Genomic DNA, 53160 nt, shown 5'->3' with positions numbered 1-53160 from the left:
TCAGTAGATGCGTCACTCAATTCAGAACTTGTTTTTTGTAGGTGTTGCAAATACAGGTGACCCCCCCACTTATGCAAGCCCTGGAAAGTTATAAATTTAAACCCAGTTTATTACTTAGCTCAGCTCATTATTTAAAGGAAGCTTTTCTATTGTATGTCCCTTTAGAAGTGAAGGATTACCTCCAACTCATCTGCTTCCTAAATCTGAATTTTGTTCAAAGCAAGGTACATATTAACTAAAGATGTCTCCTTGCAGGATTTGATTTAGTTATTGCTGGGAATCTGGGATTTTGGTGTTTGGACACCTGATGGCCAAGACCTTGATTTTGTAACACTTAATCTTAACAGTGTAAATAAAGCTAAATTAAAATTTACCAAATCTGGAATCCATTAAAGAAAAGCAGATATGGTCGATATATGTAAAAATAAAAAGATTTCTTCAGGATAAAAACTTCCATAAGCAAAGTCCACTTATAAACCACAAAATCAGAAAAAAAAAATCATTTCTAATTCCTATTATAGACCAAGGGCTATCTTTTTTTTTTTAATTAATTAATTTATTTTGTGAGAGGGAGAGATGGTGTGCATGCAAGCAGGGGAGGGGCAGAGAGAGAGGGAAAGAGAGAGTCCCAAGCATACTCCACACTCAGTGTGGAGCCCGATGTCGGGCTCAATCTTATGACTGTGAGATCATGACGTAAATTGATATCAAGACTCAGACACTTAACTGACTGAGCCACCCAGGCACCCCCAAGGGCTATCTTTATACAAAACTCTCATTAAACAACATGAACAAGGTGTGTAATCAATAGCAAAATGGGCAAAGAATATGCACAGGAAATAAAACATAAATGGTTCAAAGATATATGAAAAAATGCTCTCCCTTACTCATAATTAACAAAATGTAAATTAAAACCATCCTGAGGGACTAATTTTTCACCTACTAGATTTGCAAAGAGAAAAAAACATGGTAACACATTACTAGGGGGAGGGAGACTGCACTCTCCTACTTTGTTTTCGGGGAAATAAATCAGTACAACTTCAAGGGAGGGAAATTTGCAAAATCCATACAAATTACTACTGAAACACACTTTGGAAGTATAGCTATTCCTACATATGTGCAAGGTCATCTGTTGTAGCTTGGTTTAAGAGCAAAAGATGGAAATGACCTTAATGTTCATCAACAGAGGCCCGGATAGTACTTTATGTTAATTCAGAAAATGGGGCTCCTGCTGCATCTAGATGTGTGCTAATACGTTTGCTACCAGCCCCTTGTGACTGCAGAACATTTGAAATGTGGCTGGTTCTACATGAGATTTGCTTTAAGTGGAAAATATACATTGAATTTTGAAAATATACATTGAAAATATACTTGGTACAAAAAAAAATGTAAAATATCTCAGTAAATTTTTTTCTTCTTTTTTAATGTTTATTTTTGAGAGACAGTGTGTGCGTGCGTGAGGGGGGGAGGAGCAGAGAGAGAGAGAGAAACAAAGGATCCCAAGTGGGCTCTGTGCTGACAGCAGTGAACTCATGAACCATGAGATCGTGACCTGAGCTGACGTTGGATGCTTAACCAACTGAGCCACCCAGGCGCTCCTCTCATCAATAATTTTTATATTGATTTCTTGTCAAAATGATAATATTGCAGATATATTGGTTTAAATAAACTATATTAATTGGGGTCCCTGGGTGGCTCAGTTGGTAGAGCATCCTACTCTTTATTTTATTTAATTAATTAATTTATTTGATTGAGAGAGAGAGAGAGAGCGCACTTGCATGGAGGAGAGGGAGAGGGAGAGAGAATCCAGTGTGGAGTCCGACACGGTGCTCAATCTTAGAACCATGAGATCACGACCTGAGCCAAAACCAAGAGTTGGACATTTAACCCATTGAGGCACCCAGCTGACTTTTGATCTCAGGGTCGTGAGTTCAAGCCCCACATTGGGCGTGGAACCTACTTACAAAATATTAATTTCACCTGTCCAATTCAATCACCCCTCTGTCCATTCAATTAAAGTCTTTTTTTTTTTTTGTCTTCTAAATATTTTTATTGTGGCTACTAGAAAATGGAAAGGTACGTGTGGCTCTCATTACATTTCGTTGGACGACGGTGACTGGATAAAAAAATAAAGTGAGAAAAGCAAGGTGCATAGGAGTGTTTAGCGTACTACCATTTGTGCTTCAAAGAAAGAAAAAAAGCACTCTCTCGGAGATTTGCTTGTTTTCTGGAATGAAACCCTAGAAACAACATTGGCTGCTTCTGGAGAGAGAAACTGTAGAAGGGGCTGAAATTTGAATCCTGAATCCTTTCGAAAATTTCTGAACCAAAATTTACATGCGTTTTGAATAATACATTATTTTTTATGCATATAATATAATCAAAAGTACTTTAAAAAATGTTGTTAGAACAAAAATATGCAGAGAAAGACCAGAAATTTATACGTGTTGTAAATGCACAGAAATAGAACTGGCAGATAAGCATAGTGAAGAGAATGTGTTAGGGACTGAAAGAGAAGACTTGCTCAATTTACTCTATTTTTTACTCTGTACCATTTGGATCTTTTGGAAAGAGAATGCTTAATTTGTGTAAGTCTAAGAGGAAAAAAAAAAATCCAGATTAGAAAGAAATATACCAAGATGTTCACAATCGCTGTCTTTAAATAATGAAATTATAGGTAACTTTTTCTTCTTTCTACTTTAAAAAAGTTTCCAATTATTCTAAATTTTCCCAATTAGTCTACAAAAAAGACTCTTACTTTGGTGGTGGAAGCATCAACAAACCTTTGGTTTCTTTTTAAAAAATACTTTTTAAAGGTTCCATTAGCCTTTTAAATAATTTAAAATGATCTTCATCGCTTTTTAAAATGATAGCAAGTAACGTAGACTCCTTATAAAATGTCAACACAGAAGGATAATTTGGAAAGGAAAAGTATTCAACTCTTTCTTCTACAAGATAACCACTATTCTCTGAAACTTTTAAAATTCAAATTAACTGGAGAGGCTGAGGACTGGAACAGGCTTGATCAGTGCCAAGCACGGTTCTGAAGGCTTTTAAATCGATCATCTTGTAGAGTCTATGCCGCAACTCTGCGGGAAAGCTTGTGCCCCGGTAACCTTGAAGTCAGGGCTCCAAGGGTTGAACAATTCGCCTAAGGCCACACTCTAGTGAGGGGCAGGGCTGGCATTCAAATCCAAGTCCAGGACCCGTCTAAGCAGCTTGCCTCGGGCGGCTGCCATCATGGTGGGTGGGGCTGATGTGATTATGATCCAGGGACTGGACTTGAGCTCACATCTGGTGGTCCCCTTCTCCCGTGCTCCTGGGCACGAGCGTTCGATAAAGGATTTTTGATCTAGGTGGTAAGTGTAGGGCTCATGATTGGCAGAAGAGCAAATGATCATTGTGGAGCTGGGGCATAACCGACCCTGGGGAGGCATTTTACACCGGTAGCCAGGGGTCAGGCGATAGAGAGGAGGTGGGTGGAATGAAGTCCGGGCGGAGAGCGGCTAGCCCCGGCACTCCAAAGGGTTAAAGCCGGGCAGGAAAGCCCCTGGGGGGAGCTACCACCAAAGGCTGCAATCCGGCGGCCTTCACCTCCCCCACCAGCGGGGACTAGACGGGCGGATTGGACTGGTTCCTCTGGGATTATCTGAGGCCCCTGGGCCGAGATGAGCCGCCGGGAGGGACGGAAGCCCAGGTACCGCACGCCCCCGCCTTCCTGTGGGGCTCGGGAAACTAGGTGTCGTGGGGATCAGCGCTCTGGCCCCTGACAGAAGCGATTCTGGCCCAGGCACGCTTTGGGAGTGAGAGGTGTTGAGCCCCACGCCTGGGGGATGCTCGGAGAAAGGTGGGAACGGAGCCCGTGCAGAAAGTGGGGCCTGCACCGAGGTGGGGGCAGTGAGCTCTCCAACCTCCCCATCCAGCACCGCCAGGGATGGGGGGACTGCCTCAGGTAGAGAAACATCTTGCAGGTTCAGAAAGCCCCAAAGTCTACGCACTCATCCAAGGCCAGTTTCTGGGCTCCAGCTATGCTCCCCTACCCCTATCCTCAAGCCTGGCCATAGACTTTCTTCCTTAGGTCTTTCTATCTAAACCTCCCCAGCCCCTCCCCCGCCCCAAACTCTTTGGAAATCTTTCAACTTTCTTTCAAGTTTTCCCTGGGCAGATTGGGGTCTGTTTCAGAACTAGGTCTGGGCGCTTTAACGCGCCCAGCTGGGTAGAGCGGAGGAGACAATAGCTGCTATCACTTTACCATTGGAAGTGACCCCCGAATTTGCACTTCTTTCATCTTGGGACCAGAGCACTTGAGGGTGGGCGATTTCCTGGGGGGAGTGGCTTAAGCCTCTTCTCCACCGGCCAGTTGGCTGTAGACGGTCCATGCTCAATGGTCCACGACAGATACGAAGCCAGTTCTGGAGTGAGAGTAGCGCTCGGCTGGCGACGCTGCCGCAGGGTGACTTAAATGTCCCAAGCTGGAAGCTGGAGAAAGAAGTGGACGCCCCCAGGGCTCTGGGCCACCCTCGAGGTCAGTAAACTAGGAAGTTTCCTCAAAATGAGGAAGAGTGGGTGCCCTGCGCGGCTTGGAGGCCCCAGGGGAGTGAGGGCTGGCCTTGGGCCAAAAAAAGGACCCAAGGGTCAAAGAGTGACTCTGGGAAGATGCTGCAAGCTTGTGTGAGTGTTTGTGTGCGTGTGTGTTTGTGTGTGTGTGTGTGTGTGTGTGTGTGTGTGTGTGTGGAGGGGGGAAGTGAGGCATTGTTTCAAGTTCTTTCTCCCCACCCCCACCTCCAGCCCCATCCCCACCCCCACCCGCCGGCCTATCTCCCCTCCCCACCCTACACTATCGTCCGTCCTCGGCCCCTCCCCAGGCGCTCAGAGCTTCCCGGGTCGGATCCCTTGTTTCAGAAGCCCGGGGCCAGCCAGCTTGCTCCCCAGCCACCCATTGCCTCCTGGCATCCTGAGGGGTGACTATTGGCCTGCACTGCTTCCCCTGGTGGGCCACACTCCCCCTCTACCTCTCCAGACACGTGGTCCACTGGAGCTACTAAATTTGGGAACTCCCGAACTCCCCAGACTCGGTTGGCTTGGTGGCTTCAGGCCCACCCCGGTGCCCGAAGGCACTCCCGTTACCCTTGGTTGTGGGAGGTTCCTTGGGAAGTCACAGCTGATGGACTTGCTTGACCCCAGCCAGCCCCCGTGGCCGCCCGTGCCCTGCTGGGCCTTCTGACCACCAGGGAAGGAGCCAAGATGGCTGGCGCTCCCTCCAGCCAGGGACATATCCTGGCCAGCTGGGAGGGCAGGCCAGAGAGGCGCGGAGCCAGGCCAGGTGAGATGCCAGCTGGTTTACCATGGTCTTATCCGGTCTTGCTGAGTGTTGAGGCCTGCGTGGCAGTGTCTGCTCCTTGTTGGGCCTGGTTGACTGTAGAGACTGCAGAGCCAACTTTATGAGGAATGGGGAGAAAAGAGGGGATGGGGAGAACACGGGGTCCTTGGTGAGCAAACACAGCCTAGGATGAGGCTGGCAGGGAAGGAGATTGCTCTAGAGGCCAGAGGAGACTTAAGCCAGTATTGTGTTCGCAGATTCCTGGCCCTTCGTTCCCTTACCCTGCCTAGAACCCTGGCCGACTCCTCCTAAAATGGGAGGGACAGAGGCCAGACCTGGGCTCTGAGACCCCGTATGCTTGAAATAAGGAGATGGAGGGAGGAGGAAAGCTGCCTTTGGTGAAGGTGAGGCTTTAGGTCTCTTGCAGAGTTGACAGTGTCTCTTCATTTATTCCTTGGCTCCAGAGCCCTTCGTAAGCACTAAGATGCCGGCGGGATGCTTTCTGGATACCCTGTTTTATCTCCTTCCAACTTCAAGCCAGGGGAGCCCCTGTAAGCCTCCTCGGTTTCATACCTTCTCTGATCCCTTCCCAGAGTTGTGGGGTCAGGGAGGCCAGTTGAGCCAGGCCCATAGATTAGCTCTCACTCTCTGCGCACCTCATTCCACGAACGCACCTGGCGTTCGCCAGCTCTGCCTTGCGTTGCACTCCCAGAGAGCCATGGTGGAAGAGACTGTTGCACCTGAACCCCATCAACCAATTGTCTACTTAAGGATGATTGGCTTTCCCGTAGGGCCTCTGGCCTTTCCGCACTGTCCGCTCCTGGTAGTCCAGACCTTCCTGGATGGATGTGGGGTGCAGAGCCTCTCCAGGGAGCTGCTTTTTCTCAGTAAGCTTTTGAGGAAAACAGAAGTGGGGTAGTCCCTACTCACATCTCCTCTTACCTCTTTGAGGTTGAGATTGGGCGAATGAGGTGGGGCGGAGTGGAGCTGGGTGGGACTGAGACTGAGGTGGGGAAGAGTGGGTAGGAGGAGGGGTGGGGTTTGTGCAGAAGGAAGTGTGGTATATCTGGACATTTTGTTGGGAGAGATCCGGATACTGCTGCTTGAATGCAGGCCAGTTGTCTTCACCTTTCTGGACCTCAGTTCCCTTATCTGTAAAATGGCCAGATTTGTCTCAGAGCTCCAAGAATCCATGGGTTCCTGGATCCTTCGGCTCATAAGCATTTTGGGTGATATATTCCCCTGGGTGGTGAAATTACAGTGGTTAGGAGGGGCGCTCTGGAGTCAGATTGCTTAAGTTTTATAGCTTTAATAGCTGTGTGGTCTTGGGAAAGTTATTTAACCCCCAAGCCTCCATTTCCCCAGGTTGAACTGAGAATAGTCATCCTAGCAATGGTACAGGTGTGGTGGAATCGTAGTTCACGTGGGGGGAAGGTGAGACCCACACAGAAACAAAATGACTTCTAAAAACGCTCACCCCTCGTGAAGCCCACAGAAGCTTGTAATCACCAGACGGAACGTGGTGTTGCTCAGGAAAAGAGACTTGAGAGGAAGGGCAGGAAGAATCACCCACGCAGTTTAAATTAATTGTCCCCTTATTTTTTCTGAGATTTTGGTTGCAATACCTAATTAGATGCACATAGTAAGTGTAAGTAAGCGGTGGCTGTTTGCATGATTTTGTTGGCGAAGCATCTAGCAGAGTGCTCATGTCTAGGCAGCTGTACAGCGCGTTCTTCCCGTGACCTGTAAGAAAAAAAAACTCAAGCATCTTAGTTGTCTGCCAGAATGAAAAAGCTCTTCTGTGTAGACAGTTTATTTTTCAGGGCTCAGCTTTTTCTCGCATATGTTACCAAGGATTGATAATGACATTATTTCCTGAGTTGAATGAAAACTAATGGTTTTTTTATTTTTTAAGGATTTATTTATTTTGAGAGAGAGAGAGAGAGAGAGAGCAAGCGGGCAGGGCAGGGGGTGGGGGGGAGGGTTGGGGGGGGTGGGGTTGGTGGACAGCAAGAATGTCCCAAGCAGGCTCTGCGCTGTCAGCCGAGCCTGACTGGGGTCTTCATCTCAAGATACGCGAGATCATGACTTGAGCCAAAATCGAGAGTCGGACACTTAACCGACTGAGCCACCCAGGCGCCCCTGAAAGGTAAACATAAAGTACACACAAGACGAACGGATTAAAAGCACAACTCCGGGGTCAAATGGTATGGTAAAAATTGAAATTTGGTGAGAGGTTAGACCAGGTCTGTCACAGCATACACGTTTAAAAAAAAAAAAAAAATCAACAGCCAAGAAATTTTACCCAAAGGGGATTCTAATTTTTAACTTTTTAAAAACTTATTTATTTTTTGAAAGGACTCTCTGCCCAACATGGGGCTCAAACTCACAACCCCGAGATCAAGAGTCACATTCTCTCCCAACAGAGCCAGCCAGGCGTGCCTGATTACTAATTTTTGAAAAGCTTGCTTTTTTTATGATTGTCCGGTAAAATTCTGGTGGCACTCCTTTGGTGCTTTACAGACTTCTTTTCAAAACTTCACTGAACCATCATTTACACTCAAGCACACCCCCTTTGAGTGTGCAGTTTGATGAGCTGACAGATGTATAGACCCAAACGCAGTGTTTAGACCTAAGGCTAACCTAAAGCAATTTATCAGTCTCTGAGAGCAAAGATCTGAGAGCGGACAATGGTCTCCTTTTTAATTTAAAAGCAGTGTGGGAAAAGGAATATTACTTTGCTTTGCAAGGCAACGCTGAAAATGTACCAGTAATTAGGATGATGTTTGTGTGGAAAAGGTGGGTGGTAGTTTAAAATGGAGATGAATCACAGACCCTAAGGCATCTGGGGCTCCAGCCCTGGTAGTGGCCACACCATTTGTATGACCTACGGCACATGAGCCTGAGTTGGATTTTCTCAGGTGTCTCTCCTCTGAGTTGGGGGTGAGGGTAGTGCCTACTCTAAAACATGGCTGTCAGGCTGAGGACAGTGCCTGGAAAATACTAAATGCTTGATAGATCCTAATTATTAGACCTGTGTTAGCACAGTGAGTAGGCTTCCATCCCTTTGAGGAAGCTCTTTTCTCTAGGGTAGTAGTTTGCAAGTTTTTCGGTCTCAGGACCCATGTGTGCTCTTTAAAACTTGAGGACCCTGAAGACCTTTTATGTATATTGGTTATATCTACCACGTGTATTGTATTCCAAATTAAAACTGGAGAATTTAGAAAATATTTCTGAAACAACCCCGTGACCCAGCAACGGATAACACATTTTTGTGAAAAATGACTTTTCCAGAATAGAAAAGATGTAGTGAGAAGAGTGCATATTCTTTGACATGTTTTTAAATCTCTGTATTACCTAGTTTATTTTTTTTAATTAAAATTTTTTAAATGTTTATTTATTTTTGAAAGAGAGTGCGAGCAGGGGGAGGGCCAGAGGGAGAGAGGGAGACACAAAATCCGAAGCCGGCTCCAGGGTCTGGGCCGTCAGCACAGCGCCCGACGCGGGGCTTGAACCCATGAATGGCGAGATCGTGACCTGAGCTGAAGTCGGATGCTTAACTGACTGAGCCACCCAGGCACCCACATACTATCCAGTTTCAAAGATATTCTCCTATCCATCTCTGTTTGATCTCTTGTGATAAATTGTTTTGGTAGTTTTTGAAGAAAATCCAACTTTGGCCAGATATGTGGATGGAAAAGGGAAGAGTATTTCGATAGCTTGTTCAGTGGATATTCTTTGATAACTACACCAACACTTGACAAGTAGCAGTTCCTTAAAGCTTAGTTATGATGTAGAAACTGAAACAATATCCGTGAAGTTTTTGTACGTTAAAGTCCATTGTTTTCTTTTATGCTTTGACTGGATCTTTTACTTGTATGTGACTTTGTAACATCACCCATTGTTTTTTGGGGAAATACAGTTCATTGATTGATGTAGATCTTCAAATGTTGACAATTCCATTATATAGGATGAAAAGTTACATTTGTTAGTGTCACTACTGATTTCATCAGTAAAGTCTTTAGGTATTGGGAAGCTGTCAAGCTCACTGTAGTGGAAACAGGTTTTCCCAAAATTCTAGTTTCCAAATGAAAGCCCCAAATTTCACTGGCAGCAAATTGTCAACAGTTTTCTTTGAAGTGACAGGCTCACCTTATTCATTTTTGAGAAGATGTCTGCCCAATATACCCAAATCTAAATGAGTAATGTCTCAATTTTTCTTTCAAGTAAAAGTGATATTCCATGATAAAAGCGGCTGGTTGATCCTATAAACCAAACAATTGTCATGTGAGACATTCAGTGTGCAGCAGAAATGAGTATTCCCCACTTTGCCACTCCCCAAATTGAAAAGTCATGTATTTAAGGGTTGTGATTAAATACAAATAAAAGTCTTTACTGCTTCATCGAGGACATTTTTTTTTTAATGTTTATTTTTGAGAGAGAGAGACACAGAGAATGAGAACGAGCGGGGGGAGGGGCAGAGAGCGAGGGAGACACAGATTCTGAAGCAGGCTCCAGGCTCTGAGCTGTCAGCACATACCCTGAAGCAGGGCTCGAACCACGGGCCATCAGATCATGCCCTCAACCATCAGATAATACCCTGAGCCAAAGTCAATCAACTGAGCCACCCAGGCGCCCCCATCAAGGACATTCTTGAGTGACACCAGCCTTTTGGTTTTTTTCTCCCTGAGTACATGGTGGTGAAGAACATGACTGCTAGCATAGCATGATTCATGCTGTTACCACAGTTTTACTCCAACATTAACACAATGAAAAAGGCAAATAATATCTTCGTGTTAAGTTATCTTAATATATCTTAGTGTTCTAAAAATAATTTAGCTTGCAGACCCGATGGGGCACCTGGATGGCTCAGTCGGTTAAGTGTCCCACTCTTGATTTTGGCTCAGGTTATGATCTCCATTCGTGAGTTCAAGCCCCACGTCGGGCTCTGCGCTCATGGCATGGAAACTGCTTGGGATTCTCCCTCTTCCTACTCCTTCCACGATGGTGCACTCTCTCTCTCTCTCTCTCAAAATAAATAAACTTAGGAAAAAAAAAAACCTTGCAGACGGCCTGAAAAAGTCTCCGGGAACCCCAAGGGTCCATGGACCATACTTTGAGAAGCACTGATCTAGGGAAAGGCAGACCAATTGTGGCTCTTTGAGACTGTAAGTCTTTGAACAGGTACAGAGGTACAACCTTTATGGCTGTACTGTAAAATATGTACTGTGTAATGTTAACTAATGCTTCTGTAGTGCTTCCCTGTGTGCCGGGCACTGTCTAAAGATGAGTGTGTGTGTGTGTGTGTGTGTACCTACATATCTCCTTACTTTCATTGTCTCTTTTATGCCCACACTAACTGTATAAGGTGGATACTCTTATCATCCCGTTTTACCAGAAAAGGAACCAGAATAATGGAGAGCTTAAGTGACTTGCTCAAGCTACTATCAAAAGCCAGGCTGCAGAGACGAGTTGCTTTTCCTGGCCGCTCTCCCACCTCACCCTTCCCAGGGAGCAGGGTCTCCTCCGGAACAGACGCTGGCTGGGGAGTGACTAACGCCCGGGAGGCCCTTAGCTGTTACACCCAGCCTCTGGGGGAATGGGAGTGGGTGGGCACTCTCCTTAGGGAGAAGGTGCAGGACACCATCCATCGCTGGGTCTCTGGGCACCTTGTCCTGACCCTGCCCTCTGCCCTCTGTCCTGGCAGGATGACGTCTCGGGAGCAGCTGGTACAGCAGGTGTTGCAGGAGCTGCAGGAGGCCGTGGAGTCCGAGGGCCTCGAGGGTCTCGTGGGTGCTGCTCTGGAGGCCAAGCAAGTCCTGTCGTCCTTCACCCTCCCCACCTGCCGAGAGGGGGGTTCCGGCCCCCAGGTGCTGGAGGTGGACTCCGTGGCGCTGAGCCTGTACCCGGAGGACGCTCCCCGGAACATGCTGCCGCTGGTGTGCAGAGGCGAGGGCAGCCTGCTGTTCGAGGCCGCCAGCGTGCTGCTGTGGGGCGATGCCGGCTTCAGCCTGGAGCTGCGGGCCCGCACGGTGGTGGAGATGCTGCTGCACCGTCATTACTACCTCCAGGGCATGATCGACTCCAAGGTGATGCTGCAAGCCGTGCGCTACTCCCTGCGCTCTGAGGAATCCCCCGAGATGACCAGCCTGCCATCCGCCACGCTGGAGGCCATCTTCGACGCGGATGTCAAGGCCACCTGCTTCCCCAACAGCTTCTCCAACGTGTGGCACTTGTACGCCCTCGCCTCCGTCCTGCGGCGCAACATCTACTCCATCTACCCCATGCGAAACCTCAAGATCCGGCCCTACTTTAACCGCGTCATCCGGCCCCGCCGCTGCGACCACGTGCCCGCCACGCTGCACATCATGTGGGCCGGCCAGCCCCTCACCAGCCACCTCTTCCGCCACCAGTACTTTGCCCCCGTGGTGGGGCTGGAGGAGGTGGAGGCCGAAAGTGACCCCGGCCTGCCCCCCGCGCCTCCAGCCCTGGCCCCGCTGCCGCCACCCGCCAAGACCCTGGCGCTGCTCAACCAGGAGCCCGGCCTCAGCTACTCCCACCTCTGTGAGCGCTATAGCGTCACCAAGAGCACCTTCTACCGCTGGCGGCGGCAGTCCCAGGAGCACCGGCAGAAGGTGGCCACGCGCTTCTCCGCCAAGCACTTCCTGCAGGACAGCTTCCACCGCGGGGGCGTCGTGCCGCTGCAGCAGTTCCTCCAGAGGTTCCCCGAGATCTCCCGCTCCACCTATTACGCCTGGAAGCAAGAGCTCCTGGGCTCTGGCACTTGCCAGGCCCTGGCCCCCAAGGAGGTGCAGGTGCTGGAGGAGCTGGAGAAGCTGCCGGACGAGCAGATCGCCAAGGGGCTGGGATGCTCGTCGCTGGCCGTGTCGAGCCCTGGCATGATCTTAATGCAGCGGGCCAAGTTGTACCTGGAGCACTGCATCTCCCTGAACACACTGGTACCCTATCGCTGCTTCAAACGCAGGTTCCCCGGCATCTCGCGGTCCACCTACTACAACTGGCGCCGGAAGGCCCTCCGAAGGAACCCCGGCTTCAAGCCGGCGCCGGCCCTCTGCACGGCCGGGGCTCCCCAGCCAGCGTCTGTTCCGGAGGAGGCCCTGCTCCCTTGGAAGGGTGAGGTGGGAGAGGGGCCGGGCCAAGCGACTGTGGGGGGACCGCCCGCCCCCCGTGAGCTCCTGCCCCCAAAGGTGCCCCTGTCCCGTTGGCAGAGGCGTCTGCGCAGGGCTGCCCGCAAGCAGGTGCTGAGCGGGCACCTCCCTTTCTGTCGCTTCCGCCTCCGCTACCCCAGCCTGTCGCCCTCTACCTTCTGGGTCTGGAAGAGTCTTGCCCGGAGTTGGCCCAGAAGCCTGTCCAAATTCCAGATGCAGGCCCCCAGCTTGGGCAAAGAAGGGATGGAAGCTGAGGAGAAGCAGGAGAAAGAAGCCTGCAGGGATGTGACCGCTGTGACGGCCCCTCCTGTGGGAGACCCCCCGCGGGTGGGGTCTTCTCCAGGAGAGGATCCGGGGAAAGCCCAGGGAGGGCCTTCCAGAGAGGGGGCCACGGCCCAGGGCCGGCCCCACAGCAGCCTCCCTGTGACCGAGGCGGCAGTGGGTGGCAGGGACGGCCAAGTGCTGGTGATGGACATGCTCGCCACCACAAAGTTCAAGGCCCAGGCCAAGCTGTTCTTGCAGAAACGCTTCCAGTCTAAGAGTTTCCCCTCCTTCAAGGAGTTCAGCGCCCTCTTTCCCCTCACTGCCCGCTCTACCTACTATATGTGGAAGCGGGCACTCTATGATGGCCTCACGCTGGTTGATGGCTGACAAGGAGGTGTGAAGGGGGCTGGGAGGAGAGGGGACCCGTTTGCAGAGGGTCAGGGACCTAAGTTGACGCCTGGCTTGGCCAGGATGCCCTTTGCCCTGGCTCCCACAGTGTCTGCCTTGACTCCAAGGGCAGCTTTGCGTTGTTTCTTGGCTCTCCGGCAGACAGAGCCCGAAATCAGCCCTCTGGTCTCCCGTGGAGAGCTACAAGACCAGAAACGTTCTCCATTTCAGTTGTTTGCCATTCTTGCTTTTTATTGTTGTCTTGGTTTTAGTTTTTTTTTTTGTTTTGTTTTGATTTAAATGGATTGGCTGGGCCCCCTGGCTGGTGTTGGAAACTGTATGTTTGGGGTGGGGGTTTGGTTAGCTAAAGTTGCTTTCAGCTCTTCCTGGGGACGGAAGAAGTATTGTAACATGGCGATCTGTCCCATTAAGCAGAATGTAGGTCTTCAGTTTCTTTTGGGGGTTGGCACCCTCCTTACTCAAAGCCGTTTCCCAAAGGAACATTAGAAATCAAACGTGGAGCAGGTCAGTGGCTTCTCTCTGGTGCCCCCAAAGGAGAGGGTGCCGGGCTCAGCATGAGACGTGAGGGCATACAGGAAGAACCTCTAGGGGAAGGCCCTGGACTGGATCACGGAGGTGCTGGCCTGTCCCTTGCAAGGAGTGTGGTAAGGGGCTGGGGGAGGTGGCTTCGAGTCTCTGCTGGTGCTTGGCCTGTCTGCTGTGGACGCTTCAGTCCTCTGCCAGCCTGGTTGGCTCTTGGGGACCCTTGTCTTTCTGTCGAGTCCCTCCTCAGAGCCTGTGCCCCATCAGTGAGAGACCATACGGTGGCCAGGCAGGCGAGTAACTGAATTTGCATTGTCCAAGAGTCGAGTTGGAAAACCAAAGAAATAAAGTGATGTGGTGCCCATAGCCCTTGGTCTCTGGTATTTGTTTTGCCAGGATGTGACTGCTTATTCCCACATTCCCTTTGGTTGGTGGATGGAGGGGATTTACTCTGGGGATTCTGTTTAGAATCGGATCTAGAGGTGACCTTGGGTGCTCTTCAGCTGGGGGTGGGGCCTGGAAAAGATACTCGTACCCATGGGGGAAAAACTGGCCCACTAAGTGCCCCGGCAGCCAGCACAAGGGTCAAGTCAGGTCTGTGTCAGGCATTCTCTTTAGTGCTTGTCATGTACCCAGGCTCGGGTCAGGACACCTCGAGCCTCAGAGTGGCTAACTTTGCTAACCCCCTGCGGCGGGCTGAGTTTGAAGACCAGACCTCAGCTTGTTAGGATGTGGCATCAGTGGCTGCTTTCCTCATGGTCTTGGGGAGTCATTCTTGGTTCTGTTTTTTTCACCCCCACATCCAGTCTATCAGCTGGTCTTGTTGACTGACTCCCACTGTGCCCAGAACCCTCCCCCTCATGCTGCTGCCACATCCCCCCCCCCCCCCCCCCGTCTCCCTTCTGCTCTTGCCCCATACAATCCATGCTCCATAGAGCAGCCAGAGAGCGCTTCAAGTGAAATTGTATTCTTTCACTTTCCTAAGATGTATCCACGGCTTCCCTTCACTCTTAGAATTCCTTGCACAGCCTGACAAAAAGCCTTCATAATCCAGCCCCTGGCCAACTCTCCCTGCCTCTTGTCCCACTCTTGCCCTCACGCCCTCACCCGCCACCCTCCAGCCACACTGGCTGCCTCAGGTCTTGAACATGCTACACTTGGTTTAAGGGCCTTCCCATTTGTTCCATTGGAACATCTTTACATGGCAGGCTCCTTACTATTCAGGTTTGAGTCACTGTTGCATTATTCTTTTAAATTCTCTGGTGCTTATGATGATATTTCTTGTTTATTTGGTTATTTGAGTACCCTACCCCCCATGCCATTAGAGTATAAGCTCCATGTAAAGCAGGGCTTTTTCCTGACTTGCTTACACACTGTATTCCCAGCAGGAAGATTAGTTCTTGGCACATAGTAGGTGCTACAATCTGTTTAAAGACGCAATGAGGGGCGCCTGGGTGGTTCAGTCGGTTAAGCATCAGACCCTTGGTTTTGGCTCAGGTACTAATCTCACGGTTCGTGAGATTGAGCTCTGCGTTGGGCTCCGCACTGACAGTGTGGAGCCTGCTTGGGATTCTCTCTATCTCTCTTAAACTTAAAGAAACATGGTGGGGGGGATGAATGAAATGGGGACACTATGCTTTTCCTGCTGTTGTCTTTTGGGATTGGTACTCAAATGTAATCAATCCTAAGTATCTCTCATTGGCCATTGTTCTCCATCCTACAGCAACCCCATAATCTAGGTCAGTGGGTGCTGTCATCTCTGATGCTGACTACCTCCATTCAAACTATCCCATTCCATCCTGACCAATGCGGGAATGATCTTGCTAAATCTGGCCTGCGATGGCCACCTATAGCCAGCAGGTGGCGATCTGGTGCAGCAAGAGGCAAGTCTCTGGGTTCCTAGTAGGTACAACCCTGTCTGGCTGTTTCCAACCTCAGCCTAACTCCTCTTACTGCCTTAGCTGTCAGAGGGTGGTACCAACCTCCCTCCTGAGAAGTGACCTGGTTGGGGCTCTAGATTCTGTTTGTCCTTTCCATGAGCTCTCAGAACCAGAGCAGATCTGATGTCCCCAGCAGTATCTCAAAGGGGTCTAAAAACCACCTGGATCTCAGTACCTGGGGGAGCTTATTAGGAATGTGGATTCCAGGGCCCCACCCAGATCCAATGATGGTCTTAGACATTGAAGAGGCAGCATATGCACATGGGTGAGTTAAACCTTGTACTTCACTTTCTCCATCTGTGAAATGGGGTTTACATAGTAAGCACTAGATGAGCATTTGCTGTTGGTAACAATGATACCCAGTTTGAGAGCCCCTGGGAAGCTAATGTCCAGGGAGATTCTTGCTCAGGATTGCCCTGTAAATTAAAGATCCTCCATCCCCCAAACCGAAAGGTCCTTTTGTTCAAGGCCAGCTCTTCTGAGTCCCAAACCCACAGGGAGATACTTTAGCTTCTGTTGGGAACAAAAATAAGATTAAAAAAAAAATGATATGTCAGTATTTATTGATTTGGAAAATATTTTATTAGTATGGTTAAATTATTCTGGTGTAGAAAAACCATTTCCTTTGTAATTGCTTAGAAAGGCAGATTATACCTAAACAGTGACTGTGTTTGCTAAGAATACTTTATGCTGATTGCAAAGTTGACGTTTGTTGAAATTATTTGTATGTTTCTGCACCGCTTCGTCAAATGCAGATGTAGAAAGAAATTCCAGTGAAATGAACAATGTGAATAAAGGAAGAAAACAGAATACGTGAGGCTGGCTCTATAGCTTACAACATTCTGTGCCATTGTAGACTAATGGTTCTGCAAAATTTGAACATAAAAGCTTCACCCTGAAAATCAATCAGCTGTGAGTAAGTAAAAATAAATTTATGTATCTATCCCCTGGGGGCAGGCGTCCTATATTTTGGTGGAGATTATCTTGTCTACCTTGATGCATGAGGTTGCTCCTCAAGTATTTTTCTGGAGGCCAGCACCCAGACCTTTGGGAGGCTCTCGGGCCCCGAGCAACCAACTCATACCTCACTTGCCCCTCCTGAATGTTCCACCAGCACCTTGGTCTCGCCAACTGCCAGTCTGGGCTCATTCCCCACCAACCTGCTCTTCTCTGAGTAGTTTTTAGATGCTGGTTGCTGCCAGCATCGGGTTAGCAGTTGAACTGGCCAGAAAGCTGGGCATAATCCTATAGTTTTCTCTCCCGCATCCATCTTGGCAGGGCCCTCGGAACACTGCAGGCTTCACGTGGTTCCGCACTGCTAGATTATCGCAGGGAAGAGAATTGGACTGGTCCAGGCTGCCCTCCTCCGTTCCTAGTAGGAATGAGCAGAGCTCTCGTGCCAGGTCACGTCTGAGGCCACTCACCACCCAAGTCTGGTCCAGTTGTCTGGCTGAGGTGCTAGAATAGACTTGCTCACACAGGGTCTGGCAGATATGATAGGCTCCTGTCCAGCAACCCATGACAGGCTGAGCCCTGTGCTGTGAGCTGAGGGTACAGAGCCATTTGGCCTCAACTCTTGTCCTCACAAAGGCCTCCGTTGACTGGCAGCAATATGATAGAAGCTTCCATATGGAACGCACAACAAAGTGCGGTGGGTTCACAAGGAGGCACATGCCTGGCTTTGGCATCTCGTAGCTTCTCCTGATCCCCCCCCCTCCCCCGCCAACTTGTAGCTTCCCAGAGCCAGCTTTTCTCAGAAATACTAGCTGCCTGGGGGGGGGGGGTCTCTGGGAAATGCCTGGATTGCTCCTCAGATGGCCTTAGTCTTTGGTTGTAAAGCACTTGTCCCAGTGTGACGGCTGTCATGGGAGGATGAGGGACAGGTGTCCTGACAAGGAAGTTAATAGGATGGAGATGGCAGGCTGAGAGGCCAAGCTCAGGAGTGCGTGCACCAGGGACCTGCTCCAGCCTTCGGTGCTGTCTGCCCTTCTCACTGGCCTGACTTCCAACAGGGAGGTTTCAGTGTGATTTCACCTTCCCAACCTTGGCTAGTGATACACGAGGACACCTGTGGAGTATCACTAGCAGGTTCCGAAACGTTCCCATTATTGGTTTATCTCATGGAAGAGGAGGAGGAAGCTTTCAGGGAGATGAGAAGAGCAGCAGAAAGTAGGTTTAATAGTATGGAAAAATTTCCATGGAAAATGACTTTGAAAATAGCATGAAATCCGCTTAACTCTAGCGGCTCTTCTCTGCCAGGCAGAAAGAGCTGGAAGGGGGCAGGCGGACCTGACAGGAGGGCAGCCAGGAGGAGACTGGGCAGGCAGCCGCTCACATAGCGCCTGCCTGAGGAGACCAGGGGACAGTGGAGGGCAGATGGGCTGCGGCGGATCCTCCTCGGGACCTCACCTATTCCAGACCGCGGCCCCCACGGTGCAGGCTGGTGGGAGGCCAGAGTCTGGGAGGAGAGAAGTACAGGCTGTTGGGAGGTATTTGGAGGGAGAGCACCTGAGAAGCTTTGCTCAGAAGGGGTGCCAGTGCAGTTTGGTGACTTTTGCATGTTGCCAGCCACGCTCAGCTTCTAGGCTCCCTGACTTTAGGCCGTTATCTATTGTCACCTCAGTGTGGTCACCTCAGTGTGGCTAAACATTACAATCACCTGGATGCTTTTTTTTTTTTAAGTTTTTATTTAATTTGAAAGAGACAGAGCAGGCGAGGGGCAGAGAGAGAGGGAGAGAATCCCAAGCAGGAAGCACTCACTGCCAGTGCAGAGCCCGATGTGGGATTCGAACCCACAAACTGTGAGATCATGACCTGAGCTGAAACCAAGAGTCCGTTGCTTAACTGAGCCACCCAGGTGCCCCAGCATCTGAGTGCTTTTAAAACTAGGTTGTCCCAAGCCCAATTGCAGACCAATTAAATCAGAAACGCTGCGTGATCTCATTAACCTGCCCTATGATTTTACCTTCTAAATCTCTCAAATCTGTCCACTTCTCACTTCCATCATCACATACTGGGCTGCAATATACAGTGAACCAATCTTCCCCACATTCATGCTGCAACCAACAGGGGCATTTTTTTGAAACACAAATTCAAATGAGCCACTTGCTTAAAATCCTTCAATGCCATCCCTTCTTAGGAAAAAGATCAAAATAGTAACTTTTTACAGTGGAGAAACCTGACAGACACCAATGAAATCAAGAGATAGAGCTTAACAATACCAGTAACAAGGCATATAACTTCTGTGGAATTCTTGCCAGCAATTTATAACCTCAATCCAATCCCGAGAAAACATCTGACAAGCTAAAATCGAGAGGCATGCTATGTACATTCTGTGTAATAAATGAGCAGTGCTCTTCAAAAGTCTGAAGGTCACGAAGAATAAAACTAAGGGACTGTTAGAAGCTGGAGGAGACTAAGGAGACACAGTAAACATGCAGTGTGGACCCTGGGCTGGAGCCTGGAACAGAAAAAGGATTTTAGGGGAAAGGATTTTAGTGGAATTCAAATACGCACTATAGTAAGTAGCATGGTACCCAGGTTATTTTCCTGGCTGGGATAATTGTACATACTCGTGTGAGTTGTTAATCTTTGGGAAAGTTGGGTGAAATAAAAGTCACCCAAATTAGAAAGGAAGAAATAAAACTATATTTGCAGATGACATTTTATATATAGAAAATGGTAAAGAATCCAACAGACTCCAGCTCATGACAAACTCAGCGAAGTTGCAGGGCACAAAAATCAGTCGTGTTTCTATGTACCAGCAACAAACAATCTGAAAAGGAAATTAAGAAAACAATTCCATTTACAGTAGCATCTTAAAGAATAAAATACCACGGAGTGAAAGGCTAGCACACTGGAAACTACAAAATATTGCTGGAAGAAATTAAAGAAGACCAAAATAAATGGAAAGATATCCTGTATTCATGGATTAAAAAACTTAGGACTGTTAAGATGGCAATACTCCCCAAAGTGATCTACAAATTCAGTGCCTATCAAACCCCCAAAAGCCTTTTTTTTCCCATGCAGAAGTGGAAAAGCTGATTCTTACACTCATATGGAATTTCAAGGGAAGCTGAACAGCCAAAAAAATAATTGAGAAAGAAAAAGTTGGAAGACTTATATTTTTGGATTTATATGGTACTGGGATAAGGATAGACCTATAGACCAATGGAATAGAATTAATATTCCAGAAATAAATCTGAAATATCCATAGCCAGTTGACTTTCAACAGGGCTGCTAAGACCATTCATTGGGGAAAGATGATGTCTTCAACAAATGATGTCTTTATTCCATGTAAGAAATTAACTTATAATTGATCAATAACCTAAGTATATGACCTAGAACCATAAAGCTATTAGAGGAAAACATATGGGCAAATCTTTATGACTTCAGATTTGGCAGTGGATTCTTAAATTTAACATTGGAAACAAGCAACAAAAGAAACATTGGACTTTGTAAAAATTAAAAACTTGTGCATCAAAGGACATTATCATGAAAGTGAAAAGAAAAGTACAGAATGGGAATACACACACACACACACACACACACACACGTGTGTGTGTGTGTGTGTGTGTGTGTGTGTGTATAATTTATTATTTTATTATTTTTTTAAGTAGGCTTCATGCTCAGTGGGGACCCCAATTCAGGGCTTGAACTCAGGACCCTGAGATCAAGAGTTGGATGTTTAACTGACTGAGCCACCCAGGTACCCCTGAGAAACATATTTTCAAATCATATATCTCATAAGAGTTTAATGTCCAAGATATATGTTAAAAAACTTTCAACAACAAAGACACAACTTAATTAAAAAAAATTTTTTTAATGTTTATTTATTTTTGAGAGAGAGACACACACACACACAGAATCCGAAGCAGGCTCCAGGCTCTGAGCTGTCAGCACAGAGCTCACTGCAGGGCTCGAACTCATAAACCAGGAGATCATGATCTGAGTTGAAGTCAGTCACTTAACCAACTGAGCCACCCAGGTGCCCTGAGGACTTAATTTTTAAAAATGAGCACTTGATGGGCACCTGGGTGGCTCAATCGGTTAAGCATCCGATTCTTCTTTTTTTTTTTTTTTTCTGGGGTTTAAACAAATAACAGTTTATTTTTCTTTTCTGTTCTTTCTTTCTTTCTTTCTTTCTTTCTCTCTCTCTCTCTCTCTTTCTTTCTCTTTCTTTCTTTCTTTCTTTTTCTTTCTTTCTTTCTTTCTTTCTATAGTAAACATAATTTATTGTCAAATTGGTTTCCATATAACACCCAGTGCTTGTCAATGCCCATCCTCAATGCCCATCACCCACTTTCCCCTCTCCCTCACCCCCTCCATAAGCATCCGATTCTTGATCTCGGCTCAGGTTATGATCTCACAATTGGTGGGTTTGAGCTCTGTGTCATGGGGGCTCTTGGCTGACAGCATGGAGCCTGCTTGTGATTCTGTCTCTCCCTCTCTCCTGGCCCCTCCTCTGCTCGCATGTGCTCACGTGCATGCACACGTGCTCTCTCTCTCTCTCTAAATAAATAAAAATGAGCATTTGAATAGACACTTCTCCGAAGAAGAGCTAAAAATGGCCAATAAGCACATGAAGACATGCTCACCCTCATTGGTCATTAAGGAAATGCAGATCAGAGTCACAATGAGATATCATTTACATTCACTAGGATGCCTATCATAAAAAGAAAACGCACAGAAAATAATGTGTTTTTGAGGATGCGAAGAAATCGGAACCCTTGTACATTGCTGGTAGGAATGTAAAGTGGTGCAGCCACTGTGGAAAACAGTTTGGTGCTTCCTCAAAAAGTGAACATAGAATCGCCATATCTTAGTTTAAGCTGCTGTCACAATTTATAGATTGTCTGGCTTAACAAACACTTATGTCTCATAGTTCTGGGGGCTGGGAATTCTGAGATCAGGGTGCCAAAATGGTCGGGTTCTGGTGAGAACTGTTTTTTCCGGTTTGTAGACGGCTGCCTTTGTGCTGTTTGCTGATGTGGCAGAGAGAGGAGAGGGCACCCTTGTGTTCTTATGGGGCCACTAATCCCATCATGAGGGCTCTGCTCCCAAGCCCTAGTATTCCCAAATGTCCCACGTCCAAACGCCATCACAGTGGGGGTAAGGACTTCAACATAAGAATTTTGGGAGACACAATTCAGTCCATAGCACAATAAGACTCAGAAAATCCACTCCTAGGTATATTTTTCCAAACAATTGGAAAACACACTCAAACAGATACTTGTATTCAAGTGTTCAGAGCAGTATTATTCCCAGTAGCCAAAAGGTGGAAAAGACCCAAATGTGTACCAACAACAGATGAATGGAGAAACAAAATGTATATTCCACACAGTGGAATATTTCTCACCCATAAAAAAGAATGAAGTTCTGATACTTGCTACAGCATGGATAAACCTTGAAAACATATGGCCCTAGATCTAACTACAGCCTCTAAAAACCCTTCCCTTGATCCTCAGGGGCTCAGAGGGGCTCTTCCTTAATTCAGTGATATTTGAGTTCATTAATTTATCAGGTACCTGCTATGGATCAGATTGGGTCCTGGCCCTCAGGTTGCACAAAACCCACATGGGTGAGGAGATGGGAACAGATCTGATACACAAACTATAATGATATGCAACACTTGCCCGGGATGTCTGTGCAAAGTGAAAGATATAATTAAGTGTGCCTGGGGAGAGAGGCAGCCTCTGAATGGTGAGGAGGAGGAGGAAGACTTCCTGAGAAGGAGAGGGTATCCTGGGGTCAGGAACTCCCGGAGCAAAGGGCTGCTGCCTGTGGCTCTGGGAAATGGGGGTGAGGTGGGCAGAGGTTAAGGCCAGAGCAGTTGGTGGAGACAGATTGTGCATGGCAGGTGAGGAATCTGGGCCACACCTTGGAGGCCACAGTGGGTTATGTTGCAGCGGGTTTTGTGATAGCTTTCAGGGGCCCTGGGCGTGTCTTGAAGCTGTGTATAAAATTGTGTGTGATGGCTCTCTGCTCCTCCCCGTTCGACAGACAGCCGCATCTTCTGGTGCAGTGCCAGCCGCGTCCCCGAGACACGATGGTGAAGGTCGGAGTCAACGGATTTGTCCGTATTGGGCGCCTGGTGACCAGGGTTGCTTTTAACTCTGGCAAAGTGGACATTGTCGCCATCAGTGACCCCTTCATTGACCTCAACTACATGGTCTACATGTTCCAGTACGATTCCACCCAGGGCAAATTCCACGGCACAGTCAAGGCTGAGAATGGGAAACTTGTCATCAATGGAAAGCCCATCACCATCTTCCAGGAGCAAGATCCCGCCAACATCAAATGGGATGATGCTGGTGCTGAGTATGTTGTGGAGTCTACTGGGGTCTTCACCACCATGGAGAAGGCTGGGGCTCACTTGAAGGGTGGGGCCAAGAGGGTCATCATCTCTGCCCCTTCTGCTGATGCCCCCATGTTTGTGATGGCCGTGAACCACGAGAAGTATGACAACTCTCTCAAGATTGTCAGCAATGCCTCCTGCACCACCAACTGCCTGGCCCCTCTGGCCAAGGTCATCCATGACCACTTCGGCATCGTGGAGGGACTCATGACCACAGTCCATGCCATCACCGCCACCCAGAAGACCGTGGACGGCCCCTCTGGGAAGCTGTGGCGTGATGGCCGAGGGGCTGCCCAGAACATCATCCCTGCTTCTACTGGCGCTGCCAAGGCTGTGGGCAAGGTCATCCCTGAGCTGAATGGGAAGCTCACTGGCATGGCCTTCCGTGTCCCCACCCCCAATGTGTCCGTCATGGATCTGACCTGCTGCCTGGAGAAAACTGCCAAATACGATGACATCAAGAAGGTGGTGAAGCAGGCATCAGAGGGCCCCCTCAAGGGCATCCTGGGCTACACTGAGGACCAGGTTGTCTCCTGCAACTTTAACAGTGACACCCACTCTTCCACCTTCGACGCTGGGGCTGGCATTGCGCTCAATGACCACTTTGTCAAGCTCATTTCCTGGTATGACAATGAATTTGGCTACAGCAACCGGGTGGTGGACCTTATGGTCCACATGGCCTCCAAGGAGTAAGAGCCCCCTGGACCACCAGCCCCAGCAAGAGGAAGAAGAGAGAGGCCCTCAGCTGCTGGGGAGTCCTTGCCCCCATTCATCACCCAACACACTTGAGAATCTCCTGACCTCCAGTTTCCATCCCAGACCCCCTGAAGAAGGGGAGGGGCTTGGGGAGCCCTACCTTATCATGTACCATCAATGAAGTATACTGTATCCAACCAAAAAAAAAAAAAAATTGTGTGTGCACATGTGCGTTTTTCTGGGCAGGGTCCTCAGCCGTCATCACATTCTCAAAGGGGACTGTCCCCAAAGAGGCTAAGAAGTTGATTGTTAGCCAGGCTGATTAGGCTCTTCCCTAGCACCCTTGGTTCCAGCCAGGCTGGGCTCCTCTCCACTCCCCAGCACGGTGCTGGTGCCAGGCCCAGGTTTACTGCCTGAACCACCTGTCTCTGCTAGCCTCCTGTCACGCCCTCCCCACTCACAGAACAGTCCCCAGCAGCCCTTACCCCCTGAGCCACCTCTGAGTCACCACCGTTTGGCTCCCCTGTTCGAGTCTGTCTGTCTTCTCTGCCTAGAGGGCCACACCTACTTGCCTCCCCCCCAAACCTGCTACAGTCTGGTTCCAGCCCTGTCCTCTCCTGACACAGCTCTCAAATGTCACGGATGAGTGATGAGCCATGTCCCAGCTGCCAAATCTGAAGTCACCTCAGGGTACTGCCTCTTCTTCCACCTCCTCCTCCTCCTCTTCTGAAAAGCTCCCCTCTTTTGACCTCCTCGACATTGCACCTGCATGTTTGGAATCTCTTCCTGCCCCCGAGATCGTTGCTTTTCTGTTTTTCTTTCCGACTTTTCTGTTTTTCTTTACCTTTAAAATTGTGCGTTAAAAAAAGAAAGAAAGGTAATGCATGCATATGGGAAAAAAGTCAAACGGAACAAAAGAACATATAGTGAAAGTTACTTCTTCCTTCCGTGATCTTAAATTCCTCAAAATCTCTTCCTGGGGGCAACTGTTATTACAACCCTTTGAGGTCCCATATGATAGCCACTAGCTATTTGTGATTATTGAGCACTTAAGATGTGGCTAATTTGAATTGAAATATATTTTAAATGTAAGACACAGACCAGATTTCAGGATTTAGTATAAAAAGAAAGGAAAATATAATACCTCATTAATGATTTTAAAATACACAATTGTAACTCAATAAAGCTGGGGAAAATAATTTAAAAATATTGACTGGATGTTAAAATGATACCATTTTGGATACCTACTGGGTTGACTAAAATAGGTTAAAATGAATTTCACCTGTTTCTTTGTATCTTTGAACAGGATGTTGAGAACATTTAAATTACTTACGTTGCTTACATTTGTGGCTGACGTAATTTATCAGACTGTAATGTTCTAGAGCTAGGCTTTGCACTTGTAAGCATGTATGCATTTCTTTAAAGACACAATACATAAATAGCAGAGCACATAGACTGCTGTAAATTTCTTTTTGCACTCAACCACTTTTCTCAGAGACTATATATTAGTTTGTCTCAGCCTGCAATATTTTTATAATGTCTGCATAGCATTCCATTAGATGACTGTACCAGTGTTTATGTCGTCAGCTCTCTGGTAATGGGCATTCAGGCTGTTATCTTTGAGTGCTACCATAGCATAGTGAGTCTGTGAGTATCTGTGAACTTACATCTTTGGGCATGTGGGCAAGGATACCCGTAGCATGAATTGTTAAAAATCGATTCGCCAGAAGTGGGTATTCTTGGAGTACTGTGGATGGCTTAATCTCTGTGAGTCCTGTAGGCCCCCGACCAGTCCACTGTGGATTATTTGTTGAACAGAAATCTCAGATGTGGAGTTCTGAGCTGGAAGAGGCCTCAGAGTTCGCTATTTATTCGTTAATTTTACCAACACTTTCTGAGTTCCTTTGGGGGCAATGGTGAGCCCACAGACGAGGAGATGGGGTCTCTACCTTGAGGAGCTCATAGTAGAATAAGGAGACGGATGCATGCAGACACGTGATTAAAGTCAGGTGCTTTAATGAGGGTGCGTGTGAAATGCAGTGGGAGTATTTGATAGATGGTGAAACTGAAGCCCATATACCAAAGTGAATTTGCCAGGGTCACTGGAATGGATGTCTTCTTTTCCCCTTTAGAGTATAAGCTTTGGGGAATCAAGATCTGAGGTGTTTTGCATCTGTTGTGAGCATGAGCTCTCCTTCCTCTGAGTCAATATATATTAGTCATTATGAATCTAATCGGCACCAAGATGTGCATTTTCATACCTGATCTCATCTAAATATCCCAACAGCCCGTGAGGTAGGCTGTTGCTACCTGACATCAGCGTCCCCTCCACCTCTCCACACACACACTGAGGCGTCCTGCCTCCCCTCAGAGCCCATGTCCGCTCCACTCGTCTATGGGAGAGAGGCTGGAGGTACCTCTTGGTGAGGTGCGGCTGAGAAGCCAGTCTGAGTGCCCCAGGCAGCCAGCATGCCAGGTGGTTAAGGTTCATCCTTTGGATCCAGAATCCAGGCTCAGATGCCAACTCCACCGCTCTTGCCTGCATGCCCTTGAGCAGCATATTTTGTGTCCGTTGCCTCTCCCGAATGCATCATGATAGTCTGCTTCAGAAAGCTTGAGGGTGGGGAGTGAAAAGTTAAAGTGCACACCTTGCCTAGACTAGGGGCTGGCCTGCTGTAAGCGCCCAGAGATGGCGGCTGTGTCTGTGGGGCTGGCAACAAAATCGCAGAACCAGGCCCTGGAAACTGCATTTTTGTTATATTGTCCATGTTTTATAAGCTTTCGTCTACCAAACATATTTCAGTCAGTTGGCATGGTCTTACCACAGATTTGGAAAAGTTTTTTGTTTTTTTTTTAAGTGTATTTATTTATTTTGAGAAAGAGGGAGAGAGGGAGAGAGGGAGGGAGAGAATGAGTGGGGCAGGGGGAGAGAGACAGAGACAGAGAGAGACAGAGAGAGAGAATCCCAAACAGGCTCCACACTCAGCGCAGAGCCTGACGCAGGGCTCGAACTCACAAGCCATGAGATCGTGACATGAGCCAACATCAAGAATCAGAGGCTTAACCAACCGAACCACCCAGGTGCCCTGCAAATTGTTGACTTTAAAACAGTTAATTTCATGTTATGAGAATTTCATCTCAATGAAAAGAAAGAAAAGAAAGAAAAGAAAAGAAAAGAAAAGAAAGAAAAGAAAAGAAAGAAAAAAGAAAAGAAAAGAAAAGAAAAGAGAAAAAAAAAAGCTTATGGGCCTATGGGCCGTCCTTCCCCATTCTCTCTTTGATGACCCTTAGGGATTCCAGTTAAGACTCGATTGGAAACCACAGATCCTTTAACATTATTAAGGGGAGCCTTGGGAAATGGAGGGGAGAGGCTCTCTTGGGGACAGAGAGCGGTCCCAGCGAGAATACTGAGAACCAGTCCCTGTGCTAAGCACTGAGGATTCAGCCAGCCATGAGTAAGACCCATGAATCCTTTCTCATGGAGTTTGCATGCCGGTAGAAGAAGGCTGACAAACACAGGGAATCAGATGTCACGCAGGGATAGAGCTGTGAAGAACAACAAAGCAGGTAAATGGTTAGGGATGAGGTGGCTGGGGAGGGCCTCCAAGAGGAGGTGACATTTGAGCAAGCAATGCAGAGCAGATATCAGGAGAAGGGTGTTTCTGGTGGAAGGACCAGGACCAGCAAATGCAAAGGTAAAGCGAGGCAGGAGCACACTTGGTGTGTTAAAGGACCGGTAGGAAGGCCGTCTCAATCTGTACCATTTCTGAAGAAAAGGGACTCATTCTGTCCCGGAGAACATAGTAGGCTGCTCCGCGCTTAATATATGCTGAGTCAATATTTAACCGATGCTCACTGACGGAAGGAGGTTGGGAGGCTGAACAGCGTCTGGGGTGGGGGTTGGAGCTACCCGGGCTTCCTGGCACAGCTCCCAGCTCCCCAGCCTGCTTCCTGGCCCCTGAGTGGGGAGCTTCTGGCAAGCAGCCCCCTGAGGCTTCCTGGGCAGACTGCTAGGGTGGGGGGTGCTTTAAGCAGTACTGAGTCCAGCAGCGCCACCCCGATGCTTGTCTTTAATTGGCTTCTCTGAGTATGGAATCCTCCATATGCCACCCCAGGGAGACGGTGCAGCTGGAAAAAGCCGCTCATCACTTCTCCACCTGTATGCTGGGGGTGGGGGGGGGGAGGGCGGTGGGGAAAGAGGAGGTCTGGAGCTGGTAGGGGGTGCTGGGCAGAGGCGGTGAGCTCTGAGATGTTTCTCTGCTCAAATAACCAGATGCAGCTCCTGCCCCGATTTGGGTAAAGAAGAAAATGGAGAATTGTTTCAGGCAAGGGTGGAAGCTGATTTCTGCTCCTGAATATTTATTTCACTTTCCTACTCACCCTTGCTGGGTTGATGGGATTTTAGGCACAGAGGGTTAAAGACGGAAGACTCAGCGATTCATTGTAAGGCTCCCCAACTTCCCGGCTGGTTGGGTGATTTGCCTTATCTCTCCGAGACTTACTTTTCCTGTCTATAAAATATGGATTAATACAAAAGGGAATGAGCCCAGTAGTTGGCATATGGTGGCACTCAATAATCCAAATCTAAAACCCGAGGTTGCCTTTCCTTTCTTGTCCATGGTTGAGAAGATTCCCTACTTCCTCCTTCCTGAGCAGACAGCTCTTCACGGGGACCTCTGAGTCAAGCACCATTTCTCCCAGCTTTCCTTGGTAGCACACAGGACTGCTGCATGGGCAGGGTAGCAGCTGACCTGTCCGTCCCCTGGGCATGGGACAGCATTTTGGGAAATGGAATGGAAACAAGGATCTGCCACCACCACCCCTGTCCATGACCCCCACCCCACCCCCACATCCTGGTGGTTTTGTTGCCCAAGATTCCTGATCCCTTTCTAGAAATCTCTTCCGGACTACCTAAATGGGCTGCAGGCTCCTATGGCTCTGTCTTCCATGCCTCTCATTGACCATTCAGAAAGGGCCAGAGGCTGTTCTTGGTTTTCACCATCCACCAGGCGGCTTGACAGGTGCTGGGTAGGCTTATTGGCCTTCTGGAGTTACAGAGAGGAAATATTCCTTAAAATGCATTGTGGGTAAAACACGTGGTTCTCTCTCTGCTATCCTAAGCCCTGCTTAGCGTCATTTAGGGAGAGGAAAAAGGAAAGAAGCAATGGGAGAATGGAGGGGGGCAGAAAAGTGCTTAAGATAAGACTTGGCACAGAGTAAGTACTTAATATCTTTTTTTTTTTTTTTTTTTAGGTAGGCTTCATGCCCAGTGTGGAGCCCGCATGGAGCTTGAACTCAAGACCCTGAGATCAAGACCTGAGCCGAGATCAAGAGTCAGACAGACGCTTAACGGACGGAGCCACTCAGGCACCCCCTTAATATCTTTTTATTATTACGTTTTAATTTTTGTAGTTAATTGTATATATCTTTGACCAGGAATTTGTTTTTGTTTGCTTAAATTGTTATCGATCTGGGCACTGGAATTACAATGAGGGGAGACAGACATTAATCCCATACTCAGGGAATTAAATGGAAAGTTGCAACTGGGATCTGGGCTTTGAAAAAGGGGCACGCGGGGCTCAGAGAATGCTCAATGGTGACAATGGACCCAGCCAGGCTGGTGATGGAGGGCTTCCCAGAGGAAGTAACTTTAGGACAAAGATATGAAGGGTGACAAGGAATTAATTAGTCCAAGAAAGGAAGGAAAAGTATTTCAGGCAGAGGGAATAGCATATGCAAAGACCTTACAAGTGTGAAGGGCAGGCCCACATGATGGGGTGCATAGAGTGTGAGGGAGTGTGTTGTGAGATGTAGCCGGAGGCAGGCAGGGCATGTAAGCAAGTGTAGGAGTTTGGTTGTTATCTAAGAGATAGATCCTTTGAAGGCTTTAATTGGGGAAGTTTATTTGACTAGATTTGCTCTTAGAAAAGTTCACTTTAATTGAGGGGAGGCCAGGGAGGAGGCAGAACGGCCATTTTGGGGGCCTACATTTTTTTTGTTTTGGTCATTAATCTTTGGGCATTAAAGAGGGCACTTGTTGGGATGAACACTGGATGTTGTATGTACGTGATGAATCACTAAATTCTACTCCTGAAACCAATATTACACTATACGTTAACTAACCTGAATCTAAATGTAAAAAAAAAAAAAGAATATTTTTTTTCCAGTTTTGGTAGGAATTTACCTATTTCTATGAAGACTTCAAATTTGTTGGCATAAAGTATGCCCTTTTTTAATTTTAGTAATAATCTTATTTGTGAATATAGCTACATGAAAAGACAAAATCTTCAGATATTTGGCTGTCTTTATCTTTTAAATTTTTTTTTAGTGTTTATTTTTGAGAGACAAAGACAGAGCATGAGTGGGGAAGGGGCAGAGAGAGAGAGGGAGGCACTGAATCTAAACCGGACCCAGGCTCTGAGCTGTCAGCAGAGAGCCCGACGCGGGGCTGGAACTCAGAAACGGCAAGATCATGACCTGAGCTGAAGTCGGTGATTTAACCGACTGAGCCACCCAGGTGCCCCGGCTATCTTTATCTTTTAAACCTCTGTTCTAACTATAGTCACATTATCCTTTTCATTTATGATGTTACATATTGTTTCTTTTCCTTGGCCAGTCTTTTCTAAGATGCATCTAATTTGTCTATTCAGAGAATCAACTCTTGGCTGTGTTGGTCTCCATTGCATTTTTTTTTTTTTATTTTGTTGATTCCATTTTGTTTCTTTTTTTAAATTTTTTTTTTCAACGTTTATTTATTTTTGGGACAGAGAGAGACAGAGCATGAACGGGGGAGGGGCAGAGAGAGAGGGAGACACAGAATCAGAAACAGGCTCCAGGCTCTGAGCCATCAGCCCAGAGCCTGGGCTCGAACTCCCGGACCACGAGATCGTGACCTGGCTGAAGTCGGACGCTTCACCGACTGTGCCACCCAGGCGCCCCAACCATTTTGTTTCTTATCATCTCCTTCCTTGGATTGTTTTGGGGTTTATTGTATTTTTAAAAAATATTTGTTTTGGGAGAAAGAGAGAGTGTGTGCACGTACACGTGAATAGGGGAGGGGTAGAGAGAGGGAGAGAAGAATCCCAAGCAGGTTCCATGCTGTCAGCACAGAGCCCCATGCAAGGCTCGATCTCGCAACTGTGAGATCATGACCTGAGCCGAAATCAAGATGCTCAACCGACTGAGCCAGCCAGGCGCCCCAGGGTTTACTGTACTTTCAAAAAATTTCTTAGATTGGATGCTTAGGTCATCAATCTGTTCTTGAGGGTATTTGCCTCGTAGCTGAACTCAGCTGAACCACAACTGGTTTTCAGGGAACTGTGGGGTGGGGACCCTCCACATGAAGCGGGACTCTAAAGGCCTAACCTTGGTGCAACTTTGCTTTCTCCCCAAACTATAGTAGAATGATTAGAAAAGAAAAAATAAAAAAAACCATAAGGAGAAGAACTATATAGAGGAATCATTAGCCACAGCGCTTTGGAAGTTGGAAAGTAGATGGATTTAACAGGCCAGAGAAAAACCAAATCGCAAACTTGAAAAAGAAGCTGACTTACACCACAAAACCATTAAGAGGCCCTGGAACCAGGCATGCCAGTTATATTGGAGCTGGGAACTTGGGCTAGTGGGGGTGGGGGGGACAAAGGAAAGCTCCTATAAGTTTGCAGAGAAAAAGTAGATTTTATGCAAAGGATTATGGCTCAAAATGTCATTGGATTTTTCAAATAGCCTCAGCGGAGACCACAACACGATGGCGTAGTGATATGTTCGACATTTTGAAAGAAAGAGTTTGTGGTTAAATTGGTGATATATATTAGCAAACTAAATCAATGAGAAGAACACGTTAATTATTAACTCCAGGGAAAACAAAATGTTATACAGAAAAAAAAAGAATAAAAAAGATAGTATCCTATACAGCTCGTTTGACAATAGATTCGTAGTCATAATGAGGCAAATAATGAATATTGATCGAATCAGAATTGTAAATAACTGTATTGGGAGGCTGATGATGGAGGAAGGGAGAGGTATGTACACGTTTTGTGGGATGTGTGTGTAAAGGCAGGGGGTTGGAGAGCGACCAAATCGTCCCTTTCCATGATGAGAAATCTTTACGTAATGCCAACACCTGAAAACTCAAGAAGTAGCAAATAAACTTGTTCTTTAAAAAATATATAGTAAATACCAAAAGGACTGAAAACAGCATCTCTGGGACTGAGAAAGGGAGGGGGGCAGGTCGGCAGGGGGGCAGGTAGGGTCGGGGAGGGGCTTCAGGGAATTGCTAATTTTCATAATAAGCCCTGTAGAATTTTTCAACTTAAATAATAATCTTCCGGGGCGCCTGGGTGGCTCAGTCGGTTAAGGGTCCTACTTCGGTTCGCCATTCCTGAGTTCGAGCCCCACATCAGGCTCTGCGCTGACAGCTCAGAGCCTGGAGTCTGCTTCAGATTCTGTGTCTCCCTCTCTCTCTCTGCCCTTCCCCTGTGCATGCTCTGGCTCTCTCTCTCTCTCAAAAATAAATAAACATGAAAAAATTTAAAAAAGCAATAATAATCTTTGAAAAGAGACAGAACAGGTTTATAATAGTATTCAAGTATTCCTTTACAATAGTAATTATTACTTGCCCCAGTCTTTTAAAAACCTATGGTACAAAACACGTAATTTAAATCTATCATTTTGTCCATTTTTAAGCATACAGTTCATTAGCGTAAAGTCTGTTCACAACGTTGTGCAACTGATCTCCAGAACTTTTTCATCTTGCGCAACCGAAACTCCCTACCCATTCGAGGACAACTCCCCATTTCCCTCTCCCTGCAGCCCTTGGCAAACAAATTCTACTTTCTGTCTCTGTGAATTTGACTACACTAGGTGCCTCGTACAAGTGGTATCCTACAGTGTTTGTCTTTTTTGTGATTGGCTGATTGCACTTAGCACAAGGCCCTCAGGTTTCATTCCTGTTGTAGCACGTGTCACAACATCCAGGAGGCTTTTGTAGGAGCCTGAGTGGGAGCCGATGGGGGCTTGGACTGGGGCTTGGCAACACAGATGGGGAGAAGTAGACAAATCAGGGAGGTATGGGGGAGGTGGTGAGACGGGGTGAAGCAGTGCTCCTGTTTTCAACCGTGACCTTCAGAGGGGGCAGTGGACAGGTCAGTGGCACTCTGACTTGTGGGCTCCTTTGGAGGATGTGGGTGGAGGCGAGCCAGGGGCTGAGTTAGGAGCAAAGGAAGTTGAGAAAGAACCTCTTCTTTTGAGGAGACCAGAAGGCACAAAGGGCAAGCAGCCGCTCTGACATCCTTACCCCTTTGGTTATGTCTTCCTACAGAGTACGGACCTCACTTCCGTACTTCCGGGCATCCCAGGCCAAAGGCAGGGGGAGGTGTGTGAGAGTCCTGTCCTCTGTCCCTATTCACATACCACCAGACTGGACACTCCAGGGGTCTCCTCTGTTGCCTCGGGTCTGTTTTATCTCCCCACCCCCCCCCCCACCCCCACTCCTATCTCCTCCAAGAAGTTGTGGGTTCTCCCCTCTGAGAGAGAAATTGCAGAGGAGAGAGTCCTGACCCGGACCCCCTCCAGCTGTGTGGCATCTGCTGGGAGCAGACCCCGCAGCACACCTAGGGATGCTGGGATCAGACGCGAGCCCACCCTTGGAGGAGCAAACAGCACATCGATGTGGCGATTTGAATGGATGCAATGGTGGCTCATGAAAGGGGCCGTTAGCTCTATTTGGTTTGTGGGTGGGGGTGTGTCTGTGGGAGGGAGTTGTCAAAAAAAAAGGGCTACAGAGAAGGTGGGATTTTCTGGACCTGCGTCTGGGAGGATTTTTATCAGTTGGGAGGAAAAGGTCAGGGAGTCGAGGCCGATAAGGGAATTACAGGCAGAGGGAACACAAGAAACAGGTCCCGGTCTTCAGCTTGCTATCAGCTGGGATCTGCTGAGAGGTCCACAAGGTCGAGGTATACCAGGACTTTGGCATTAATCTCTCTGGCTGGGTAGGGGTGGGGGCGGGGTGGGTGGGTGAGGAACTTACCGCACGGAAGCCGTTTAGGGTGGTGATAACTAAACGCATTTCCCGCTTTTGGACACTTACTAGGACACTTACTTGGACACTTAGTAGGTGTCCAAGGCCGTTGTGGGAGCCATACGAGTATTCCTGTGTGTAAGAGTCCCAGCAGCCTTAGGCACTATTCGCCTTGAGGGTTCCCAGTTTTCCAAATGGGAGGACACCCAAGGTTGCACAGAAAAGCAAGGTAGGATTTGAACTGGGCAGTCTGGCTCCGGATCGACCACCGTCACCTGCTGTTTCCCAGGGCTGGAGGGGATTAGGAAGGAAACCCGTCCAGGAGTCGGCCTCAGGAGTTGGGATGTGGAAGAAGGGGAGGGGCTGGGAGTTGACGAGGGTGAGGGTGGAGACACAAGTCTCCCAGAGGTCCTGGTACCATTCACTGAGCTGTGGAACCAGGACAAAAGAGGGCTTTCCTGGCCTCAGTTCCTCTGTATGTAAAATGGGGACAGAAACACTATGGCCGCGAGCACTGAGGGTGCTCTGTCAACGTAGCCTGCCCGTTGCCGCTTCATCTGGGCCCTGCCCGCCGTTACACACATGTCTGCTGTCCCCTCTGTCCCCTTCCTGGCCGCCTCTCTGGCACCTTGTGCGCTGGGAATTTCTTTCTTGTTTCCTCATGGAGCTAGAAGTGGCTTTGAAGCCTGGCTCTTTAGAGGGAGAGAGGTTCAAGGGATGTAGGTTGGAAATGCAGATGGGTGGCAGGAGCTCCTTTTATTTTGGTTCAGAACATCTGAGTGTCTCCGTGGGGCACTCCCCACCCCTGAGAGTGCGGCCTCCCCTTGTTGCAGAGCGGGTGTGAAAGCACGGGGTGGGGGGGTGGGGTGTCTGCTGTGAGCCTGGGGCAGGCAGGGCTGGACAAGACTGTCATCTTCCCGCCCTACCCCTGCCATTCCACCAAAATAGAAGGACCGAGGTGTCAGCCCTAGGGAGGGAAGCCTTTGAAGCAGGAAACAGCCTGGGAGGGAAGGCTGAAGGAAGCAAGTGTGTTAATATTCACAGGGCAGCAGCGGTCATCCCTGGGTTTTCTGTGTTTCCACGGCAAGCAGACAATCACCGGCCTTGCTCAGCGATCTCAGGGCCTGGGAGCCAAGGCCTGGGCTCGGCTTACAAATTGCTGGGTGACTGGGCAACTCACCTCCCTCTCTAGGCCTCAGTTGTCTCATTGGTAGCCTGAGGGACTGTGACTAGGTCCTTTCCTGTTGTGACATTTGTATCCTTGACAACTTGGTGGCCCATCCCTGCCTCAGCATACCCCCTCCTATCACCTGGGTGGCCCGGAGACTCTGGAAAGCAGCAGGGACATAAGTGTTAACGCTGAGGGGTGGTGGGTTTGCCTAGAGCCCCCTCCCTGGGAGGTGGGCAGGGGCAAGAGGGGCGCAGGGGCACATTCAGAGACATTTAACAGTCAGGGGAGCCCAGGCATGGACCAATGCATTTGGGGGAGGGGGCTGCTGTGTCAGCTGTTAACCCTTTATTCCTGGGGAACCAGCTGCGGGGTCCTGGGGGAGGGCTCAGGGAGTCAGAAAAGGGAACCATGTGGGGGGCTTGGGGCAGGGCATATGTATCAACCGGCATGGAAACGGTTCAGCATTTTGGCCACCGTGTGACTGCACGAGAGACCTGCTCTCTGTCAGCCCTGTGTGTGGAGGGAGGGACGGGAAAGGCTGCTGGGGCCCAGGAGCAGCTTTCTGGCCATTTCCGCCGTCAGAAAAATTCCTTTCACTCAGAGTGGGTGGCAGTCACTGTTTCCACTTGGCCCAGCCTCCCAAGGCCCGTGGTCACAAGGAAGGGAGGCTTCCTCTCCGCGCCACCCCCCACCCCTCCCCGCTCTTTCCACGCAGCACTGTGGCTCCACAGCCAGGCAGCGCTGGGTCCTCTGTGGCTGCCTCCCTCAGCCCTCTTCCCTCCCCCTGTGGCCCCCATCCTCACTCATACCCCCCCATCCCCCAGACAGGGACCTTTCCCCTTGGTTCTGCCTGTCTGGCAGAGGACAAAGGTGAGGTGGAGTTGCAGGGTGGGGGCGGCAGGAGCAGGTGCAGCTGAAGGGCAGCTGGTGGGGAGGGAGACCCCGGATTCTTGGTGCAGGGCCCCTTCTCTGCCTGCTGCCCCGACTTCCCCGTGCGGCAATTTCGCTTTCTATTTTAAACAGTTTGGGTTGGCTGCTTCCCTGCCTTCCTGCTGGGTGTTTATAGTGAGGAAAGTAATTGGTAATATTTGCACAGATGTGCTAGCGCGGCAGCTCATCACGGGCACCTTTCCCCGGGGGACCCTCCCTGCCCCCAGCCTCTCTCTGCCAGCCTGAGGAGCCAGCCTGCAGGGGGTAACGGCAACAGCAAGCTCCCCCCTCTCCCAGGAGCCTCAGGCGCTGAGGCTCAGGCCGAGAAAGCGCCCTAGGCGCACCCAGAGGCAGGCCTCAGCTTGACCTGGGAGGAGTTCCTGCCCCTGCTGCAGGGACTGATCAGAAGGAGCCCAGGCTCCGCAGGATGTGCCCTTTCTAAGGGACTGTGTGGGAGGGGAGCCCCTGGGGGCTCCGTTTCTGATTCCATTTTCTCCTGCAGAGTCTGAATTTGCTTCTGGGGTAAGGGAGGGGGTAAAAAGGAGGAGGAGCAGGTGATCATAAGATATCATCTGGCTTCTTCTCCCCTGTCTCAAGGCCTGAAGGCAGCATTCTGGGGGGCTAGGAAGGAGGTGGGGATCATCTGGGCTGTGAGACAGGGGCCTGGACTGCCCGTGTGTGCTGCCCACTGCCCATTCTGGGGCCTGGCCAGGCTGGCGACGGGGTGAGACTGCACAGCGGGCAGGGCCAGATGAGACTCCTTGGCCGCCACGTCTCCTTTACCCCTTACCTGTGTGTGTGCACCTGTGAGTGTGGGCTGTACCTGTGTGTGTGTGTGCATGGCTGCACGCCTGTGCCTATCTGTATGTGTGTGCACGTGCATGTGCCTGCGTGTGCTACATGTATGTACCACACACATGCATACATGTGCTTTGGTTTGTGTCACCCCCATAAGCCGACCCAGACACAAGGATTCAATTGCACGTAGATGGCCGCAGATAGCAAAGCAGGGGAGTGAGGAAGAAGGTGGGGGGAGGAAGGCGGCCAGTGAGGGCCGTGGTCTCCAGCAAAATGCTGCCGTGGGCAAGTGTAGGACATGGCTTGGTTTCTCCCAGCCAGAGGGCAGAGAGTCGGGGTTATCTGTCCACCAGCTCCCATCGTCACTGATTGAAGCCTCCTGACAGGGCTGTTGGCTCTCTGGCACTTTGGCCCGTCCTTGGCCTGGAGCCGCAGAGTTCTCAGGGAGCAGCCTTCAATGTGTGGAGGTAAATGCTGAGTGGCGCTAGGTGACACCGCCGGGTCTGTTGCCGTGTGGTGGGTGTGGCCGGTGTGGCGGGGGCGGGGGGGGGGGCGGCTGCAGAGGTGGGGGGAGCTGCAGGAAGGACAGGCTTGGTCCCTGTAGCCATTGCAGGTGCGTGGCAAACAGCCTCAGGCCAAGCCGCCGTGGGGGGCTGCCCCAGCTGGAGAAAGCCTCCTCACCCTAGGCCTCTCTCCTTTTCTGGATGGCCCACACCCAATGACTGTTTGCTGCGGGGGGGCCGGGGGGGGGTATAAAGGCCTGGCTCTTTGTCCCAACTTGGGTCAACTCTGAAGGGTATCCTAGCTCCAGACCCCACTACGTTCAGGCCTGCCTCACAGTCTCACCTCCCCCTGCCCAGATCTGCCTCCTCCTCCCTTCCTCAAATGATATCCCAAGAGCAGCCCCTAATATACATCTGGTGCTAATCTCTGTCTCCGGGGCATCCGGCCCACGCAGCATGTGTGTGTGCAAGAGAGCATAGCTGTGTCTTGCCGGGAGGGCATACAGGTGTGGGTGCGCCTGTCCCACCTCCCCCAGGGCCCTCCACGCAAGGTGATCTAGACGCCAGGCTGGTCCCTTTGCTGGCCCAGGCAGGCTCCTGGGGGCCTCGGGCGGGGGCAATAGCTACAGGCAGCTCAGTGGAGCCTCAATCACCTGCAAGCTCTTGACCTAGGAGGGATTTTTCTTCAGGCACGGACCTTGTCTTGTCCTGCTTGGAGTCAAGTGCACGCCATCACCCTACATCCAGGCTACCCTGAGCAGAGCAGTGGTGGGGTGGGTGGGTACTCTGGCCACCCCTCCTCCTGAGATCTTCTTGAGAAGACTGCTGGGGGCCCAGGGCAGCACATGCGCAGCTGGAGGTCAGTCTTGGAGGACGGTGGGCTGCAGGCAAAGATGGAGGCAGGCAAGGACACGAAGAGGCCCAGAGGGCACCAGTGTAACAGAAATGTTTATTACAAGGATAAATATATACAATAGGGGGATATTAAAACCACTGATCCTGGGCCTGTGGGACTTCAGGGGATGCGGGGAGTGGAGGGTGAGGCAATGCCTGGTTGGGGAGGGTGATGGGACAAGGTGGGTCAGTGGTCGATCCACAGCCCTGGGCTCTGGATGCAGCCTGGGAATGACCAAGTCCCCAGACCCTGCACAGTTGGGTCCTTTGCTTGAGCCTGGACAGGCCTGCCCTCCCAATATACTGCCCCCCCCAGCTGCCTGGCTGCCTCTAAAATTCTGGATGTTTCCTAGTGGCTGGAGGTGTTGAGAGCAGCCCTGGTTAGGGACGTCAGTGAAGACGGCTGACCCCCTGCATTCAGAGGTGGGAAAACATCACTGGTCTTTGAGAGACATGTTGCCTAACCTGCTTCTCCGAGGTGGTGGGGTCCTCAAAAATGGCTGTAGTTTGGCTCCAGCCCAGATGCTCTAGGCATAATCCAAATAGTTTGGGAGACTCCTGCCATGTCCCTGTTCATGAATACGAGGGGTTATGGGGAAACAAATCTAGATAAATTCTCCTCATCCCTCTAGACCTTGCTCAAGGAACACCTCCTCCAGGAAGCCTTCTGAACACTGCTGGGCTGCCCAGCAGCCATGCCAGTCCTCTATCCTGCCCCTCGTTTACACTCATGACTCCCCAGGGTCTCTCCTTGCTGCTTTCCCACAGGGCTGGATCTAGGGCCCTGTGCTCAGTGACTGGTGTGCTAAGGACACTCTCTGGGATGGTATTAGCTCAAGACCTCCCAGGAGGAGCCCAGAAAAGGGTGATGGAGGTGAGGACCGGGGGTGGAGCAGGGAGGCCTAAGTAGTCTGGCAATATTGCAGGACCTCTGTCATTACATCTGTCTTTTGTTCCTGCGCAAGGAAGCTCTAAGACCCTGCCTTGGGTGCAGATCTTACGTGCCTGAGACTCTTCTTCTCTGTCTAGACTCTATGGTGTCTTACAAGCCCGCAGGAGAGAGCCGGAAAGAGCAAGGGGTCCCTGTGTCTCTATGTATTTCGCTCCGGGTTGGCTGGGGGTCTTGGCCTCATGGGGCCAGAGAGTGGAGTTGGGGAAGCTCAGGTTGTCCCCAGTGTGGAGACTCCGATTAGCCAAAAGAACTGGGTCAGGTCCCCTATCCCCAGGTGTCCTTTTATCTCCCAGTAACCTCCTGCTTCTTCTCTGTGGAGAGGCTGGCAGAGTTGGGGAGTGGGACTCTGGCAGGGCAGGTAACCCTTTGTCGCGGGGGTGGGGGGCGGGGGGCAGAATAGGCTGAGCTCCCGGCCGGCCTCAAGCCAGAGGTAGGTCCTGCCTAGATGGCTTGATGGGCAGCCCTATTCTCTCTTGCTTCCTGACATAGCCTGGGCCAGAGGGTGGTGTCCCAGACTCTGCTCTGGGGCTGGGGGCTGTGGACAAGAAGAAGTGACAGTGGAGCCCTGCAGGCTGCAGCCTGGGAGGCCTCCCCACATCAAGCCAGGATTGTGGGTTGTCTTCAGGGGCCGGGGCTCTCCAGAGAGCCTGCAACCCCAAGCCTCACTGCCTCCTCAGGCGGAGCAGGGGAGCCAGGATGCCAGGCCCTGCTGGCTACTAGCCATGGCCATTCTGGGACATGTAAGCTGCCAGAGCCACCACCACGGCCACATAGAGACCGGCGCCCACGGCGATGGAGAGTGTGGCCAAGAAGAGGGCCCTGCGGGAGGTGGTGCTGGCCAGGCGGAAGTCTCCCTTGGAGATGGCCTTGCTGGTCTAGGGAGAGAGAGGTGCTGGTGAAAGGGGGTGTCCCCACGGTTGCGAACCCAGCCCCAGCCTGCGGGGGCTCTGACCCGGTCCTGCGCATGGAGGGTCAAGCCCTCCAGTGGAGGGAGGGAGCAGGAGCAGATGCCCTGGGCCCCTCGTGCTCTTACCCCCTGGGAGAAGTAGAAGGCAGCGATGCCCAGGGGCCAGAAACAGCAGAGCATGGAGAAGATAGTAAGGCCCAGGTGATCCCTGGGCGGCAGCGCCACGAAGTTGTCTTCACTTTCACTGTCTGTCGACGTCACATCACTCTGCAAAACACGGGTGGGCTTTTGCCACCGGGCCCAGGATCACCAGTGGCAACGATGTGGGGCCACAGGTAGTGTCATCTGCTGCGGGGGGGGGGGGGGAGTGTAGGTTGGGCTCGGCCCGCTCTACCCAAAGCCTGAACTGTGGCCCACTGATTCCCTCCTTTGGAATTAGCACAAGCATACAAAGAAAGAATACAAGTGTCAGTGTGCAGGCTTGTGTATCATCGGACAGTAATTGTGAAAGAGGAGAAAGTCTCAACGCCCAGTGGCCAGGAGATTGAGTTAATAAGTGAAGGAAGAACATACAATGGGATACCAGGAAACCCTTAAAAATCACCTCGTAGACAAATATTAAATTACGTGCAGCTATACTGAGATATGGTGCTTGGAGGGGAAAATCTGGTTATAAAACTATGTGCAGCAAGATCTTTCTGGGGGGAGTAGGGTGGGAGAAAAAGATTGAACAAAAAAAGACTAGAACATCATCGACTAAAATAATAATGTTCTCTTCCAGCGGTTTTCTGTATTTTTAAATTACTTATGTAATTAAGAAAACAAGAATGATAGGGGCGCCTGGGTGGCTCAGTCGGTTAAGCGGCCGACTTTGGCTCAGGTCATGGTCTCGTGGTCCGTGAGTTCGAGCCCCGCGTCGGGCTCTGTGCTGACAGCTCAGAGCCTGGAGCCCGTTTCAGATTCTGTGTCTCCCTCTCCCTGACCCTCCCCCGTTCATGCTTTGTCTCTCTCTGTCTCAAAAATAAATAAACGTTAAATTAAAAAAAAAATTAAAAAAAAAAAAAAGAAAACAAGAATGATAAATGCTATTACAAAATTAAGCCATTGGAGCACCTGGGTAGCTTAGTTGGTTGTGTCTGACTTTAGCTCAGGTCAACATCTTGCAGTTTGTGGGTTTGGGCCCCACGCTGGGCTCTGCACTGACAGTGTGGAGCCTGCTTGGGGTTCGTTCTCTCTCTTTCTCTCTCTCTCTCTCTCCCCTCTGCCCCACCCCCACTCACGCTGTCTCTCTCTCACAATAAATAAATAAACGTAAAAAAATCAAGTCATCAACCCAAGTTTGTGTTTCTCAAAGTATGGACAGAATCTGTGCCAGAAACATAGATTCCTGGGCCCCAAGCCAGGCCCACTGAATCTCAGCACCTAGAGGCTGGCCTGGGAATCTGCATTTCAAACACAGCCACTCACCTCCTCCTCCTCCTCCTGGTCATTCTCCTGGCCCTGCTGCTCCTCTTGAACCCCGTAGGACACAGTCTGGATGGTGACATCCTCTTCTGCTTGGCCAGGTTCTGTGGACCGCAGCGTAGGCCCCGCCTGGGGCTCCCTGTTCTCTGTGAAGCTGGTCTCACAGCTGTTTGCCCTGGCTTCCTTGACCTTGTCCCTCCCCAGGAGGCAGGTGGGCCTGTACCAGGCCTCCACGGCCAGCTGCAGGGATCCTGGGTCCAGGAGCTGATGGGTGCGAGCAGAGCCAGCACCACCCAGGAGGTAGGAGTAGAGCTTCTCCTGGCATGACCAGCTGGGCGAAGCCTCGGGGTAGGGGTAAGGGCCATGGAGGGGGGCGGGGCTCCGAGGCAGCAAAGGGTTCTGCAGTTCACTCAGACTCTCCATGGTTCTGGGGGCAGCTCCAGGGAGGGGAGCCTGGGCCAGCTGAGCTGTCCTCAGAGGGCCTGATGGGCGAGCAAGACAGATAGATGCTGAGTCCGGGGCGCTGGATGCAGGACGGGAAATGTTTAAGAACTCAGGCCCTCGGACCCTGCCTTTACCACTGGCCAGCTGTGGGACCTTGAGATGGCCACTGAGCTTCTCAGAGTTTCCTTTTCGTAGTCTACAAATTGGGTGTAGCCACAGTACTCACCTCATAGAGTTGGTTCATTCATTTATCCTGTCCACACTTATCGGTTGAGCATCAGCTCCCCACCAGGCACTGTACAGATACTGGGGACACGAAGGTGAGAAAGGCAGGGAGCAGAGAGAGGGAGGAGGATGCACTGTCTTCACGGAGCTCACAGTGGCGGAGAAGACACCTGCCCTGAAGGGGAAGGACAGCAAGGGGCGTAAGAACGTGCAAGGCATGGAACGGACACAAAGGTACAGGGAAGGCTTGGGAGCTGAGATAGAAGGAAGAGGACCAGTTGGCAAGGCAAGGGGAGGGGAACACATTTCATGCAGAGGCCTCGATAAGGGATGTTCGCTCTGAGAGCCTGGGAGAAGGCTGGTGCCTCTCAGGGTAGAGAGGGAGGGGTGAGATGGGGTGTGTGGCCAGACCACGCAGCCCTGTTTAGGTCTAAGGGGGCTTCAGGGGTCTTGGCAGGCGCGATAGGATAGGGTTTGGGTCCAGAAGCTTCCCATGGCTGTGTGGGGAGAGTGTCTTGGAGAGGGCTGAGCTCATTGTGACACTGATAGGAGGCTTTGCCATGGCTTCAGGTAAGCTGAGGACAGCTGGGACTCAATGGTGAGGAGATGCAGAGAAGGGAAGGGGCCTTGGGAGATAATGGCAGGACTTGGTGGCCGGTGGGATACTGGGTTGAGGAAGATTTGTTGTAGGGTTGGATGGGACCACGCTTAGCTCAGAGCTCAGCATAGGCCACGTGCTAATTGCTGTCGATTCTTCGCAGAGGAGGATGCTTCTCTCCAGTTATGGTCTTAAGGGGACGCTCCTTAGACTAATCTCCCTTCTAAGGTTAGTTGTGGCTTTGGGAAGTCCTGTGGGATCTAAGGCAGGGCCTCTGGAGCACTAAAGTCTGGACTTGAACATCCCAGCTTGAAGTGTAGACACACTCATGGGCTAGAGTGTAGATGCCCACCTGGGAAGGACACACGGTAGGTGCTCAGGGTCGATTGAAGGAGGGAAAGGCAGCCTATAAATGTGTTTACAGCAAAGCCTACACACATGCCGGGGTGTGGCATGTAGAAGTGGGGTATGAAGAAAGGGGGCAGGCCCCTCCAGGGACCCTACTCTCTCCCTCCCAGCCCCATCATGATGCTGAAGGGTGAGAGGGTCATGTCTTGCCCTGGATTTATAATCTGAAGATCGGAGAGTCAGTCTTGGCCTTGATACTTTGGGCAAATAATCATGCCCTTCTGGGTTTCTTCATCTGTAAAGTGCAGATGATAATTCCTCCCCAACCCACAAGGTTGTTCTGAGGATCCAAAGAGATGGCTGATGCGTCATTGTACATTGTAAGTAGGAGGGGCTTCTGTGCCACCCTAGGTCATTTCTGGCCTGATGGTAAAGGGACAAGTGTGGAGAGGGAATTCTGCCCCCAGGGAAGGTTTGTCTAGGCCCCTTCTCCACTCCCACCTCCCATCAAGAATTCACATCAGAGGGGCGCCTGGGTGGCTCGGTCGGTTGGGTGTCCGACTTTGGCTCAGGTCATGCATGATCTCATGGTCTGTGAGTTCAAGCCCCGTGTCGGGCTCTGTGCTGTCAGTTCAGAGCCTGGAGCCTGCTTCGGATTCTGTGTCTCCCTCTCTCTCTGCCCCTCGCCCACTCACACTCTGTCTCTCTCTATCAAAAAATGAATAAACGTTAACAAAATAAAAATAAAAAAGAATTCACAGCCAGAGCCTGGCCATTTCTCTTTCTTCCCCCAGAGAAGTGGTTCGATTCTAGAAAGTTGGTTTTTGGGAAACCTGAAAACAGAGCATGGCCCCAGGAATAATGGGGAATGGGACAGAGTGAGGGGCAGGGGAGGCCCAGGCAAGACCAGGGGGAAGCATTGAGGGTGGGTCCATGGGGGGCCAGGGTCCCTTGGCTGGCCTGCTATGAGGGAGGAGTGAGGGCTGTTGCCTGCCTGGAGGCAAAGGAGCAAGAGAAGGCTATCCTGGCCATGTCTCAGAGGCTCTGAGCCCGGAGAAGTGTGACCTCTGGGGCTGGGGCTCCCAGAATGTCTAACAGAATCCTGGAAGGACCCAAAGAACGGCGTGTGGCCCGAGTGCCCAACTCTTCACCCAGGGAGGGCACAGATGGTGCTGGGCTGCCCTACACCTGGGGGCTCTGTTGGCACATTAAGCAGTTACAAGTTCCATTTGGGCTGTCACCCAGCTGTGGAAGGAGTTTCTCCGCATGCAGAGATGGGACAGCAGTTCTTGGGAGGGGCGGAGCTCATAAATGCCAGGGTCTCACTACTTCTCCCTCTTCTTTCCTCTCTATGGATCAAAATGCAGGGAGCCCCTGGGACTATAATATGTGGACGGGTTCCTTCCTGCAGGTGGGGAGCTTGGAGTACCCAAGCTTGCTGGACTAGGCTTGTGCCTGGGCTCCTCTGGGCAGATTCCCAGCGGGACTGGTCTCTTCTGACCCCTGAGGGCAGTTTTTGAGTCCTTGTCGGAGCCTCCCCCACACCAGCAGATGTGACGTGCAGATGTACAATTGAAGGGCACGGGAGCATAAGGCTCATGGGTTTGGGAGTCAGGTACACTGGGATTCCATTCTGATTCGCCATTAGCTTCCTGATCTGGCACCTCGGTTTCCCTATCTGCAATAAGAGGGGCTGGATTAAATGATCGCTGATGGTGGCACTAGCTCTCCATGAGCCCATAGCCTCAAGGAGCCCTGCAGAAGTCAGCTCCCCCACTCCCTGTCCTCTGTCAAGACTCAGGGATAGATGAGCACGCTCAGAATCCAGTGACGTACCACCTTCCCTATCATGGCGCCTCGAGCACATTGAAGGAAGCAAAGGGAAGGCAAGGCATCTCTTTGTCAGATGCACAGTGGAGCCGTAGCACCATCCCGTGGCTTCCCAACTCCCCCTGGTCCTGCCCTCCCTCTTGCCCACCCTATGGGATTCTAGGACATGGCTCCCAAAAGTCCCCGGTCTCTCCTCTAGCTGGTCTTAATTAATGCCCCCTCTGCTTACAGCCTCAAGGGTCCCTGTTGTCATCTGCGTAGGCAGAGGTATGTGGGCGCCTTTTGGCAGGGTGTGGTGGGGAGGACCGGCCCCAGGGCCCTCACAGCAGACTAATGCATCAGAGTCACCCTGCCCTATGTCCTGAAGGAGGCATAGGAGGCCTTGGCAATCACTTGTCCGATCCCCCCAGAAGACAAGGAAGGATCCTTGTGGCCAGGAATCAGGCCCCAGAGCTCTGGAGACTGTAGGGGCACTTGCAGGGCACGTGTCCAGGACAGGAAGGGGCAGCTGGGTCCCAGCTCATTCCCCTGTTCTTGCCAGCCATCCTCTCTTGGTCAAAGTGCACCCAGCTGAGCTACTGAAACCCAAGCCACGAAGCCTTTCCTGGATTACACTCTCCTCCACCACACTGTGCCTCTGGGCAGGGGCTTCTCGGCTTCATGTACAAAGATGTATGATCCTGGGTTTGCACAACAGGGACAAACTGAAAGCCACCCGAATGTCCAACAATCGGGCACAAGTTAAATAAATTGTGGTACAACAATCCAGTGGTACAAGGCCTTCGAACAGGTTTACAAAGAGGAATGACATGAGAAAATGCTCATTGCAGATTCAGTGAGAGGGAAGAAAAGAAAATGGTATGTGCCTGCAATCTTAACTCTGCCAAAACGTCAACAGTGATTATCGCCAGGGGTGGGAGCACAGGTGCTTTTCATTTGCCTTTTTACACCATTTTTTCCTGTTTCCCATATTTATTTTTTACACTGAGCATGTACTTCTTTTAAATCAGAAAAAAATTGAGCGCGCAGATTTCTTCCGGGCCGAATTATCTAAAAGTGGTTTTAAGCCTTGCCAGGTTTGGGGGTTCCTTCTGGGTGTAAAGGCTGAGCACAGTGTCAAAGCCTGCCCTGACACAGACAGACACACACACACACACACACACACACACCCTCCGCCTCCATAAAGCAACCAGGTTATGGGCTACAGCACCTACTCACAGTCCAGCCAAGGGTCACAGTTCTTTAGCAGGTCACGTTCACCCCCGAAACCTGCTCGGGCCACACGGGAGTCCGCTAAACTGATCCTGGGGACCCAGCACTGAGCCCTGGCCAGAAGGAGGAGGTGGCAGGTCTCCAGGCCCAGGCTTCTCTATCCTTAGCCTTGCCTGACATTTTGGCCCGTTGCTGAGGGCTACCTCTCCCTGTTCTTTGGAGTAAAGGACCAGTATTCAGAGGATAATTTTCATCTCCACTTCTGCCTGGGGCTCATGTGGGCTGTGTGTGCCTGCTGTATAGACAGTACTGTATGTCTGCTTACTTGCTGGTGAGCGTGCCTCTGCATGTGTGTGTGACATGTGCACACATGTGCACACGTGTGTGCATTCTGCTCCAGAGGGAAGACATGAGATGTCTGCAATTCTTTTTTTTTTTTTTAATGATTTTTAATGGGTTTTTTGAGAGAGAGAGAGAGCGAGAGAGACAGATCATGAGCAAGGAAGGGGCAGAGAGAGAGAGGGAGACACAGCATCCGAAGCGGGCTCCAGGCTCTGAGCTGTCAGCACAGAGACCAACGCGACGCTCGAACCCATGGACTGTGAGATCGTGACCTGAGCTGAAGTTGGACGCTTTACTGAGCCACCCACGCGCCTCAGATGTCTGCAATTCTGAAGCTAAGGAGATTGCTCTAGATTGTACAGTTGGGCAAGAGGTCCGGGCCCCACAAAAGGAGAGGGAGGGGGGGACCTGGGAGGCCACAGCCCCTGGTTTGTTTCCTTTGGAGCTGAGAACTGAGCTGGGCCCTAATGTTTTCCACTTCCTGATTTAGAGACCGAGAGCACAACGCCACCTCCAGACTGGGGACAGGACACCATACGGGAATCCACTGGGATCCAATTACAGCCTCCACTAGAGTCTGATTGTTCTGGAGTCCAATTACATGGTGTAACATCAGTTTGCTTATCTATAAAATGTGTGGAAGGGTACAAGGGGTTCATTTTTAATAGTTCAGCTCAATACGACCCTGAGATTCTATTGGGAGAGGAAGAACAATAACTTAACATTTATTGAGCTTTTCATCACGTGCCAGGAACCGAACTGCTCTAAAAGCTCATCTGACCCTATCATTTCTAGTGGGAGAGTCACAGCTGGACAGGGGGCTTCCTCTCCTAGGAAAGAAGTGGCAGTGTAACCTATGTCACACCCGATTGCCAAGAACAGTTAGAAAAATTAGGGAAAGATACGAAGGCATCAAAGAATCACCAAGGGAGCAAGAACTTGAGAGGTCAAGTTGCCAAGATCCTAGAGGAAAAAGAAACACGGGGAGGTGAGTGTGACCCTTGGTGCCACTTTCCCCCTCCAGCAGTATCAGAGGCCGAGGCGGGGAGGGGATGGGAGTTCAGGGCCTGTTAAGGAGGGGCGCCAGGAAACACCCCTGGTTTTCAACTGGGACTTCTTATGGGGTAACCCCAAGGAGCAGGAGCAAACCAAAAACAGAGCAGCCTTTACAGGCACAGAAACCAGGCTTTGAATCTGCTCCCGCCTAACTGGATTAAGGTGATCTACATGCAGCCTCTGAAGAAGTTGCCCAGGGCAGCGGTTCCGGTCATCGGTGTGCACTAACATCACCTGCACGACTTGGCCCAGGCTGCTGGGCTCTACCCTCACCGTTTATGATTCCGAAATAGGCCTGAGAATTTGCATCTCTAACAAGTTCCCAGGTGGTGTCGATGCTGCTGGTCCAGGGATCACACTTTAAGAACCGCTGCTCTAATAGTCACTATAAGAATAGTAGGGGCGCCTGGGTGGCTCATTTGGTTAAGCGCCCGACTCTTGGTTTCGGCTCAGGGCGTGATCTCACGGTTTGTGAGTTCGAGCCCCGCATCAGGCTCTGCGCTGATAGCACGGGGCTTGCTTGGGATTCTCTCTCTCTCTCAAGATAAAATAAATACACAAAAAAATAACAGCTATGATTTACTGCAACCCCACATGAGCTAGGTGTTTCCTATGCTTCATCTCAAAACCATACAACCACCAGCGGGGCTGGTTGTGATTATGTCCCATTTTTCAGATAAACTGAGGCTCAGACAGGTCAAGTAACTTGTCCAAGATTAAACAGTGATGGAGACTGGAATTGAACCCAAGTTTCATTGAATCCAAAGCCTGGGCTCTCACTTAACTGCGCCTTTCAGAGCCTACTTGTGTGCCGAGGGCCGTGATAAATAGTGTGGGTGTGACAGTGTCGAAGATTTGGTCTCCAATAGGTTAAAACCGAGGGCCTCAGTGAAGGGAATGGGAAATGGGAACTTCGTGAAAAGATTAGGAGATGGGGGGTGACTTAGCAGCCCAGGGTGGCTCCCTAGATAACCTTAAGGTCTGGGTTCATATAGATACAGACTCATTGTGAGGAAGTTCAGCTGTTGGCCACTATCTCTCGGCACAGCAAGAGTGATTGCTTCTAAACCGAAAGATAAAAGCAAGATCTTCTTGGCAAGGCAGAGGATTAAATATAAATGATTAAAATCCAGGGAAAAGGTGAAATTTTGACGATTGGGTGCTAGATCATCCCCTTGTCAGATAACGTGTAAACCATACTGCAAATTGTGAAGTGCTGTGGCTACGGTGGTTGTTTGCAGATGGCTTGAGGCTGGATTTGATGATCTCTGGTCTAGAGTCTTGGCTGCAGCTTGCATCTGACACTAGAGAGAGAAAGGCAGGGGTCTGGGTGGGGAGGAGGGCGAGGCCAGTGGAATCAGAATCGAGGGAAAATGAGAACTTGGCCTTCTTTGCTTCAGTTTGCCTCTTCAGGGAGCTAACACAATTGATTATCCTTTTCTCCCTGTTTTCAGCTGCTCCTCACTCCTGATCCTTCCTAATGGCACTTAAACATATTGTAGTCTCTCTCGCTTAAAAAAGAAATCAATTGTGATGACTGCAAAACCCAGCTGTAAATACTTTGATACTCCTCCCTTCGAGAGGAGGGATACAGACCCCCTCTCTAATCTGAGTGGGCTTGTGACTGCTTCAACCACAGAGCACAGCAAAGGTGATGCTGTGTGACTTCAGAGGCCAGGTTATAAAAGGCCATGCATCCTTTACCTTGCTCACTGAAAGACTCACTCCCCCAACCCTGAGCCACCCTGTCTGTAGCTGGACTACTCTGAGGTTGCCCTGCTGGAAGGTCATGTGTGTAGAAGCTCTGGTGGATGGAACCTGCTGAGCCAAGCCTTCCAGTCTTGCCAAGATGTTAGACATGTGAGTGAAGCCATCTTGGACGCTTCAAACCAGCCCATCTGTCAGCCAAATACCACTGCGTGACCTCTGTCCCTGCCATGTGGAGTGGAGTAATCACACAGCTCAACCCTGCATGGATTTCTGACTCTCAAGGTCATGAGGTAGAGTAAAATGTCTTTAGTTGTAGCCACTAAGTTTTGGGGGTGCTTAGGCAGTGACAGATAACTGGAATGCCTTTCCTCAGTGCCATTTCCCTCCGACAGCCCCTGTCCTCTCTCTCTTTCACTTCACAGTCGCGTTTCTCAGGAGCATTGTCTCTACTCACATCAGAATCCTTCAGCTCTCAGCTCAAAAGTCCCTTCCTCAGGGAGATGTCCCTACATCCTCAGTCTAGATTTAGGCTCCTTGTTTATCTGCTCTCCAGGCTCCAATTCCTGCTCTCAAAGAGCTTAGCACAGTCTTTTCCTATATGTGTGATTTGTTGATTAGCGTCTTTCTCTCTCACCAGATTGTGAACTTCAAGAGGGTGGGGACTGTATCTTCCTCATCCGTGCAGCACCTTGCCTGGCGTATACTAGGCACTCAGTAAACAGTTGATCTCATGAATAAATGAGTGAATCAGTGAATGAGTGAGCTAGGTGTGCTAAGGCTCCCCGATAAGAAAGGACTTTCTAGGATCTGGGGTGGGTGGAGCATATCTACATAATTTCTTGAGCATTTAATTCAGTCCAGTTCTTGGGATGCAAGGACAAACAAGAAATGGTACCGGCTTTGAGGGGGAATACAACCAGCAAATACGAAATTTCAATACAATGGAGTGAGTTGTGCTAAATATGACTAAGTGCTAGAGGTACACTGATAAGAGACTCCTATCCTGGGATGGGAGAGGAGGCAATAGCAGAAATTAAGAAGAGGCTTTCAAAGCATGTGACATATGAATTGAATTTTTTTTTTTTTAGTTTATTTATTTTTTGTGAGAGAGAGAAAGAAAGTGAGCGAGCAGGGGAGGGGCAGAGAGAGGGAGATAGAGAATCCCAAGCAGGCTCTGCACCGTCCGCACAGAGCTCGATGCGGGGCTCAAACCCACGAACCGTGAGATCATGACCTGAACCAAAATCAAGAGACAGACGCTTAACAGACTAAGCCCCCCAGGTACCCCTGAGTTGAATCTTCAAGGAAGAATCTGAGTCATCCAGGTGAGACAATGAGAGAAGGGCATTTCCAGCTGAGGAAACAGCACAAAAGCGTGAGGTAGTGGAAAGGAGGGGAAGCCAGGGAGGTTTGGTGTTGGTGGAATAAGACAGGAGAGGTGGGAAGGCCTTGAATTCCATGCAGAAAAGCTCTCTTCTGTGGGAAGTGGGGAGCCAATGAAAGTGGTAGCAAGAAAGTGACATGGTCATACCCAGTTTTAGAGCTCTCTGGCTGGCTGCAGTGGATACAAAGCACGGGAGGTGAATGAGAATGGCGGCTAAGAGTCCCATGAAGAGATGAGTACAAAAATGCAGGCAGGAGAGGATGGGGACCTAACCCTGATCTGTGGCAAAATGGATGGAAATGAAGAGCCATAACCAAGAAGGAGTCAGGAGGCTGAATGAACGGAACTTTGTGGCTAACTAGAAGTGAGGGAGAGGGAGGAGCCTAGAATGACTCCCAGCCTTCTGGTTTTGTCAATTAAGTAGAAGGTGAGGCCACCAACTGAGACAGAAAATCCAGGGGAAAGATCGCTGGTTCAAGAAGGCAGCCTGGGAGGGGTGCCTGGGTGGCTTAGTCGGTTAAGCGTCCGACTTCAGCTCAGGTTGTGATCTCATGGCTGGTGAATTTGAGCCCCACATCCAGCTCTGTGCTAACAGCTTGGAGCCTGCCTTGGATTCTGTCTGTCTGTCTGTCTGTCTCTCTCTGCCTCTCCTCTGCTCGAGCTCTGTCTCTGTCTCAAAAATAAATAGACATTAAAAATTTTTAAAAAAAGAAGGCAGCCTGAGCACTAGTGATGAACTCTTCTCCTTCAGATTCTATTAAAGTGATAAAGCATATATTTCTAAAAGAATGAAATCATAACAAAATTGGAAAACAACAAAAAAATGGTATCAGTGGAACAGAAACACTGAGGAATTTCTGGAAGATAAAGAGCAAATGAAATTCTTTGGTGAGGAAATCAGTGTTGAGAAACCTGCAGCCCCAAACAGAATAAGAAGTAAGAATAAGGGGGACGTCTGTTAGGGAAACAAACTTACCCAACTTCAGAGGAAATCCGTACCAGTTGCCTATGCTAGTCAATACCTTCCTTTATTCGTAAGTCTGAGTGGACACCAAAGGATAATGAAGAACAACTCTATGAAAATAAAAGAGAAGGATTAAATACACAAATAGAACAATTGACCCAGTAAGATTGAAATCATTCAACTTATAGAAGAGATCTCTAAATTTTTTTCAATTCATATCCCCTGGGAGAAAAAAAAAGAGGACATTGTATCCATAAAATGAGAGCAGCCTGCTATGAAAAAAGAGCAAAAAACATGAAAGTGTTTTGGAAAATGAAAATAACTGTCTAAATTTTCAAAAAATTTAATAAAGTGGGGTGTTTGGCTGGCTCAGTCAGAAGAGCATGTGACTCTTGATATTGGGGTTGTGAGTTCGACCCCCATGTTAGGTGTAGAGATTACTTAAATAAACACAACTTTAAAAAATTTAATGGAGAGACTGGATAACAGAATGGACACAGTTAAAGATTAACTTTTTAATGTGAAAGAATAAGTTAATGAAATATCCCAAGACATAGAGCAAAAAGACAAGAAGATGGAACATATGAAAGAAAGGTAAGAGACATGGAGGAGAGTCCCAGAGGTTCAACATCCATCTAGTAGAAATTTCAGAAAGACACAGCAGAGACTGAATGGGAATGACAATGAAAGGAACAGAAACAGGAAGTGGTTCCTGAGCTGAAAAAACAAAAAAGAATATTTATATTAAAAAGGCCCACCAAGTACCAATCCAGTAAAATAAAACACACACACACACACACACACACACACACACACACACACTAACACAACAAGGAAGAGCAGGATAGGAAGGAGAAGCGGATGAGTTGGGTCTTGGGATGCTAGGGCAGAAAATCCACCTGACAGATGTATGCAGTTGAATCCCTGGGTCATGGTCAGGGCTAGAGAGAGACTTGAGAATTATCAATGGAGCTATGAAGAAGAGCAGGGCAGAGGAGAGGAGAGGGTGAAGGAGGGAACCCAGGAAAGAGAGATAGGATGGCTGGAACACTTCTCAGTTCCCAGGGGAGGCTTCCTAGACACTTCCAGAGACATCGGTCTACCTTATTTTCTATCTGCTGCCAACCTGGGCTTCCCCTCAGAGCATAATTCATTGGCTTGGGGATGGATTTGTGGCTAACAAAGATGAAAATTACCGGGAGGATTGGGACAGCGGCACCACTACTCAAATTAGTCCATTTTCAAGCAGGAATCAAATCTTTATTCTTGCTGAAACAACCTGTCTCCTCACTGAAGCAGCTTGTTCCCAACCACTTAGAAGCAAATAGTACATCTAATGGCAGAAGATAACACACCTAACAGAGAGGAGAGGTAGAGCGTCAGGTCCTCACTCCCTGCTTGGTTTGCTTGAGGGAAGGGGGTGGTGGGTGCTGGTGGCAGCTGCAGGAAGGAGGGAGAAGAGAGAATAAAGGAGGAGCAAAGAGAAGAGAGAAACTGAATACAAAAAGCAGGGTTGAGATTAGGGATGAGATTAGTCTTTATTGTCCCCCCACCCTGCAGCAGGGGGGACCTTATTCCAGCAGGATGCCCACCAAGCCCCTGAGAAGAAAAGGGGGTTAGAAAATGGCAAAGGTTTAAAGAAATCGGATGCACCTTCTACTTTCTCCCTGGAGTGGGGTGTACTTTGGGACTGGAAGTCCCTCTAGGATTCATGGATGAATTGGCCTTTGAACT

The 53160-nt window shown here is 49.6% G+C and overlaps 3 protein-coding genes across 3 annotated transcripts; 2 read left to right on the top strand and 1 right to left on the bottom strand.

The window, feature by feature from the left end:
- Positions 1–6166: 6166 nt before the first annotated feature.
- On the top strand, positions 6167–13140 carry VRTN (vertebrae development associated). The gene is made up of 2 exons (XM_047079773.1): positions 6167–6207; positions 11028–13140. Exons 1-2 carry the CDS (start codon positions 6167–6169, stop codon positions 13138–13140), a joined length of 2154 nt encoding a protein of 717 aa, XP_046935729.1.
- A 9463-nt stretch (positions 13141–22603) lies between these two features.
- On the top strand, positions 22604–23720 carry LOC124512036 (glyceraldehyde-3-phosphate dehydrogenase-like). Its single transcript, XM_047079356.1, has one exon. It carries the CDS (start codon positions 22672–22674, stop codon positions 23671–23673), a length of 1002 nt encoding a protein of 333 aa, XP_046935312.1. The 5' UTR covers positions 22604–22671; the 3' UTR covers positions 23674–23720.
- Positions 23721–39658: 15938 nt separating this feature from the next.
- Positions 39659–41778, bottom strand: SYNDIG1L (synapse differentiation inducing 1 like). The gene is made up of 3 exons (XM_047080201.1): positions 41317–41778; positions 39976–40116; positions 39659–39817 (listed from the first exon to the last, which is right to left on the bottom strand). The coding sequence occupies exons 1-3, from the start codon at positions 41734–41736 to the stop codon at positions 39659–39661; spliced, it is 720 nt and encodes a 239-aa protein (XP_046936157.1). The 5' UTR covers positions 41737–41778.
- Between the last annotated feature and the right edge of the window lie 11382 nt (positions 41779–53160).

The sequence above is a fragment of the Lynx rufus genome, unplaced genomic scaffold, assembly GCF_022079265.1.
Source record: "Lynx rufus isolate CCGP_SWC_20201006 ecotype Redwood Valley unplaced genomic scaffold, mLynRuf1.p SCAF_17, whole genome shotgun sequence".
Lineage (NCBI taxonomy): Eukaryota > Metazoa > Chordata > Mammalia > Carnivora > Felidae > Lynx > Lynx rufus.
Note: the sequence above shows the minus strand (reverse complement) of the source record. Positions and strands in the feature narration are given on the sequence as shown.

Bases quoted from the DNA above. Each gene is read 5' to 3' on its own strand.
- VRTN (XM_047079773.1), top strand. From the start codon at position 6,167: ATGTGGGGTGCAGAGCCTCTCCAGGGAGCTGCTTTTTCTCA. The intron at 6,208-11,027 runs GTAAGCTTTTGA...CTGTCCTGGCAG, and splicing joins CAGGGAGCTGCTTTTTCTCA to GATGACGTCTCGGGAGCAGC.
- LOC124512036 (XM_047079356.1), top strand. From the start codon at position 22,672: ATGGTGAAGGTCGGAGTCAACGGATTTGTCCGTATTGGGCGCCTGGTG.
- SYNDIG1L (XM_047080201.1), bottom strand. From the start codon at position 41,736: ATGGAGAGTCTGAGTGAACTGCAGAACCCTTTGCTGCCTCGGAGCCCC. The intron at 40,117-41,316 runs GTGAGTGGCTGT...CGTGTTTTGCAG, and splicing joins ACCAGGAGGAGGAGGAGGAG to AGTGATGTGACGTCGACAGA. The intron at 39,818-39,975 runs GTAAGAGCACGA...CTCTCTCCCTAG, and splicing joins CCTTCTACTTCTCCCAGGGG to ACCAGCAAGGCCATCTCCAA.